Source organism: Panthera uncia (genome assembly GCF_023721935.1).
Source record: "Panthera uncia isolate 11264 chromosome D3 unlocalized genomic scaffold, Puncia_PCG_1.0 HiC_scaffold_8, whole genome shotgun sequence".
Lineage (NCBI taxonomy): Eukaryota > Metazoa > Chordata > Mammalia > Carnivora > Felidae > Panthera > Panthera uncia.
In genome coordinates this window covers 75,748,938-75,814,078 of record NW_026057586.1, presented here as the reverse complement: position 1 = coordinate 75,814,078, position 65,141 = coordinate 75,748,938, and the positions used below count along the sequence as shown (strand labels likewise).

General features: G+C 44.0%; 2 protein-coding genes across 2 annotated transcripts in view; both read left to right on the top strand.

The window, feature by feature from the left end:
* The first annotated feature begins 4,937 nt into the window (after positions 1 to 4,937).
* On the top strand, positions 4,938 to 42,748 carry TMEM233 (transmembrane protein 233). Its single transcript, XM_049619268.1, has 3 exons — positions 4,938 to 5,133; positions 31,894 to 32,030; positions 40,720 to 42,748. The coding sequence occupies exons 1-3, from the start codon at positions 4,945 to 4,947 to the stop codon at positions 40,724 to 40,726; spliced, it is 333 nt and encodes a 110-aa protein (XP_049475225.1). The 5' UTR covers positions 4,938 to 4,944; the 3' UTR covers positions 40,727 to 42,748.
* Positions 42,749 to 60,981: 18,233 nt separating this feature from the next.
* Positions 60,982 to 65,141, top strand: part of PRKAB1 (protein kinase AMP-activated non-catalytic subunit beta 1) — a 10,551-nt gene continuing 6,391 nt past the window's right edge. The window contains exons 1-2 of the mRNA XM_049619267.1: positions 60,982 to 61,427; positions 64,269 to 64,432. Coding sequence (XP_049475224.1) covers positions 61,269 to 61,427; positions 64,269 to 64,432 — 323 coding nt within the window. The 5' untranslated portion in view covers positions 60,982 to 61,268. The remainder of the gene's footprint in view (positions 61,428 to 64,268; positions 64,433 to 65,141) is intronic.

Below are 65,141 nucleotides of genomic sequence, written 5' to 3'. Positions count from 1 at the left end.
CCTTTCCTCTCTCTCTCTCCTCCTCTCTCCCCTTCCCTCCTCTCTCCATCTCTTCCCTCTCTCTTTCCCTCTCCTCTCCCTCTCTCCGTTTCTCTCTCTCTCTTCCCCTACCCCTATCTCTCACTCTTTCCCTCCCTCCTTCTATTTTGGAATCCTAGACATACCTAAAACCAAAAGGCGTAGATTTAAAATCACCCTATTAAGTATCATAGATCTGGGGGTCCATTTGGCATTGAGAAGCTATTCTTTGAATTCACCTCATTTCATCTTGTTCGAATCACTTCATTTCTGTAGTCCATTGAATCTGTGACTGTTCCCTTGGCCTACATTTTAATTTTACCTTTGGTACATATCTCATGCTACAATTTCTCAACCAGCCAATCTGAAGGGTTTTTTTTTTCCTGCCCTTCCAAAGACAGATCTCTCCCCTATAAAATCACGAGTTACAAAGAAATGATCACAAATGCTAATAATTGAGTACAAAGTCACAGCATTTTTCATATTTTGTTTAACAATAAAAACCCACCAAAAATAACCTAAATACCTAATGATCGAGGAATGGTTACATAAGTAACAATCCATCAAATCAATGGGAAATTATGCAGATCATAAATGTATCTGTAAAGAATGGTAAAGGTGATATAACATTGATTGAGAAAAGCAGGAAACAAAACTGTATATAATCCCACTTAAAAATTTTTTTTAACATTTACTTTTTGAGAGACAGAAACAGTGCATGAGTTGGGGGAGGGGGCAGAGAGAGAGAGAGAGAGAGAGAGAGAGAGAGAGAGAAACAGAATCTGAAGCAGGCTCCAGGCTCTGAGCTGTCAGCACAGAGCCCGATGCGGGGCTTTAACTCTCGAACTGCGAGACCATGACCTGAGCGGAAGTCAGACACTTAACCAACTAAGCCACCTGGGTGCCCCTACAATCCCACTTTATTGGAGAAAAATATACACATGTAGAAAGGGAACAAGAAGGAAATATTCTCTTATTTTGGTGGGTGGTTACTATTGGATGGTAGGCTATAGGTTGAGCTCTCTTCTTCTTTATGCTTTCATTCATTTTTGAACTTTTCCAGAATGAATACACATTACTTTTACATTTGGAAATAAACTTATTTCAAATTTCAAAAGTGTAAGTTGCTATATCAGCTTCCAGAAAGCTCCAATTAAGTCTTCTCTCTCTCCCAGTCAGGCTATTCCCTCTCATTTTAAAAAAGGGAAGGTATTGTCACACTATTAAGCAATCAGGCAGTAGGCTTCATCCAAGAGTAATAAACTGACCTCTCAAGAGAAAATTAGTGAAGCTCAGGAAATTAGAGTTGGAAACCCCTACTGAGTGGTCTAATGCATCCCTCAAGAATCCGCACCATATACATTACACTTTCTGGTGTGGGCACTTTCTTTTCCATTTAATTGTAAATATTTCAAGTGATTGCAATTTCACTGCTACATTTCAGATAAGTCAACAGCTATTAAACCATCTCTCCTGAGTGGAATATAATAACTTCAGCAAACTTCAGAGATGTCCATTTAACTCTCTTGCCTGGACCTGTTAGCTGAACAAGTAGCTTAGACCTTGTTCAAATTCTGGCACCTCCACTTAGCTGTAAGACCTTACACAAGTCCCTTTACCCAGCTTGTCATAGTTCCCTCATCTGTACCTCACCAATGGTGCTGTAGGAATCAAATGAGATGATGCATCTAGGGAATGCATCAAAGGCAGACAATAGGTACTCAGTAAATGTTTGGTGATTCTGGAGTGTCGGACCAGTGTTGAACAGGTGTTTCCCTGGCAGAGGAGATGGGCCATGCTGAGTCAACAACTCCTTCATTTGTATTTCCCTGGGTGGCACAAGCGGGTTGGAGCAAACAATATAGTCCATGACCTTGAATCAGCAAAATTCCACTGGGTACCCAAACATTGGGCTTAGTCATACCAACTAAATTCACCAGCCTCAGACCACAAACATGGCTCAGAGAGAATCCACTGAGCCTTTGCACTGTTGATAAGAGCTGCAATTGTAACACTGGCCTTGGGGAAAGAGAAGAGAGAACCAAGGGAAGAGTGTGTTTGCAACAGAATCAGTAGGGTTTGGTGACTCATTCATGTAGAGGCTGAAGGAAAGAGAAGAGTTCCCAAACTGGACGACTAAATGCACAAGTTTACTGATCCAATGAGTATCTACAGAGCACCTACTAAGGGCCAAGAACTATTCCAGGCACGGGGGATACCGTAGTGAACCGGGGGGCGGGGCGTGGGGTGTTGGGGAATCTCTGCTCTTGTGAGTTTATCTTTTCATGGGGAAGACAGACAGTGAACAGTAAACAAATAAACAAAGAGGACAGTTTCTGGTGGTGATAACTGTGATGAAGGCAATGAACAGGGTAATGGGGTGGGAAATAAGAGGGCCATATTTAGATGGTCAGGGAAGGACTCTCTCAGGAGGTAACACATGCGGTGATGGGTCCTGAAAGATGAGAGGGGCCCACGAAGTGGAGAGAAGGGGAAGCATTCGAGGAAGAAGGAGCAGCAGATGTGAGTCCTTGAGGTGGGAAAAGGCTAGGTGTATTTGAGAATAGAGCAAAAATACCTTCATTAACTGAAGTATAGTGAGAGGAGAGAATTGGTAGGACAGATGGTTGGAGAAGTGGACAGGACCTAGCTAAGGTCCAAGCCTTGAGAAGCAGGTTCTTAGGAGGTTAGATGTGTTCCCTTTGACAAACTGAGTTTGAAGTTCCAGAGGGGATCTCCAAACTAAAGATCCAAGACTTCGTCCTAAGAACGAGGGACAGTAGTGACATACAAGAAAATGTTAAGTTGTATCAGAATCGCTGCTGAATGTTCTAAAAATACAGATTTCTGGGGTATTACCCAGGGAAATTCTAATTCAAGTAGATCTTGGTGAAGATCCAGAAATCAAAAAATAATTAAAAATTTTTTTTTAAATCTGGAAATCATTTTTGCTATACTCACGGGTAATTCTCATCTATTCAAGCAGTATTCCTTGCATTCTTACTATGTGCCAGTAAAATTCTAAGTGCTGGAGACAGATCTCTGAACAGGTTACAAAGCGTATAGGGTGGTGAAAGAACCGATGGTAAACACATAATCAAAGTACAATAATGATACATGTCGTAAAAAAGCTGGTAAAACGTAGGGTAATATTTACTGTGAGGACCTACACTAAATAAATCTAAAAAGAAGACCTATCTCTGAGGAAGTGACTTTGAGTTGATAGCTGAGAAATAAGGACCACCCATGTGGCCGTTTAAGGGAACAGCATTCCAGGCAGAGGGAACAGTCAAAGCAAAGACTTGGTTGAGAACTTGGTTGATCCAATGTTTTGGTTTATTCCCACTTGATTAACCAACCAAACTGGGGGAGAAGGCATGGTGGAGAGGCACGATTTCATCTTTTAGGTGTTCACCCAGCAAGCTATACAAAGCACATACTCAGTTCCAGGCACTGTGCCAGTGGTGATCCAGAGATGAGCAAGATGGTCCCCTCTCTCAGTGAGTCTGTAGTCCAGTGAGGAAGGCAGATAATGAAATCAGTATGGCCCCATGAGAAGTGAAAGCATCCCAGATAATCAGTTCATGTTCTGAGAAAGCCAAGCAGATGATTAATACTTTTGATGTATTATGATGTGAGCAACTATTTTTGAAACCACACATAATAAAATTACTTGGCATTTCTCTGTGACCGGCCAGCTCAGAATATCTGGATTTTTGGTGAAATATTTTCACCAATGGATATTGGGTCTGAGATACTGCAGAAGGACTATATTTTGCAGAAACAGTTTCCTAATAATAACTAACATGTATTGAGCACTTAGATTCACCTGGTTTGAAATGCAATTTAACAGTGTTCACAAAGTCCCTTTGAGGGTCCCTATTACCCACTTTTTTCAGATGAAGGAGTTGGAGCCCAGTGAGGTGAAAGGACTTCCCTGAGGTCAGTCAGCTCAAATGTGACAATTTCCCACCTCTGTCTGGATTTGGAGCCTCAGTTCTGGTCATAGTCCTTTCCATGAATTGCTTAGTGATGCAATTGCTATACTCATCTGGGTTCCCAAAGTGGACCCGTCTTTCTTCTCCCCATCCCAGTTATCCACTTGAACTGTCTACACCAACCAGATCCACCTGCTTCTCCCTCCAGGGGCTCCATAGGTGGAAAAATGGAGAGGAGAGGGTTCCTTGTTTGCACAGTTGGGAAAAAGTCCAGGGCACACGGCACAGGGCAACCGGCACTGTTCTTCCATGCTACCGCTGCAGTCTCCAGAGGCCCCCTGCGCAGTGCCTGAAAGGTTGGGCCCAAAGTTTAGTACCTTGCTCCCAGACCACCTGTTGGGGAAGAGAAATTACTGGGGCTCAGTGTTCAGGGTCTGAGTACCAGAAGGGATTGGGTCAGGAAAAGCAAATTGTTAGTCAAGGGGAAGGAGGAACTCTGTGGCCACATGGATAAGGTTGCATTACCCTCCGTTACACTTAGTGTATTCAAATACAGCAGCTCGAAAAGATACCTGGTCCTCTTCAGACCTAAGGCGGGCCAGTTTGCACCTTAAAGGGCCTTCGCTCTCCCCTTCCCTGTGCCTCCTGCCATTCTGGACTCAGGAGTGAGTCTGTGCGTCTGTCTGATGGTCTCTGGGTGTGTCTGCAAGAAGTGCCTTCCCCCTGTTACTCAGGCGGGCGGGCTCCCTCTCCTCCCCGCCGCCTCTCCTCACCCCCTTGCTCCCTCCCTCCCTCTTGTGCCGAGGTTCTTGGCCCACGTCCCTCAGCCCAGGCGGAGGACGCCGGAGAAGTGAGGTCACGTCTCCCTCGAGCCCCGCGCCGCTGGCTTTTCAGAGCCTCGCCAGAGCGGGCGGCCAGAGGGCGGCCAGAGTCCCAGACCACGCCGACCGTGCGCTCCTCCGCCCTCCCTGTGCGGCCGGCCTCGCCCATGTCTCAGTACAACGACCCCAGCGCGGACTTCAAGAGGGCTTTGGACAGCAGTCCCGAGGCCAACACCGAGGATGACAAGACCGAGGAGGACGTGCCCAGGCCCAAGAACTACCTGTGGCTCGCCATCGTCTCGTGTTTTTGCCCCGCGTACCCCATCAACATCGTGGCTTTCGTCTTCTCCATCATGGTGAGTGAGTTAGGACCTGGAGCAATCGGGGAGGGGAGACCTGGGCAGCGTTGCGCCAGTACTGGGGACCCAGCGCGCTCTCCACCGCTCCCTTACGCACTGCCCGGCGCACCCGGGGTTTTCCGTCCTCTGCGCCCCCTCCTTTTTCTCAGGCTCTCAGAACTCCGCCACCAACCACTAGCGCCTCCTCTGCGCTCCCTGGGGCGCTCAGAGCCCTGACCCAGCCTCCACGTCCTTCCAGCGCCCATGGTGGGTGCACTCTTTCCAATACGGGGAGTTCTTCCGTGGACTCTGCGGCTTCTTTCCCTGTCTCCTCTGACATCCCTGAGCACCGGTGCGGCTCTTCTCAACCTGCTTTTCTGGAACCTCCAAGTGCGCCACCCGTGCGGGCAACAGCACGCCCCACTCTCTGAGCGCTCCGGTTCTACGGCCCGCTCCGGGCCGCGACCGGGGGTCCCCCTCTCCAGTGCGTGGCACTCTTTTAGCATACAGCCTTTCTGGGGATCCCCAAGAGATTTCCGACGCCCTCTCCTTGACCCTGGTCCCGTGCTTTCTTAGGCACACCCCTCCAGGCAACGGTTCCTTCTTGCTTCTTCCTACGCCAGCTCCCTCTCCTTGGCACTCTCCGCCACCACCCACCACCCGGCCCCCTCTCTCCAGCGGCCTGCACTCTCTCCAGGCCTTTCTTGAGCGCCCCCTCCGACATGCGCCCTCGCCTCTCTTTTACTCTTTCTGCGGCGCGCCTACCCTATCTCCGCCTCTCTTGGCGTCCCCCAAGGGCTCCCTGGCACCCCTCCACCGCTCTGTCCCGGGGCGCTCCCGGGAATGCACTGGGGTACTCCTCGCGCCCTGTGCGCGCCCGCCTCCCGAACCGCGCGCCTCTCTCGCCCAGACGCTGCTGGTGTTCCAGTCTGCCCTCCCAGAGCTGGGCTCCGCGGCCCCCTTCAGCCCCGGTGGGAACTCCCGGGAGAAACCCACCAGGAGGGCGGCGAGCGTCCTCGAGGCCCTCGCCTTATTGACTGGAGCAGCTGGCCCGGGGGTGGCGGCGGGGTGAGGTTCCGACCGGCACTGTCCCGGGACAACCCTTGCAGCGAGCTCCCTCTCCCGCGGGTCCACCTCGCCTGCAGCTGGGCGACCCAACTCCGCAGCCACAGACCGAGAGTGGGATTCAGCTCAGGAAGATCGAGCTGAAGATCCGCCCCCGTCCCCCACGCAAGTCCGCCCACACTCGCTTGGTGGGTACACACAAAGATTTCATCTGCACGCTCAGCCTGCTCTGTCCCAAACCCCGTTTGTCCGCTGTCTGCACCAGCATGCAAGCGGGCCGCCGCTGAAACTCTGACTGCCTGGTTTCAAACACGAGTTCCGACCACAGACTAAGCTGGACGATCTCCGGAAATCGCTGCACCTCTCTTACCTTCCGCCTCTTTCTGTCTGTCAGATGGGAATAATCATAGCCATAATTTCTTGACGTTGCCGTATTAATGAGATGATTATAAAACGCTTGGAACAAGTGTCTAGCATGACGTTAATACTAGATCTTTACTCAGATGTCAGTGTTGAAAATCAAAATCCCCACAAGCTCTACTCCCCTTTCCCTGCTGTTTTCCGCCCAAAGCACTTCTCTTCCATCTGATACATTGTTTTACTTATTACTGCGCTTACTGTTTGTGTCCCTTCCTTAGAGTATAAGCCCTATGAGGGTAGGGGTATTCGCCAGTATTGTTTGCTGCTGTATCTTCAGCACCTAGAAGAGAATCTGGCAGGTGATGGATGCTCCATAAATACATGAAATGAATGCATGTGTGAGGGAATGAATGAATGAATGAATGAATGGTGTTAATGGATCATGATGTCTGCTCAACTCCTGCTGCCTTTTTCCCCACTGGAGCCAGGAAAACCGTGGTATCAGGTTCCTTAGAACCAGCCAGCCAGTTTCCTCCCTTCCTTCCTCACCAGAGAGATATCCGGTCTTGGGTTTTCTGCAGCGAACTGGGGAGGATGCTGCAGCCAAATTCCCCAAGCAGCAGCAGACACTCTGGCTGGAATCGGTGCCCACACTCTATCCTGATTTATTAATGAATCAGCAGACAGTTCACCCCTTTCCCAGTGCCAATTATAAAACTGCCTGCAAAGGCTTTTTCCTTCATTGATCGGATATGAGCTAACACTCCAGCTGGTGGTGACAGGTTGGATACTAATGATGCCACTTGGTGTGTCCTGGGGATAAGACTGGTACATGCTTTGAATGGAAACCTCTTTTTTTGACCCCCTCCTCCCCATTCCCTCTCTCAAGACTTTTCCAGTAGTTTTATAGCAAGACACCACTCCAATGCCAGAAACCAGACACTGGAGTTGGGAATGTTGACCATGGGCAAGTTTCATACCTTCTCAAAGCCTTGGTTTCTTCATCTAGAAAATGGGAATTTGAGGGGCACTTGGATGGGTCAGTCGGTGAAGCATCTGACTTCCACTCAGGTCATGATCCCACGGTTTGTGAGTTGGAGCCCTGCATCAGGCTCTGTGCTGACAGCTCAGAGCCTGGGGCCTGCTTCGGATCCTTCTCTCTGCCCCTCTCCTGCTTGCACTCTGTGTGTGTATGTCTCTCTCTCAAGAATAAACATTTAAAACAATTTATAAAAAAAAAAAAAAGAAAATGGAAATTTGAAAAGCGTTTTAACTGGAGCAAAAGCGTTATAAGGATGGAACAAGATAAAGCATGTTGAGCTCCCAGCAGTGTGCTAGGTACATGCAATAATTTTCAGACAGATGGATAGATCTGGAGCCTGGAAACAACATATGTCACATACGAAGCCAAACAGAACATCAAATAAATGAAACCCAAATCCTAAAAAAGAGCTTCCCACACCCTCCCCATTGCACTCCCTCTGAGGTGCTTTCCCATCGAAACCATGTGGATCTGGGCTCAACACATTTCATGATAAAGACTCCAAAGTCCAAAGAATAAAGAGGAAGAGGAAAGGTGTGCAGGAAGGAGGTGGCTGACCAACTTGGCCAGCTGTGTGTTTCCCTAGGGTGTCTTGCGGGCTTCCATCTGGCTATTTCCAAGTCTGACTTATCCATAATTTGTGGTAAAGTCAGGCACACCGTTGCTGGGAGTGATGCCATTCCCCATGGAGGCACTCAAAAACTGTGGTGTCGCAGTGATGTGGGGGCACTACCAGCATTTGTTGGAAAGAGCTAAGAGTAGTCGCATCCTGCAATGCTGGAGTCTGTCACCCAATGAAGAACTGACCTACCCCAAATATCAACAACACCCCAATCAAGAAACACGGTAAAGATAATACAAAGTCACATGAATGTGAATGTATGGAAAATATTGATAAGGCTCAAAATAACTAGTTCCCAGAACTGTAGGAAGAACCAGCAAATCTCGAAACAATCGAGATTCTTTATTAAACCAAGCCTGAGAAGCCTTCTATAAATTACCCAGTTGGAGATGTTGAGGGATAATAAAACTACTTTGAAAAATATACATTTGGAAGAACATTCTTCAAGCTGTGTGTGGGCATCTGTGATCTTCCCACCACCCCCATGTGGAGGTAGGGAAGTCCTGGGAGTTGTGAGGCAGTCAGTGCCCTACAGGTGAGAATTGGTACAACATGGCTTGTTGTATCCAAACTTTGATGAGCCAAGCATTGCCAGGGGCAGAGACATAGACATCTTTGCTTCTGCCTGCATTGAAAGTGCACTTAACCTGTACTCAATTTCAGGGACAGATGTCTCAAGAACTTGTCCCCGGCCTGAGCCACTGCTAGCCCAAATTGCACATTCGTAGGAATTTGAAAATGGCACCCCTTCTCCATACAGATGGAGCCCTGCATCAGGCCATATGGCTTGGAAAATGGAGCTTCAGGCTGGCTTTCAAGCCTCATTCCCCATGCTCCCATCCATCCCTGGGTATCTTTGTTTATTCCATCCAAAAGGAACTCCATAACTTCCATACGGCTTCTGACTCTGGAGAAAGAATGTCTGTTTGTGCAACAAATATTTCTTGAGCATCTATTATGTGCCATGCTCGATTCCAGATGTCGATATACTCCTTTACCTCTATCAAGCAGTAAATAAGATCAGCAAGATTTCTGTGCTCTTAGATGTAGAAGAAAGGTTCCAGGCAAATTGCAGGAGTGTTGGCAATTTCAGGTTGAGTTCACCATCTGTTGTTTGTGTGGCTGGAATTTGCTACCTGGCTCAAGAGACTGGAGTTGAATCCATGCTCAGCCTCCATACTTGATGAGTACGTGATACAGTCATTTGCACAGCTGAACCAATCTGGTCACTCTTAAGAGTGAATATGAAACAGCCAATGACATTTGACTGGGTGATATATAAGCCTTCTTTCAACAGAACTTCTCCCTCACACTTAGAGAACTTGTCTAGATACCAACCACTGAGGTTCAAATCCTTTTCTGCCATTTGCTACTTTTGTGATCTCATGCCACTGACTCAGTCTTTCTGAGGCTTGGTTTTCCAACCCTGTAAAATGGCCATTGTGATAGTACTTACCCAAGTACTGCTGTGAAGACTGGATGATAAAAGTTAAATGTTTTCATCCCATTGCCTAGGACACAGCTAGCATTCAATAAGTATCAATGATGATGATGATGATGATGATGATGATGGAGATGACGGTGTGTACATTTTAGGAATACAGCCATTGCCTTTTCAGTGGCAGTTTTTCTCTTTTTATTGAGACTAGAAAATTCAGTAAGAACGAAAGCAATGACAAGAAAATATGTCACTGGAATAAATAACTGTTGCAGCCTAAAAGTAAATATTAATGCTAAACTGGAATGCATACGAATAAACAAGGAAGACTTTTGGTTAAGCACGGAATATTAAACATGCTTGCTCTCCTCCACTCCCTTCCAAAACCACTTAAAATGAAAGTTAAGTGAATTTAAAAGGGCACAAACACCCAAGGACAAATTAGGAGAACAGGCGAAGCAATGAAAGAGGTGACAAAATCTTGGAACATGGAAAATGGCTAGCTGAACACTGACTGACTTTACAGAGTAGATAACACTGAAATCTGAATCCTGCAGAAGAAGAAGCCAACAAGAATAAAGTCAGTGTACCCTAAAAAAACTCTAGAAAGACTCAGAAATTGGAGGCACCCATTGAAGATATCACTTCTGAAGGTAGGAATTAAAAGTAGGGCCAAAGAGAGGAGGAATCTTTGCAAGTCTGTTTAAGAAGTCATTATTACCAGAGGTCATCTATCAGCCCATGCAGTAGGCACCTACTTCCTCAACAACCCTGACAAAAGATGGGAGATTTGCTCTCTGGTGAGATTAAACACAATGGCTCTAGACACCTGAGGTTACAGTTAAGACACCACGGAACAAGGAAGGCTCTAGCCCCTGTCCCCACTTAGTACCCCTACCCTGGCATCCAGGTAGGAGACTGGAGAACTTCTCTTCAAGAATGTGGTCATACCAAAAGAAAACAAACCTGCAGACACAAACATTTAGAAGTTCTCCAGAGAAATCATGGAACTGCCACCCAGTCATGCCAGGCCACCCACCCGTTGACAAGCCCCATCCTCACACACAAAACTTCCAGGAAGTTTTTCAGTGTCTCACTTTCAAATATGAACAGGCAGTCACAGATTATTGGACATGGGAGCAATTCTTCTGAATTAAGAGACCTGTGGTTTACAGAAGAAATGAAGTGCAAGGAAATAAATAATGCCAAGAGGCGCAAGAAAACTTCAAGGACAGATGATGAACATCCTCAGAGAAATAAGAAACTGGGTGGTAACCACAAAACAAGAATAGGTTGGGAAAAAAATAAATCAGAGAAGCAAAACAGAGAGCTTGGGACTTAAAAATATGAGGGTAGATTAAAAAAAAAACCAGAAGGATTAGAAGTCAAAGTTGAGATAAACTCAGGGAAGTAATACAAAAATCAAAAAGATGGAAAAATGTGGCAGCAACTTAAATGTCCATCAACAGATGAATGGACAAATAAAAGGTGGTATACACATACAATGGAATATTTATTCAGCCTTTCAAGGAAAGGAAATTCTGATGCATGCTACAATATACGCCTTGAAGACACTATGCTGAGTGAAATAAGCCAGCCACAAAAGGACAAATATTCCATGATCCCACTTACACGAGGTACATAGAGTAGTCACATTCATTGAGACAGAAAGGAGATGGTGGTTGTCAGTGGCTGCAGAGTAAGAGGAATGTGGAGTTATTATTTCATGGATACAAAGTCTCAGTTTGGGAAGACAGGGAAAGTTCTGGGGGAGGGTGGTGGCCATGGCTGCCTAACAATGTGTATGTACTGAATGTCACCGAACTGTACGCTTAGAAATAGTTAAGAGAGTAAATGTTATGTATATTTTGTCACAATAAAAAAAAATGAGGAAGGATATCTTCTCCCCCAAAGATGAAAATACTCAAGAAAATATAAGAAAATTTGAGAATCATTCCCAGAAATCCAACATCTAATCGGAAAGTTCCAAAAGCAAACAAAGAAAATTGAAGAGAGGAAATTATTAAATAAATGATTACAGGAAAAATGTTCAGAACTGAATGCATGAGTTTCCAGATTGAAAGAGTCCCCTGATATCCAATAAAATGTGTACTAAAGCACATCATGGTGAAGTTTCAGATATTTAAGGGTAAAATTTCTCCCCAATCCTACAAACTTTAGAAGAAGAAAAAGCATGCCATGTTTTCAGCAATGTTGAAAGTTAAACAGTGAAACAATGACTTCCAAATCCCGAAGGAAAATTGTTTCCAACCTCGATTTAGACCCATCCAAACAATTGGTCAAGGGAGAGAATAAAGATATTTCCAGACATTCAAGATCCCCCCCAAAAAAACCCAAACAACAATAACAACAACAACAAAAACTATCTCCCATACACCATTTCTCAGAAAGCTATGGGAGGATGTGCTCCCCCAAAACAAAGCAGTAAATCAAGAAAGAGAAAGACACAGGATCCAGCAAAAAAAGATCCAACACAGAAAAGAGGCAAAGAGAAATCCTCCTCATAACAAGGCAATGGGTCTCATACACCCGCAGAAGATTCAGTGGATAGTGGATGGGTGGTCTGAAAGCCATTGTCAGAATCCATTATCTGGTCGTGGGCTGGCAGAGGAAGCTATAGCCCTGCCCCACGCCTGACCACATCTGCTCTAGAAGACAAGGTTTGCGGTCAAAGAGAAAGTAAATACCCGCAGGATGAAAGGCGAACCAAACTGACTGTTCTTTCCATCTGACCCAGGCTCCACCAGGGACTGCTCATCCATCAAGCTATGTTTCAAGCGGACTTCAATTAAATTTAGAGAGGAGATTGTGTGTGTGTGTGTGTGTGTGTGTGTGTGTGTGTGTGTGTACGGGACCAAGGCAGAACTTGGAAATAACAGATCTCTCAGTCCAGGAAGCTGACCCAGGAGATTTAACACTGCTCACAAGTTGGAGCTCTAAATACTGTAGCCAATAAGCTACAATAGACCCAGTACTGGGTCTATTGCTACTGTAAACTACTATAGACCCAATAAGGCCTCTCAGTTTGGGTTCTCCCCAACCCTCTCTAGCTCTTCCCACACGACCGTCAGCTGAGAAACGGGGTATTAATATTAAGAGACCCTTGTGATTTATTTCTTATGAATTCTGGCACATGAAGCTCTGAAGGGTAAAAAAACGGTTCCAGATGGTAAGAACCTTACCTGAAGTGTGGCATTGTTAGAAATTTATAGATGCCTGCAGATTTTATAGATATGCATGTCAGCCAAGCAGCCCCTGCTTTGTTTGTTACTATGTGGCAGAGGGTGGCCACTGACATTTGTTACTTGGGAATCTAGACCTTAAACTGCTATTGGAGTCCTTTCAGTCCTAGGCTATTGGAGGTACAGACTACATCTATTTCAAGATGTTAATCTGTGTGTTCCTATAAAAGAAAACATTTTTTTGCCTCTCTAAAAGAAAATACATTTTAAATACTATTTTAATTTACTGATAAAATGATATGATGATTGCATCATAACATAATATGGGAAATATAGATAAAACAAGATTGACCACTAATGGATGGCTCGTGAAGCTGGGTCATGGGAACATGATTTTTTTCATGTTTAAAAAAATTCTGTAAGAGCTGTTTTTTTTTTCTTAAACGTTCATTCATTTTTGAGAGACAGAGAGAGACAGAGCATGAGCAGGGGAGGGGCACATAGAGAGAGGGAGACACAGAACCTGAAGCAGGCTCCAAGCCATCAGCACAGAGCCTGACGCGGGGCTCGAACTCACAAACTGGGAGATCATGACCTGAGCCAAAGCCAGATGCTTAACTGACTGAGCTACCCAGGCGCCCCCATAACACCTTTTTTTTTTTTTTTTTAAGGAAAAAGGAAAAAAAAAAAGTCCAACCAGAGCCTATTTCCCAAAGTCATCAAACACTGCCCAGATAACAATAGCAGCTATTAAATGAGTCAGCAAAACAGGCCATGGTTGAGGGGCAGTTTGTCATTAATAAGCAAATTATTTCTGACTTATAACGTATGAATTTTAATGATGACTTCGGAGGAAACTTGTGAAGAATCATCAAGGGGAGACCAAGTAGGAGGCCTCACCTCCCACGGGAGTGCTTCCCAAATTTCAAGCACTTGAGGATCTTGTTAAAATGCAGATTTTACTCCTCTTTCAAAACTCAGCTGGAAAATCACCTCTTCCATGAGGGCCTTTTTGATTGCCCTTCTCCCTCACCCTAGGTTGTGCCCACTATACTTGGAATAGATTTCTCTCAGTGCACCTTTATTTCTTCACACCAATTTGTGCACGTGTGCCCCTTGAGCTCACCTAGCACAATGCAGAGCACATCATCAATAAGTAACATTTATTTGATAAATGAATGAATGAACTGGATGAATGAATGGCTACAGAGGCCTAAGTTTGTTCCTACCTTTATCTCTGAGGATGCTCCTTGCTTCTGAGCTATGTTCTGCATTTCTGCCACAACTTTTTTGAAAAATATCCAGGAGATCTACTAGGCTAATGCCATGATTCACCGAGAGGCTGGCCAAGGCTCGGTTCCCAACGATAACTTTCCTGGCTGGTCTGGAGCTCACCAGCATCCTCACACTGCAGACCAGTGGGTCCATGCTTAGAAACTGGTCTCTATCTTCAACTTGCTAGTCCATGGGACGACTCTCTTCAGTTCAGAGCCACTCACCCAGAAATGAGATGCCTTCAAAGCATGAGCCTGAACATATCTGAAAACCTCCAATTATGCTGGCATTAGGGTCGTATCTCAAAACTCCAAGGTCAAGAATTAAGCCAGACTTCCCAGAACCATGCTTCTTGGACAACTGGTTCTGCCCAATGTTAACAAGTTTTACCAAAAAAGGGGCGGGGAGGGGTTATGAAATTGGGAGGTCAAATGCTAAGTTTAGCAAAAGTAAACCCCTTCCTTTCCTTCAGGGTTTCTCAGAACGTGTGGCCAACACTGTGCCTTGTGGCTCTTCAGTGGCAGAGTTAACAGAGGGCATAATTTGCTTAACATGTAGCCCAGGACCCTTTGATCCTAAGGCTAATACGCCACAAAGCACACTTTGGGAAATACTGTTCTTAATGATACAGTCTCTCACTCTTAACGGACTGAGCCATTGTTGATATGGAAGTGTTCCATCCCTAACATTCTTGTCTTGTACGCCCACCTCTCCCCACTTTCTTCCAACAGAGGTGTTTTTAGTGGGTCCCCCTCCCCAAACTTCTGCTGATGTTCTTTCTCCCTCATGCTCTCTTCTCCCGTAGGTGAAATTCAGAAATTCGTCTTTCTGTTTCCTTTACTCTTTATGTGTCCTATTCTCCCAAACTGAAAGAGGCCTTCTATATTTAACTCCCTCTTCTGATAATTTCATTTGTTCTTTGTTCTGGACAATTTTGGTAGTGTGGTATCGCCATTATCATCATCATCATCACCATCATCTTATTTGTCCATATGTCTTTACTTCTCAAAGCATTTTCATATGGACACAACTTCACTTTTTCCTCACAAAATCCCAGCAAGGATATGCAAGAAAGCCGTTTGCCCCATTTATCCACAAGGAAGCAAGGCTCAGAAAGGTAACACTAAGTAACATATGGAATTGATGAATTCCTACATTGTACACCTGAAACTAATATAACACTGTATACTAATTACACTGGAATTTTTTTTAAAAAAAGGAAAGAAAGATGACACTAGTGGGCAAAATCAAACATGATAGTCTTTGCCCCATGGAGTTTATAATCTAGCCTCTTGAAGGATTATAATCAGGTGGCTATGCCTTGCTCTTTGATAGGAATACAGCTTTGATGTTCTGAAAGCTTTCCCTTTTAATAGACTTGCCCCATCAATAAAAGAAGCATCATATAATACTCTCAATCAAGCCTGGCAGAATTCCTCTCTAGCTTTTTGGTTTTAATGATAGACGGGCAAAAGGACAATTCTCACTTGTCCTTGAAGATATTTATGGAGAGAAACAGCCCAGAAGCACGAGAAGGAGACAGACAAGCATGAATGAATGAAGGGTGATGACAAGGAAATGGGCCTTGTGGTCGACAAGCCCCATCTCTAAATTTCCAGCACTACCTTTAGGCACAGAAACTTAGGAGCAAGCAAAATCTAAATGAGAAATCTGAAAGTCATCTGAAAACTCACATTATTACTAAAGGACCCACACCCATCAAGCTATTTTGATGGAGCCTGCTACTGAGGAATTGGGGATCTAAGACAATGCTGATCTATATAAAGAGTTCTTACGCCCGAACAAAAGTATCTGAGGCTATGTTCAGGCATTGATGTAAGTCTATTCAGGTATGTGAGTCTGTGTGTGTGTGTAAGAGAGAGACAGAGACAGAGAGATAGAGAGAGACACATACACAAAGAGAGACAGAGAAAGGGAGGTAACTTCACTTCCCACTGGCCAAATATGTACTAGAGATACAGGGATGGTGAAAATGAGAATGGTCTTGAAAGAAGACGTGTCTTAAAGGAAAGGGAACACGTTCCAAAACTGGGATTTCAGTACTGGCAACCCGACACATCAAACAATAACAAAAATTTCAAATGCCATACTGTTTTCCGTAGCGAAGCCCACTTTTTTGTTCTGTCTCTCAACTGCACAGAGGTCACCTGATGCTCCTGAGGTACGTTCTTCATGCTTTTGAAGGACACGTGGCTCATAATGCCTTCCCTTGGGCCACACTATCTCCTAGGTATCTACCAACGAAAGTAAATGGACACTGGCCAGAACACCTCCAATACTTCAACATCCCATGAGCCCCCAAAAAAGTCCCTTCCATATTTGTGCTTGATTGTGATGAAGTCCAAAGCCCATTTTCAATGAGAAGGAAAACAGAAGAGGCAGGGGTATTGCAAACAGACATCTGTACGACCAAAGACAGAGAGAGCCTGGGCCATTAGCCTTCTCCTCCAGTTATGGGGTCCCTGACCCCTGACACTATGGAAGGAAGCTGACTGGGTGGCACTTAGCCCTGAGCTTCAAAGGGAAAAGCTGGAAAAAGGAATTCAGTTGAGGGAAGAGAGCTTTAAGCCAACACAAAGAAACATCACTTGAGTATGCCTGGTCCCCTCAGAGAAGACACCACAGCACTTAGGAACCCTCTGGCCACTTTTTCAAGGGTAGGAAGCAAGGAGCAGGGGTTCTCCCACATTCATTCACTCATTCAACAATTCGTGAACACTTACTATGTGCCAGACATTATGGTGACCCTGTAGATAAATGTCAGCTTTACACAGCTAACCTTTTGGGCATCTGTGAGCTAGCTGGTTCTCAGTGACTAGAAACAGCCCACGTGTTGGGTCAGTGAATTAGCCTCTCTTCTTCCCCCAAGAGTTCTGAACTTGTTAAGAAATAAGATACAGGAAACAAATAGATGATCTGTTTGTTCATTCCAAAGTGATCTACTCTGCCCCCAAAATGAGCCAACCTACACCTACCCTATACTCTATGGGCAGCACAGAACAACCACAGCCTTCCCCTGCTTGTTGAATGAGACAGTCAAGGTCTTGGCTCTCTGAGAACTTGTCTTAGTGGGGGAAGACAGACTATACACAAGTTAGCACATAAACAAGATCATTTCAGAGAGTGGTAAATGCTGTGAAGAGAATATACAAGAAGTATGAGAGAGAAGGACTAGTGGGAGCAGGTGGTGGAGAAGAGATTCTACTTTAGAAAGTGTGGTTGGCAAAGGCTGAAGGATGAAAATAAGCCAGTCATGGCAAGATCTGAGCAGAACCAGGAAGTGCAAAGGCCCAGGGGTAGAAAAAGCATGGTGTGTTCCAGGGACATATGCTATGATATCTATGTCATCCACTGAAAATGGACCTAACTCCCCCAGGAAGGAATCCCAGAATCGGTCACCAAATAGAAAGCTAGGGCTTCTGTTATCTGATGAGGTGTCACACAAGAGCTCTTCACAGATCATTACTTTGCCCAGGCCTCAAGCCAACCTGCTCCCACATTTAGGACCAATTTTTGGTTTACTTTTACTTCAATTCATTCTAAACTAGAACAATCACTCAGAATTAATCTGGTCAGTAAAGAAGTAAGATCTATTTCTGTCTGGGTCTCAGTTTCCCTAGGCATTAATGGGCTGTGAGTGCGAATACAGCAGACATTAATAAACAATAGCCCAGGGGCGCCTGGGTAGCTCAGTCGGTTAGGCAACTGACTTCGGCTCCGGTCATGACTTCGGCTTGGGTCATGATATCGCAGTTTGTGAGTTCAAGCCCCACACCGGGCTCTGTGCTGACAGCTCAGAGCCGGGAGCCTGCTTCGGATTCTGTGTCTCCCCCTCTCTCTGCCCCTCCCCTGCTCATGCTCTGTCTCTGTCTCTCAATAATAAATAAACGTTAAAAAAAATAAAAACAAACAAACAAACAATAGCCCAGGCTTCATTGGTTCTTGGCCCTCCCTGCTAAGGCAGCTCCCACAAAATTCCATTCTGTATTTCTGAGAGGTGCTTCTCACATTCTCACACAAAACTGCAATGTGGTAACGGTTAACTCGTGCTGTCTCCAGCAGACATTGGGGTAACAGTCATATACCCTCAAGCTGCTTCTCAGCCCTGACATCATCTCTTGCCTGACACTACCAATTCTCTGGCCTCCACCATTTGGTCCACTGGAGCCCTCAAGATACAAAAGCTCTGTCACCAGGGGCGCCTGGGTGGCGCAGTCGGTTAAGCGTCCGACTTCAGCCAGGTCACGATCTCGCGGTCCGTGAGTTCGAGCCCCGCGTCGGGCTCTGTGCTGACAGCTCAGAGCCTGGAGCCTGTTTCCGATTCTGTGTCTCCCTCTCTCTCTGCCCCTCCCCCGTTCATGCTCTGTCTCTCTCTGTCCCAAAAATAAATAAAAAACGTTGAAAAAAAAAATTAAAAAAAAAAAAAAAAAAAGCTCTGTCACCAGGCCTTCCTTCTTAAAAAAAAAAAAAGTATACAATTCAAGTGATTTTTATTCTACTCACAAGGTTGTGCAATCATTGCCACTATTTAAATCCAATAAATTTTCATCACCCTCAAAGAAATCCCATAATCATTAGAAATCACTTGTCACACCTCTTTCCCCGAACCCCTAATCTACTTTCCGTATCCATGGATTTACCTATTCTAGACATTTCGTATAAATGGAATCATACGGGGGCACCTGGGTGGCTCAGTCGGTTAACCGTCCAACTCGATTTTGGCTCCATTCGAGCCCACGTCAGGCTCTGGGCTGACAACGCAGAGCCTGCTGGGGATTCTCTCAGCCCTCCTCTTTGCCCCCCCCCCGCCCCTCCCCTGCACATACACCTGTGCACTCTCTCTCTCTTTCAAAATAAATGAATACCTCTTTAAAAATAATAAAGATAAATGGAATCATGCATTATATGATCTTTTACGACAGTCTTCTTTCACTTAGCCTAACGTTTTCAAGGTTCATCCAGGTTTTAGCACGTCAGTCCTTCTTTTTAAAGATAAGTAATACTTCATTGTATGATAAGACCATATTTTGTTTTTCCATTCAGTTGTTGATAGACTTTTGAGTTGACTCCATTTTTTGGCTATCCTAAATAACATTCCGTGAACGTGCACGGACAAGTTTTTGTGTATGCGTGTTTTCACTTCTCTCGGGTGAGAAGTATATACTTGGGAGTGTAAGTGTGGAGTCATACAGTAACTCTATGGCGACTCTGAGAAACTGTCACACTGTTTCCAAAGCAGGTATGCCATTTTACATTTTCACGCAGGAGGGTTCCAGTGTCTCCACATCCTCAGTAAAACTTGTCATTGTTTGTCTTTTTATTCCAGTCACCCTCCTGGGTATCTTGTGGTTTAGATTTGCAGCTCCCTAATGACTAACGATAGTGAGCATCTTCCCATGTGCTTATTGGCCAGCTGTATATCTTGTTTGGAGAAATGTCTACTCAGATCCTTTGCCCAGGTCCTTTGTCCAATTTTAATTGCTTGTTTGAATTGTTGTTTGTTTACGATTGTTGAGTTGTAAGAGTTCTTTATATATTCTGGATGCAAGTCCCTTATCTGATATGTAATCTGCAATGCTGTCTCCTCTGTAGTGGGTTGTCTGGTCCTTGTTTCTTTCACTTGCCTTGTGACCATTGGGGGGGTCTATGTGTTGCAAAGTTTTCAATGAAACGACTTTTTTCTTTTTTTTTCTTTTTTTTTTTTTTTGCTCGGAGCCTCTCTCTCTCTCGTTTACTCCCCAACAAGAACTGGCAACAGATTCAAAGGCAGACACTTGTGGTTCAGGCTCTACAGTCAACTCCTAGGTTCGAATCCCAACCCCACCCCTTCATCTAACTTCTCTGAGCCTCGGTTTTCCCACCTATTCAACGGGAATGTTAATGCAGATCTCTCTGCACTGTTTTCAAGATTAAATGAGGTACCACCAGGCCCTTCACGCTCATTATTTCAATTAAGCCTCACAACCAGCCTGTGCTGTAGACATTATCACCCCCATTTTACAAGTGAGGAAAACAGACTCAGAGCCATCCACACAAGGCCTTATTTTCCTTTGAGTTCAGCTACTACCCTATTAAAGATCCAAACATCTATTGTAAATATTGTCTGTAATAAAATGAAGCATAGCCCAATTCACATACACATATACAAGGACTGGGGTGGTGGGGTCCATTTAAGTGAAAAACTGTCAGTGACTCTGGCTTCTGAAGTGAAAGCAGCTGAAATCCCTTCATAAGCATTTGACCTCAAGCCAAAAATTCCTGTCAAAATTTGACCTCAAGCCAAAAATTGCTGTCATTCAGACAGCAAACCCATGTCTGCTATCCTAAGGCAGAAGCCCACGCTTCAGGACTCTGACACAGAAGTTAGATGACTCAGTTTACCCTCTGTTCTGCCAGTACCAAAATGACTGGTTACCTTGGTCAGAAAGTTAAGTTAACCAACTGCTTCATTACAGTGTTTGGTTGCGTTGTTTGTGTTATTTGTTTGCTTTTCTGTCAACCTGACCTCGTCGAAGAGAGTTAAGGAAATATTGTGTCCGGTCCTCCATCAGACACTGGAAACGAATAATGAGTAAAAAGAGACATGGCGCCCACCCTCATGGAGCTCACAGTCAGATGGTGGAGTCAAACGCTCAATGAGTCAATAAGCAACAGAGTAAAATAACTGAGTCACTTAGATGCCATGAAGGAAAGAGACGAGGGCTGACTCAGCGTGTAGGTCAGGGGACTAGTGAAGACGGAGTGACCTGACCTGAGAAGGCCGCCCTGAGGAAGCAGACATGAAAGCTGAGACGGGAAGAATGAGCAGGCACTGGCCACGTGAGACATCAAGGGAAGAGGGCTCCCAGCAGAAGAAATGACCAGGACAAAGACCAGGGGGCCGGAAAAAGGAAGGTGGGGAGCAAGGAGGAAGGTTCCAAGTGGGGCTGGAGAGGCAGGCGGATGTCAGACCCTGCAGGGCTCGGAAGACCATGATTAAGAATGTGCATCTGGGGGCGCCTGGGTGGCGCAGTCGGTTAAGCGTCCGACTTCAGCCAGGTCACGATCTCACGGTCTGTGAGTTCGAGCCCCGCATCAGGCTCTGGGCTGATGGCTCGGAGCCTGGAGCCTGTTTCCGATTCTGTGTCTCCCTCTCTCTCTGCCCCTCCCCCGTTCATGCTCTGTCTCTCTCTGTCCCAAAAATAAAATTAAAAAAAAAAAAAAAACAAAAACGTTGAAAAAAAAAGAATGTGCATCTGTTCCAGGGCCATGGGGAGCCAAGGATGTGTTTCCAGCCAATGCCACTCGGCACTCCCGTCCCATCCCCCCATACAAGTGACTTACGCTCTCTTCCCTCACGCGTTATCAGACACCAAGAGCCTTCCAAAAAAGCTGCTTCCCGCTGTGGTGTCACTGGCTGCTGGGGCTTCTCTGCTTACCTGTCCCAGGTAACAGGAATGTGCCTTCTCTGCCCTACCAAGGGGGAAGACACCTCTTGGTTTTTATGAGGTCTTTTTTTCTTAACAGTAGGCATAATCCTAGAAGGCCGCAATTGGGCAAGGGGAATATAAAGCATACTAAATAAAAGTAGAGCATATTAAATAAAGTATATTTAATAGCTCATTTGTTTTCATCTTTGTCAATCGGCATATGGCAAAATAATAATAACATCAATGTAATAGCTAATACTTACCGACTGACACGCTATTTCTCAAGCGCTGCTCGAAGCATTGCACGTGTATTAACTCATTTAATCCATAAGGACCAGGAAACCAAAATATAAACAAACAAACAACTGACAATGTCTTTCATGGCTATTATTTTGGGTTTGGGGGCTAATTCTGTTTGAGGGTGAACGTGGGATTTCTGAGCACGTTTGGTGGTAGACAAGAACAAAGAAAATGAAAAATTTTTCAAAATCTTTGACAGGGAGATCCGTAGCACAGATTGGAGATATATTTGCCCTATTTTTTTTTTTTTACATCAGTGGCCAAGTTTTTATTAAATTAGAATCAAGTCAGTTTCCTGAAGCCGGGTTATCAACAGTGTATTGAATCCAGCTCATAGGTTTTTGTGGACATAATGGCGTAGTTATTGTAAGAGCTTTGTCAGTTAACTTATGGTCATTTGCTTAAGTCTGTAGCCCCCTTAGAAAGTTGTCTTCGAACGTGGAAACGTTATTTGCTTCCTTGTCTCTGAGTCTCAGTTTTCTCACCTGTAAAATGGGGCATGAAATTTTTCACCCCTATGAGGGTCATTGTGAAGATTCAATTATGTGACGGCATAAACAGTCAGTCCAGGGCCTGGCATAAAATAGATACCTCGTGAATATTAACTATTATTTTACCATAATTCATTATTATTATAACTAACCTGGCCTCTGGTTTACCTCCAGCCTCTTATTTCTCTCCTTCCCCCTCCTTCCTTCACACTTACATTTCAGTCACACTGGGTTTTCTTGAGTACCTTCAACAAGAAAATTATTTCCTACCCCTGGACCTTTGCATGTGCTGTTTCCCCTGCCAGGCTTCTTCTTCCCCCACCCACTTTTTGTAGGCCTGGTCCCTTCTCAAATCTTCACATGTCAGCCTACTGCCCCACCTCAGCAAAAGCTCCCTCCCTATGCCCCATTTTTCTTGCCTCAGTAAGATTCTGTAATCATCATATTAGCCTGTTTACTTATTTTCAGTCTCCACCAGAATGTGAGCTCCATGTGGGTGGGGAGCACTGTCTGGCATATAGTTGGTGCTCAACAAATAGCTTTTGAATGGATGCATGGATGTCCATCTACAACAGTGGTTCTCAACTCTTCCTAGAATAACCTGGGAAGCTTACAAAAAAGTAAGCTGGAGTCCCAGTGCCAGAGACCTTGATTCAATTGCTCTGGGAGGGGGCTTAGGCATAGGAATCTGTGAAGTCCCTTCAGGTAATTCTAAGGTCAGCTGGGGGCTGGGAACCACCAACATAGGAGAATTTAAAAAGCATGACTCTGAAGAGTTGCATCTCAGGCTTGCACAGCAGTTACCCCATAGGTGACACCATCTCATCTGGGATCACGCAGAATGTGTCAAGAGTTCTGCTCTAAGACCACAGAGAAAGGACAAAGTGCTTTCCATATTTGTCTGGCTCAGGACAGTCGATCAGTTTTACCATTTGATGTAAGGTGTCACAAATGTCTAGAACGTTGGCTCCCCTGGTGTTCAACTCCAGTTAGCAAAATTTATGGAGTTATACTGAGTCTCTCCTTCTTGCAAATGTGGATGCCAGGAGTCGTCTGAACCTTCTGACAGGCAGCCAGGAGTCCTGGCTGTGCAGCCTCACGACACAGTCTTGCTGGTCCCTGCTACGGTTTTTTTGAAGTTGGGCCTAGAAACAGTCACCCTCAATTCTGGTTCCTGACCAACTTTCCTTCCGTGGGTATTTGAGTATCAGGTGTCCATCCAGGGAAGGGATGTATAAATAAGTCTGAAATAACTTGATGCAGTGACTGTGACATCATTAGTATTTACTACAGGAGAAAGGAACTTGCCCACGTTTCTATCAAAGTGTGACCTTTGCCGGCTCAAGGCAGCTGACCAAGACCCGGATGCTGTCCTTAGGTTTTATAATAACTATTCCGTTCTCCCAGCATAAGCCCAAGCTTGGACAACAGAGAAAATGCCCTGCTGGGGACTCTCAAGAGCCTTATAAAATGTGCGGTGAGGCCTTCTTTGCTCTATGTCCTGAGAAAGTTTCATTTGCCTCACAGAGGAAAATAAAAACTGGAAGGAAACTAAAAGTCCTTCTTTTCAACATAATTTTCATGGTGAACAGAGATGACACCTTACCACCCAGCACCTGAAAATAAGGGTGGTTGGTTTAGGGAACCATGAGGACTACAGCTCAGAAAGGAACCCCGGGCAACATCCCAGCACCACGTATACAAGTTAGAAGACAACAGACACAGACACAGGGGAAGGATGTAATATGAGAGAATTTCTTTGAGTGTGGACACTCCAATCTACGTGAGACAAAACTTCACAGAACTACACACAGAGCAAAACAACAAAAACAACAAAACAACGAACCAAAACAAACAAAAACATCTCAGTTAATAGTATCATGCCAATGTCAGTTTCCTGGTTTATTTATTTATTTATTTTTTTTTTAAATTTTTTTTTCAACGTTTTTTATTTATTTTTGGGACAGAGAGAGACAGAGCATGAACGGGGGAGGGGCAGAGAGAGAGGGAGACACAGAATCGGAAACAGGCTCCAGGCTCCGAGCCATCAGCCCAGAGCCTGACGCGGGGCTCGAACTCACAGACCGCGAGATTGTGACCTGGCTGAAGTCGGACACTTAACCGACTGCGCCACCCAGGCGCCCCAGTTTCCTGGTTTTAACAAAGTGCTATGGTTACGTAAGATATCATCATTAGGAGAAGGTTGGTGAAGCATTTTGAGAACTCTTGGTACTATCTATAGTTTGCAACTTCTTATGAGCTTCAATCTATATCAAAATAGAAGTTATAATTTGGGGAAAAATGGACTGGAAGAAACTAGGGGAAAATTTTGCAATATATGTAACAGGTTAAGGTATATCATCCGCTGTGCTATTCAGTACAGTTGCCATTAGCCACATGTGACTATAGAGTATTTGAAATATGGGGCACCAAAGCTTTTAATGATATTATTTTGGATGTGTTGGGTTAAATCAAATATATATTATTAACTTCACCTATTTATTTTTAATTTTTTAATGTGGCTACTAGAAAATTCTAAGTTACATATGTGGCTCCCATTATATTTCTATTGCACAGTGGTGATCTGTAATATATAAAAAGTTCTCACAAATCAATAAGCAAAAGACAAACCAATAGAAAACTGGATAAAGGATATAAGTACAAAATTCATCAAGAATAAATACAGGTGACGAATAAACATTTATTCATATAACAAGTATTTATTGATCTCCTATGTTTCAGGCACTGTATTGGTCACCAGAGAGAGGTTCTTTTTTTAACGATTTTTTTTAAGTTTATTTATTTTGAGAGAGAAAAAGAGAGGCAGAGAGAGAACCCAAGCAGGCTCTGCACCATCAGCGCAGAGCCTGATGCAGGGCTCAAACTCACAAACCATGAGATCACAACCTGAGCCAAAGTCAAGAGTTGGGCACTTAATCGGCTGAGCCACCCAGGCGCCCCCAGAGAGGGTTTTAAATACACTGTTCTTAGAAAGTTTCTCTAAGAAGGTGACATTTGAGCAGAGGTCTGAAGGACATAAAGATAGCTCTACCTCACCATTAAACCAAAGAAATGTTATTTTGAGATTCTTTTTCACCTATCAGAGTGGCAAAAAAAAAAAAAAAAAAAAAAAAAAAGATAAACAAGGTTGGCAAGGATATGAGGAACAGGGCACTTAAATACTGTTAGTGGTGGTGTAAATTTGTCTAGCCTTTTTTTTGCAGGGCAATTTGACTCTGTCTCTCCAAACGTAACCACAGCTACCTTTTGATTCCACAGTTTCATTCCTAGGAATCCATCCTAACTAAGGAGAGACTCACATGCGCACAAAACTCTACGAATAAGGATGTCTACTGAAGCATATTAAGTAATTGCAACAACCTTTAAGTAACTGAAATGTCTATGGGTGAGTTGCAACCATGTAAGTGACAAAGCCACTAAAAAGAATGAGACAACTATGCTGACAATTTTTCTGTAAGTTTGAAGCTATTTGAAAACAAAAAGTTACCTAAAAACAACAACAAAAAGTGCCATGACAAATTAAGATATTGCCCCCCAAGGATGTAAGGATAATGCAACATTAGGAAATCCATCAATATAACTCACTATTTTTAAATCATGCCTGGAGAAAGAAAACAAGAATGAGACAGACCCAGAAGCACTAGCTTGGAAAGGTGCACACCCTATATTAGTGGGAAAATGCAAGTTGCAGAACAGGATAGTATAATATCATTCATATTTTTGGAATAAAGAGAAAACAAACAGACAAACTCTGTGTGTGTGTGTGTGTGTGTGTGTGTACACACAGACTTTTATGTACATTATTAAAGTTAATTTCACCGATTTATTCTTATTTTTTTAATGTGGCAACTAGAAAATTTTAAATTACATATGAGGCTCCCATTATATTCCTATTGCACAATGTGGATCTACAATATGTAAAAAGTTCCCACAAATCAATAAGAAAAAGACAAACTAATAGAAAACTGGACTAATGATAGAAGCATAGAATTCATCAAGAAGAACTACATTTGACCAACAAACATTCACATACACACATCCACACTTTACCAAACTAGCTGTGTGACTCTGGGCAAATCACTTTAACTTCTCTGTGCCTCAACTTTCCCATTAGTAATATGGAAACAATAAAGCATCTACCTCACAGGCCTGTTATGAGGACAAATGAGATAATCCTAGAAAAATACTTAACACAGTGCCTAGCACATATAAATGGTCAATCAGTGTTACCTGTTATCATTATTATTTTGTCAAAGAAAGACTCAGAGGCCAAAACATTTAGAAAAGAAAAAAATTCACTTGGAAAGAAATGCAAGGGAGTCCACCTTCAAAAGGGCCAGCTAGCCCAATAAAAAGCACAACACAAGTATTTAAAGAAAACAACTGCGAAACTGCCAAGGTAACCAAGTTTTACAATAATCTGTTCACGATTTAAAAATAAACAAATAAACAAAGCAAAATAGTATCTTTCTCAAGAGATTACAATATCCACAAAAGTGTGACCTCCATTCGGGCACCAACATCGCAAAAGACGGAGATGAAGTTGTCTTTGCCAAGATTTATGGGAAATACTCAAGGTTTCAATATTGGAGGGATATAGGCTCAACAGACTGACCCTGTATTCTTGTTTATCTCAGGGTACAAATTGCTATTTCTTTATCTTGACTGATAGACACGAGGTACTTAGTCATAATGGAAGCAAGAGAAAGTGTTAGCTTTCCTTTCATATTATTCGTGGGCAGGGGGTGGGAGGTGGGCTGAGCGAGGTGATGGGGGGGGGGGGGGGGGGGAAGGCGGTGGATCTAGAAGCAAATGCACCAGACTGCAAACAATGGTTATCCCTGGGAAATAGGATGAGGAAAAGGACTTACTATTTACTGGCTGTTTCTGTAGCATTTGAATGCTTTACGTGTTCACAAATTACATTTGTAATCTGTAAAGGAACTAATAAGATCATATAAATGTTAAGTATCTAAGTCATCCCCTGTTTCTTTCTAGTTCTTCCACAGCAGATGGGATAGTTTGCTTTCTAAGCTTTTCAGAAAAAGATTTATAAACCACGCATTTTCTCTACAACCCATCTCCACCTCTTCAGTCCATAGCATCTGCCAGAAGACCCTTAGTATGCAATTCCAAATTGGGAGACACAAAGAATGACAGCCAATGAATGGGGGAGGGAGGAACTAATTCCTTCTCGCTTCATTATTAGATCTCCAACTTGAACCCCGAGATTCCCAACCAGTGAGGTCCTTCAGAGTGAAATCTGGGAGTTCTAAAGCTGCCACGCTCATCTCTCCATATCCTAACATTTACCCAGCAGATATGCCATAGACAGCCCCTTCCTCAAGGACCAGAGAAGGAAACAGATTCATAAGAGAACTCATGGCGGGGGTGGGAAGGGGGGTGGGCAGTGGAAGGAGAATCCATAGCTAATACTGAAAGAGGCTTTCATCTGTCTTTCAAGCCAACCAAGGCCTCAATTCTAGACGACTCAGCACCTCCCTTAGGAGCCCCAGCAACATGGTGGTTTGCAGAGAGGAGGGTCACATACAAGATGCCAGAGCAGCAGCAGGTGACGAAGGTTGAACAAGACTCACTCATGGATTGCACCCAAATCTCCCTCGGCCAGGTCACCAGCCTGGCTCTGCTGACCTGTAGCAAACAACTCACATGGCTCGGGAAGCTTCCATTGCTCAGGGGCAATGCACAGATATAGATGTACCCCTCAGTATGGCACAGGCTTACTGTTCTTCCCACTTGAGAACATGGAACTGGTGTTTTCATCCAAACAGCCAGGAGTTGACAATATTCGGGGAGGGAGGAGTCTCCCTATATTTTCCCTCTGATTACATCAACACCAGTGCGTTGCCCTAACTAAGTGCATCTCAGAACTCGGTTTTCCAAAGCAACACAACAGGATAATGATCAATTTAAGAGCATTTTGAATGTGTGTAATTTTACACTGGATTGCAAAAAAACATAATTTTAAAAAAATGAACTGGACTGTGAGGTCTAACATTCTACACATTGACTTTGATCTGAAGACGATAAAACAAAGTTCCTGGGGTGCCTGGGTGGCTCAGTCGGTTAAGCATCCAACTCTTGATTTCGGCTCAGGCCATGATCTCATGGTTTGTGACTTCGAGCCCCACATCAGGCTCTGCACAGATGGTGCACAGCCTCCTTGGGATTCTTGCTTTCCTCTCTATCTGCCCCTCTTCTGCTCTCTCTCTCTCAAAAAATAAATCAACAACAACAACAACAAAAACCAAAGTTCCTCAAACCTAGGTCCTCAAAGATTCTACTCCAGCAAGAGGCAGAGCCTGATCATCTGTAATTCTGATAAGTACCCCAGATGATTCTACTGTACCCCAAAGATCTTAGTGTTGGAGGAAGAACAAGATAGACAGTGGCAATTCTCAGTAAAAGCTAACATTTATTGAGTATATACTATGTGCTGGGGCAATGCTAACTACTACTGTTAAGTCGTTGGCTCCTCTATTGTGAAGGAGATGCTATTACCATTGCCCCCAATTTACAGATGAGAACTATACAGATGTATCAACCTTAGAAAGGTTGATAACTTCCTCTAATTCTCACAGCGACTAACACATGGAATTTGAACTCAGCTCTCTCTGGACTTACAGCCCATGCTCTATTACGTGCTTCCTTGGGATAAATCTTTTTTTTTTTTATGTTTATTTTTGAGAGAGAGAGTGTGAGCAGGGGAAGACAGAGAGAGAATGGGAGAGAGGCTCTGAAGCAGGCTCTGCACTGATAACGAACAGCACAATGCAGGTCTAGAACTCATGAACTGTGAGACCATGACCTGAGCCAAAGCTGGAGGCTCAACCAACTGAGCCACCCAGGTGCCCCTGGGATAAATCGTAAGGTGGTGGGCACCTTGACCTTGTAGGGCATTAAGGACAGCTGCCTAGACCACAGGTTTTCAATTCTAAGAATCTTAAAAAAAAATTCTGCAGCAACAGCCCAAGTGTCCATCGACACATGAATAAATGAACAAGATGTGATATTATACAGACAGTGGAATGTTATTCAGCCTTAAAAAGGAAGGGGATTCTAACCCATGCTACAACAGGGCTGAACCTTGAGGACACTGCTTAATGAAATAAGCCAGGCACAGAAGGACAAATATTGTATGATTCCACTTATGTGAGGTACCTAGAGTGGTCCAATCCATAAAGACAGCAAGCAGAATGGCAGTTGCCAGGGGAGGGGCTGGGGGTGGAAGAATGGAGGGTTTAATGGGTACAGAATTTCAGTTTGGGATGATGGTTGGTGGTGATGGTCACAAAACCACTTTAGTGACTGCCACTTAATGCAACTGAACCCACACTTAAAAATAGTTAAAATGGTAAATTTTATGTTATATGTATTTTACCAATTTTTTTTTTTTTTTTTTTTTTTTTTTTTTTTTTTTTAGAAAACTGGTATTTGGTCCCCACACCAATTAAATCTGAATCTTTCCAGCACATCTATCTGTTTTTAAAACAAAGAGGGGCACCTGGACGGCTCAGTTGGTTAAGCATCCGACTTCAGCTCAGGTCATGATCTCATGGCTCACGGGTTTGAGTCCCGCATCGGGCTCTGTGCTGGCAGCTCAGAGCCCGGAGCCTGCTTCGGATTCTGTGTCTCCCTCTCTCTCTGCCCTTCCTCTCCTCACACTCTGTCTCTCTGTCTCTCTCTCTCAAAAATATATAAATATTAAAACTAATAATAAAACAAACAAAAATCACTAGCCACATGTTCGTAGTAAATACTCAGGGTTGAGCACTCCAGAATTCTGGTGCTCATGCTGCTGGAAGTTCTGGATATCATTGCAGGTTCCTGCCTCCCCCTTCACACCAGTCTTTTGAACAAGCCCCATCACTGCCGAGGCCCCCTTCACTGCTGAGGCCCCCAGCTTGTTGCTAAGGTGGCCAGAATCCAAGAATTAATGGAAGGTTCTGGAAGTGGAAAGCTCGGTGTTCTACTGGGTGTTTCCCTGGCTTGTAATTGTCTACATGTGCTTAATCCCCCTTAAAAGGCCAAGAAAAGGAACAATCTATCACTGAAGTGCGACGGTTTCAGGATGAAGAACAGAGGTTCCTACTGAAATCTGCAATTCACCACACTGATCAACCTCCGTCTGTAACTCATGAATACTTATTTCCAGACTTCTTTGAGCTGCAGCAGAACTTTTGAGGGGATCATCAGCAGTAGGAGTTATGATAAGGAGGGTTTATTAGAGGACTGTTCAGCTGCCCTGGCCATCAGCCCAGCAGCAAACATTCTCTGAGCACCTCCACTTTGCCCTCCAACGAACTCATATTCTGCAGGGAAATGGATATACATCTCTCACCCACTAGCCAATACCTATTTCTTGAACTCCTACCATGTACTAGACACTGCTCAAAGTACTAGCAACTAAGGTGATGTTTAAAATATTCAACAAGTATTTAAATACGCAACTAAATATTCAATCAGGATGGGGCCAACTGGTAACCCTGAAGTTGCTGGATCATGGGGAAGTCTGCGGAGAGTCAAAGGTGTGAGGGCCACGCACGATGGCTGGGGGGCCAGGAGGGGAGGGGTAACTGCTATTTACCAGCCAACCAGAAGTAGTTCAGTATTTTACCAGCTGGGAAAGCCATATGAGTAGGTACCAGTTGAATGACAGCTTGGCTTGGGGATAGAGGTGAACAGTTCAGCCAAGATCCCTGACCTCATGGATTGAACTTCTAGTGCAGGAGAGGTGAACTTTTTCTGTAATGGACCAAACAGTAAGTATGGTCTCTGATCCACTACCCAACTCTGTTGTAGCATAAAAGCAGCCACAGATAAACAAATGAGTGTATAGTAAAACAAATAAGTGTAGTAAACAAATGAGTGTGGCTGTGTGCCCAACAAACTTAATTTATAAAAAATCAGCAGACTGGGGGCACGTGGGTGGCTCAGTCGGTTAAGTGTCTGACTTCGGCTCAGGTCATGATCTCAAAGTTCATGAGTTTGAGCCCCGTGTCAGGCTCTGTGCAAACAGCTCAGAGCCTGGAGCCTGCTTCAGATTCTGGGTCTTCCTCTTTCCCTGCCCCTCCTCTGCTCATCCTCTGTCTCTGTCTCTGTCTCTCTCTCTTAAAAATAAGCATTAAAAAAGCAACAGTAGGCTGGACTTGACCCATGGGCCAGAGTTTGCAAACCCCATTCTGTTGGACGAGACATGCATACCTGTACATTAGACAAATATTTATCAAGAATCTTCTACAGGACAAATATGGCACCAGGCACTGGTACACTGTGCTCAACACCAGATAGTGGTCCCTGCCCACATAGCACTTCTACTCTAATAGGAGAGGCCCAATCAATCATTTTAATGTGCTATGGTAAACGCTAAGATGAAAATAATCAGCAAGGGGAAGTAAGTCAGCCCAGGGAGGGCTTCCTGGAGGAGGTGATGATCAGATCAGCCTGAGAAACACATGTCTTTCCTTGTGGGTTGTCTGTCATCACCAGCTCTTCCCTTGTGTCCCCCAGTCTCTGAACAGCTACAACGATGGAGACATCGAAGGATCCAAGCGGCTTGGGAGGAATGCCAAGTGGGTGGCCATCGCCTCCATCATTATTGGCCTTCTGATCATCGGTATTTCTTGTGCAGTTCACTTCACAAGGAAGTAAGTAGGCTCTCTGAATCTGTCCCAGTGTAAAATGCCTTCTCCCGAATGCCCGTTGGAATCTGTTAGGACAGGTTAGGTTATGTTCTGGTAGCAAACGATGCCAAAGAAAAAGAGTTTTCGTTTTCATTTCACTGGTGTTATACAAACCATGTCGTTTTGTGGACAGTCTTTCCTCTGCTCAGGCACTCAGTGTCCAGGCTATCCAAAACTCCACCATCTTCTAGCTGCTCTGTGTAGAACAGGGGTCAACAAAACTTTTCCATAAAGGGCCAGAGGGTAAATATTGTAGGCCTCTGTCACCATCTCAGTTGTGACTACTTAACTGCCACTGCAGCACAAAAGCAGCCATATACAATATGCAAATGAATGAGTATGGCTGTGTTCAATAAAACTTTATTTACAAAAATTGGTATCTGGCCCATGGGCCATAGTTTTCCCATCTCTGAGAGACGAGAGAGGAAGACCGGAGAATCCCACATGGATTTTCACTGCCTCAGTCCCTTCCTCTGCCTTACCATCTGATCTGCTGAATGATTTCATGATTTTGACTCAACTAGCCGACCTGTTCTTACTGTAAGAGCAGAAGGGTTCCACATATTTTTGGTATTGCCAACGTGCTCTCGTCTCACAAAGAGATGGATGCTGTTGCTGTTTCTCTCTGGATTTGGGCACATTTATCCTGATTTCTCTAACCAGCTCAGATGGGCTCCATCGGCTAGAATCAATGACACTTTCCATCAGAGGCTTGACAGGGGCAAGGTCGTGCAATGGACAATCAAGACCTGGAAACGACAAGCCCAGATCCGTCTCTGCCTCACTGTGTAGCTCCTGGCAAGGCAGATAAGGACTCTGAGAAATCTTCTAGCTCTTCCCCCAGAGCAGGGGGTTAGCCCCCACCCCCACACCATGTCCCTCAAGCTGAGAAGGTCAGCCTCTTTGACTTGGTTTCAGGAAAGGCAGACACCCATCAGCCTGTCAAATCAGCCAACCCAACCTTGGCAGTCAAGAGGGTAGTCCCAGGAACAATCAGGCGGCCGAATGGAGGGGAAGATGGGAAAACAGGAAGTGTCACAGAAGGGGGCGGAAATAGATGGCTGTGACCAAAGAGAGGAAAAAGGGACACTAAAACATCTAAGGAAGTCTCTTGCCTGCAAGATGAAAATGGATGGTGTTGGTCTATGAAGAAGATGGGTAGAGAATAGATGTGCAGACACCAACTTTATCCTTTAAGGAAGGCATAATGTGCTCGTGTGTGAGTACGGGGCTGTGGGGTGTGCCACTGGTGCCAGTTTGGCAACAGACTGCCTGGGCGCAGTTTCCCCCTCTGCCACTTACCTACTGTGACTGACGGTCAGCCAAGTGCTTAACCTCAGTTTCTTCTTCTGTAAAATGAGGATTATAGTAGTATAATCCACTTAAGAAGGCTATTGTGAAGGTTAATTAGATGACCCACAGCACGTGTATAGCATGATGTCTGTTCCTTAGTTGGTGCACAAAAATTGCAGACCATTCGGGGCACTTGGGTGGCTCAGTCGGTTAAGCATCCATCTCTTGGTTTTGGCTCAGGTCATGATCTCACAGTTCGTGAGATTGAGCCCCATGTCGAGCTCTCACTAACAGTGCACAGCCTGCTTGGGATTCTCTTCCCTCTTTCTCTGCCCCTCCCCTTCTCTTGTTCTCTCTTTCTCTCTCAAAATAAATAAATAAACTTAAATATATATATAAATGCAGGGGCGCCTGGGTGACTAAGTCAGTTGAGCGTCCGACTTTGGCTCAGGTCATGATCTCACAGCTTGTGGGTTTAAGTCCCGCATGGGGCTCTGTGCTGACAGCTCAGAGCCTGGAGCCTCCTTCAGATTCTCTGTCTCCTTCTCTGCCCCACCCCTGCTCACGCTCTCTCTCTCTCTCTTTCAAAAAACAAATAAACATCAAAAACGTTTTTTATAAAGTTTTTATTTATTTTTGAGAGAGAGAGAGAGAGACTGAGTGTGAGCAGGGGAGGGGCAGAGAGAGAGACACACAGAATCTGAAGCAGGCTACAGGCTCTGAGCTGTCAGCACAGAGCCCGATGTGGGGCTTGAACCCACGAACTGTGAGATCATGACCTGAGCCAAAGTCGGATGCTTAACCGACTGAGCCACTCAGGTGCCCCAACATTAAAATGTATATATATAAATGCAAACCATTTACTAATCCTATTATTACTGCTGTTATCAACATGGCTGGGAGAGGACTTCAGAATTTAAGATGCTACCAAATAGAGCTCATGGCTTTGCACTCATGAGCTAACTTCAAAGGACAGTGTTCCAGGGGAAAAAGGCCAAGTCTTGGCCTAACTCCTGGGAACTTGTGAAAATACATACTGCCCAGATCAGTGTTGAGCTGGGTTATAATAATAGCAGCCGACACTGACATAGAACTTAATAGGCCAGCTACTGTCTAAGCTCTTACATGAATTAATCCCTGTTGAATCCCCACAGCAACCTCCCCACTTTGCAGATAAGAAAACTGAGACTCGGAGAAGAGAAATAACTTGCCTGATGTCTCACAGCTACTTAGAGATAAAGGCAGGGTTTAACCTGGGATAATCTGGCTCTGAAAGCTGTGTTCTTTTTTTCTTTTTAAACGTTTGCTTACTTTTGAGAGAGAGACACACAAAGTGTGAACAGGGGAGGGGCAGAGAGAGAGGGAAACAGAGTAACCGAAGCAGACTCTGCACTGTCAGCACAGAGCCCGGTGTGGGGCTCAAACTCACATATTGTGAGATCATGACCCAAGCCGAAGTCGGATGCTTAACCGACTGAGCCACCCAGGTGCCCTGAAAGCTGTGTTCTTAACCACAGTGCCACATTGCCTCTAAGCCAATAGCTAGTATACTCAGTAACAAAACCAGGAGATAGCACTCAACTTGTGGCTAGCTCCAGAGCTGATTTATATGGGGGTGGTATGCTGACGTTTCAACCTACAAAAAGCAGACAAAAAGCAAACAAACAAACAAAAACCTGTGATGAGACAGGACGAAGGGTAGCAAAATCAAAACACTGCATGAAGGAAGCAGGAAGAACTGCAAGGAACACGCATAATGTTCCCAGTTACAGCACAATATGAGTGGTGGGGACTGTGATGTTCGAGAGCACCGTCCAGCTGATTGTTACCACTTGGAATGCAGACCCCGTGGAGCCCATTTTTCAAAAGATATTAGAAAGCTAGGTTTTCATTTCGCATCTCCTGTTTTTTAGACGTTGACAACCAATTCACATTGTGTAAACACATGGTGAGACCCAAAAACAAAGCAAGACGAAAAAACATACAAAAACCACATCTCCAGCCTGGACATCATCTGCTTTGCAGTCTCTGGTAGACAATGTGGCTTTCAAAGATCAGTTTGCCCATTAGACACCATCCAAGCAGTTCTACAAGGGACACAGAAGTCTTCACATATGGGGACTTTCTCCATTCTCAATATAAATATTTCTATCCGGAGATGAAGCATCGACCGGTATATGCTTGTGATTGAGATTTTGTTAGCAGTGGTTCCTAAGAAACAGTGTTTCATTGTGGTTGGAGCCTGGACTTCAGTCCTGGCTTTACTAGGATACAAATCCTACTTCTACTACATAGACCACCCTGGCAAGTTACTCTCTCAGCCTCAATTTCCCTATCCATAAAGTAAGGATAGAATTACTTCCCATCTGTATGGTCAGGTTCCCTTCAGATACCTTTCCCTCCATGTTATCAGAGAAAACAAAAATATCTTCCAGAGTTAGAATCCCAGGGAGAAATTCAAATATAAAGGCTTTGTGTGCGTGTGTGTGTGCGTGCGTGTGTGTGTGTGTGTGTGTGTGTGTGTGTAGGAAAGAAACTAGCCCGTAGAGAATGAAATCAATTCTATCTTCCATTAAGACCAATAACGGGCCAATTTCTCAGTAATCCTTTGAAATAAAATTTCCCAGCCCTAGGAGGAATTGAGTGGCAATGTGGAATTACTAAGACAGAGGTTTCTAACTTTAAGCTGTATGCGAGTTACCTGGGGAAGTTTAAAAGAAGTTGGTATCGGGGCCCCATCTCAAAAGATTCCAAGTCGCTAAGTCAGAAGTGAGGCTCAAGAATCTGCATTTTCCAGCTCCCCATTCCTACCCTGGGGTTTAGACGCAGGTGGTCAGCTCAACCCTCTTGAACGTCCTCCCTCCCAACCCAGAAGGAAGAATGCGCTAACAGAAGCTGGCCTTTAACAGAGTGGCCAGTTTTCATTTACATCAGCAAAGTCATCATCCTAAACGTGTCGTATCTCATTCATTACCAAGGAGGGGAGTCAAGTTACCGCCAAGGAGAGTACCCACAGGAAGGCTCTTTTGTAACAATCCTCAAGGCAGCAAGGGCTTGCACTGAGGGGTTCTGGGGAAGTCTGACTTTAGAGGAGCCCAAGACTGGATATGAGACAAAAAGCCTTGAATAGGTGACTTTTCTGACTCTCATTCAAAAACTGTCTGAAATAAACAGACAAGTCTGTTTAAAAACTGTCAAATCCTGCCTTTAAAAAAAATTACTCTTTATCAACAACACCGAAACTAATCCCGAAGTCCTGACCTTTTAAAAAATTACTACGTGTCCTTATCGAGAGAACTGTAACCAATCCCTTCCCTCCCAAATGATGGAAATCCCAGGTGGATAAACTTGGGTCATAAGAGTCTTTACCCAAACTCAGAAAAAGGTCTCTTTCAATAGGATATCCATGTAAGCCATGTGGCAGTTAAAGAGAGATTTGGGACATCAAATCCACAAAAACTGGGAATCACTGACACTAAAATATTCAACAGCTTGGGACAGAATGTGGCACTCTCAGAAGAGAACTATTCTGGTGCAAACAGAATCAGAAACTTGCAGCCTCTCAAAGTCAGAATATTCTCTGCTCTCCAGCTGCTGGGGAAAGGGGAGAAATGAATTGCACAGAGCTGAAAAATTTAAATGTTGCTGCAGTCTATTTATCAATCGAATCGTTCAAGTCCCCAGCCTAAATCAACCTGTCTGCGGGCTTTTACTTTCTGCTGGTGCCTTGAGGATTCGAGCAAAGTGAGGTTATTCCAATCGTGTTTCTCAAAGTCTCGGAGTCACCTGTGACAAATTCAGCTGGGATGTTTGTGAAAATACAGATTCATGGCCTCTAATCAAGACCCTAAGTGGTCCTGAAAGATGCATTATCATAAGCAATCCCCCCAAAAATAGTTCTAAGCATTCCAAAGTTGCAGAAACACTGTTCTAGGGCTTTGCATCTGATGGAGGAACATTCTTGCCCATGTATGAATATGTGCCACAAAACAAGATGTTTTTTACATCTCGAGACACATCTGCTGCTTCGTCCCTACTCCCCAGCGCACTTTACACACCTCCCAAGTTTGTTCTTCCCTCTCTCCTCATGATCAGGCTCATGGTCACATATCTGATGCCCTGCAGAATTCAGTGGAATTTCCTTAGCTGCAAAAACAGTTGACTGTGACAAAGCTTGGGTATAAAGCAGACAAATGTCCCACCAGAAATATGACAAATGATATTCAGGAAGGTCTCACCTGAGGGGTGAAGTTCGAACATCAGGGCATCAGGTGAGCTTTGAGTATGATCAAAATTCATCTTGGAAGCATCTACAGTGGGGGGATGCCCTATTAGAGATTCACACCCACCCTGGATCCTGGTCAGCCCAATAGACCCAGTGTTCCCACCGGTGTTGGAAGAGATGACATTCCTTGGGTTGAACACCAGCTGAAATAGTTGGCATGGCATATGTGCAACACTGGAACCACGCCCCAAAGTCACACAGAAGGTATAGGAGTCATATACCCACCCATCTTCATGACCATTGTACAGGGTGATGGCCAGAATCTCCAGCTCCATTTAAAGAGTTGCTTTTTTCTTTTTGAGAAACATGTATGGTTCATTCACCACACACACATGTTCATTCACACGTACAATGCAACTCCACTGAATTTATGACTCTGGACGGCTGTGTAGGCATCTAAATAGCCAGGCAGGGCCCTACCATGTATTAAAATTGCTTGTTTGTCATTCTTAGCAATAAAAGCCTTCATGTTCCAAAGTTTTCATTCAGGAAGAACTTGGCCTCCTAAGTAGATTAAGGATCCCATGTGTCTTCCATTAGCAGACACAAAGTTAGCAAATATTAAGCCATTAGGCACTGGTAAAGCTTATGGCTTCTAAATAAACCGGAATGAGTCCTTTCCTGGCCTCAAAATATCCTTCCTTGCATTAGGATTGGAAATAAGCATATGTGTCAAGGTAGGAAAGAAGCAAAAAGTTGGCCTTTTTGCAAAAACATAAAAGCAAATTCATCTTCTTTTCTATATTACTGGTTGGAGTAAAACTTCCTGGGGATTGGTTTCCACAGACGTGTCTGCAGAGAATTTTTGTGATTCCATTACGAAAAATGGGGAACGTTACCTATTCCCAAAAGGTCAGAAGGGCCTTTCTTTGTTGGTTCACATAAGCTGAAGTCAAGACAAATCACACCTAAGTCATCATCAACAATGGAAAGACTGTGGCTTTGAAAAGGATATAAACTTGTGGACTTTGACAAATAAAATAGCCGTTAAAAAGATGTTCAACCAGTGACCAGAGCAACAACAAAATACTGGGGTCTTTTGACTGTCAGATTGAAACAATTAAAAAGATGGATAATATCAAGGTTGGCGAGAGTATGAAGAATTGGATACAAAACAACACTGTTGGTGGAGGAGTAAACTGAGTCTTTGGAAGGTCAATTTGAATACATCTATTAAACTTGAAAATCCATGTGCCCACCCACTCAGCAATTCTATTTCTGAGTATCCTCCCTAGATACAAGTGTACAAATAGGCACGTGAAACAGTAGCTCTCTTCCCTGGTTACACATTAGAGTCACCTGGGGAGCTTTAAAAACTAACAATGCCCAGGGCCTACCCTGGATCAGTTAAATTAGAATCTCCAGTGATAGGACCAAGCATTCGTAGGTTTTAGGGCTCTCCAGATGACTCTAACGCAGCCAGGATGTGCAGTGATGTTCACCGCAGCTGGGAAACCATGAAACAACCTAAATGGCCATGGGTGGGAAAATGATTAAGTACCCAGTGGTTTATTCATAGGACGGGATACCACACCACAGTTTAAATATACATCGCCCATCTCCCATACTATGGCTTTAGAAGGCCCGACATGATCTCGCTGCTGCCTCTCTTTATCTCCCAGCACATTGCCCCCTCACTCCTCCACTTCAGCTATACTGAATTCCCCTCTCTTCTTTGAGCAATGCAAGTATGCTCCTGCCACAGGGCCTTTGCACTTGCTGGTCCCTCTACCCAGAATTTTCTTCCTCCTGATATCCAAGTGGCTTGTTCCCATCTATCCTTGAGACGCTTGGTCACCTGTTAGCAGAGCGGTTACCCCTGACCAACTTCTCTAAAATAGCACCTACAGCCCCACCCTTATTACCTTGGTCCTCTTATTCCAACTTTACTTTTCTTCCTAGTACTTACCACTCCTTGCAAAACTGACTGAATAATATATAATTATATGTAACTTATTATATTGACATAAAATTATACATTTTATATATTAATATGCATATAATCATACACTTTTATGGTCTATTTCCTCCTAGTAGGATGAAGACTCCAAAAACATTCTTTTTTATTTGAGAGAGAGAGAGCGCAAGCAGGGGAGAAGGGCAGAGGGAAAGGAAAAGAGAATCCTAAGCAGGCTCCACACTCAGGGCAGATCCCAGTGTGGGGCCCCAATCCCACGACCCTGGGATCATGACCTGATCTGAAATCAAGACTCAAGACATTCAACCAACTGAGCCACACAGGTGCCCCAACAACATTTTCATTTCTGTCATTGCCCATAATAATAGAGCATAACATTTTACAGTTCTTCCTTTGAAGCTAAACTGTTGGGGTCTGAATCCAGGTTCTGCCTCTAAGTAGCTGTGTGCTCTTGAGCACGTCTTTTAACCAGTCTGTGCCTCAGTTTTCTCATCTGTAAAGTGGGGATAAAACAGCACCTAGCTCACAGAACTGGGAAGATTCAATTGTGTAAAGCACAATGCCTGACACACGGTACTCACTATGTAACTGCTGGGCACTGTCATCACCAACACCTAGAGCAGGGCCTGGCGTGTAAATATTTATTGAGTAAATTAATGAATGAATATGTGTGTGTGTGTAACCCATATCTTACATATATATGATACACACATATCATATATAGATATATCATTATCCCATGTATATAAACACACACAAGATGAATTTCTAAGTGCATACTTACAGATTTAAATGTAGAGAAAATCACCTGGAAGATGCATACAAAATGCTAAACAGTACTGCTAACCCTTTAGGAGGAGAATGAGGTTCAGAAATGCTCACAAAGCAGTTTACTGCATCTGTATCATTTGTGGGTCGGATTTTTTTCTGTCTTTTGTGGGTTGTTGTTGTTGTTTGCATGGTCCAAGTGTAAAATCAAATATGTTTCAGATGTGACATTTCTCCAAAGGAAGCCAGTGCTTATGCAGATATGCTGGCCCAGGTCTGCACTTGTTTAATCAAGGCTGATCCCTACAGAGAACGGAAGCCCTTGGGTGGAGAAGGCCCAGGCCTGCTCTCTCTCTCACTCTTTCTCCCTGTCTGTGTGTACCCCACAGGGCCTGAGCGGCCAGCAGTCAGCCGTGAGCATGGAGGACGGACCTCATCCACACACACCCCACCGGAGTTTCTGAGGAATGGACCCTTGACTTCAGACTGTGAGATCTTTTCCTCCAGGACTCTCCAGAGGCAGGTCCCTGGCAAATGAACTTAAAAAAGAAAAAAAAAAAAAAAAAAAAAAAAAGAAAGGAAGGAAAAAAAAGTCCAAAATTAAGGAAAACCAAGCAGCACAGACAGGTCAGCCATCACAGATTTTTTTTTTTTTTTTAAACAAAAAGAAAAACTCAAGTCTCACTGTCTGAGTTTAGTGAAGGCCTCTGTGTCCATGCCTCTTCTGCAGAGATGAGCCTCAGGAAATCTCAGTACTTCTACATGGGGGCTGGGGGTCTACATGTGGGGGGAGAGGGAGGTCCTAGAAGCTGGCGTCTGTCAAGTCGAGCGCAAACATTTGCAGCATGTTTAAAGTTGACAATGGAGCTGAACCTGTGCTTTTTGTCCCCTTTTAATTTTACATGCCATAGCTAGAGGGTCCCACTCCATCAGCTGCTCCCCGCCACAGCCCCCAGAGTCCCCACATCACTCACCAAAGAAAACAAATGAAGGGTCTTTCTGGCCTTTTGTCCTGACCTCAATCTTCCGATGGTCCTCTCCCTTGCTTGTATCCACCGCTGCTCACCTCACTTTTCACTTCAAGACTCTGAGACTGTACTTAGTGATCAATTCTAGGTACAGGAGCACCTTCCCCATCCCAGTTTTGGGGATAAACTGGCTGTTTACGGAATGTGCTTTATTCAAACCATCCCCCCCCCCCACTCTTTTTTAGCAAGTCTCAGGCAAGATCTTTGATTTTCCTGGATGCGAACCTGGAAATACCACCCACTGTATTTCTTTTCTGTCAAACGTAACCCCTTCAGGTGTGAGTGTACTGGCTTAATGATGCCATTATTCTGCCTGCCAGAACTTGCCAACCCCGTGTTTCTCAGATGCAGGGCAAACCACTGGTGGTACACAAAGATCATTTTTAAGTTGTTCATACACACAACACTAAGTGATGCAAATCACAATGTATGTTTCCCCTTTTCTATTCTTTCTCAATGCTGATTACAGCAAAGAGAAAGCTTCTGTTTAGTGCTCACGGGTCCTTAACACCTTTTCTGTCACTTTGGCTCTTTTCCCTTCTTCATAAAGGAAGAGCAGGCCTCAGGTTCAAAGTCTTCTGTCTAGATAGAATTTAATAGCAGAGTCCTGTTTTCGTTGTATTTCTTAATTACCTTCCATTTACAGTTTCCCCTTAGGGACGTGATACGTTGTTTCTATTCAAATAAATTTACTTAGGAAAAATAAGTGGACTCAAAGAAAATATCAAGGGATTAACACAACAGGTGATATGTACATGTGGCAAAAGTAACTTCAAGAACTACTATCAGAAATACAGTGGTAATGAACTTTCCTAAGCAAGAGAAAAGGCAGCTTATTCTAAGTGAATGAACAAGAGGCGGAGAATTAAAACACCTGTGTCCCAAGGCCCTTTTTGCCACTCACAGGCTATGCAAGCTGATTTTCAGGCAAGTTTCTTAGCCTCTCTGTGCCTCAAATTTCTTCATCTGGAAAATGGAAATGAGAATACCTGTCTACATACCTCAGAGTGTTGTTAACAAGAATTAATCGCCATAATAGATGTGAATGCCCCTGGAGGGAGATTCTAAGTGCTATACAAATACAAAGCAGTGTTCTTAGATTACTATGAATCTCAGGCATTTGTTAAAATCCTGGACCCCAGCAAAAAATAAACGCTGATGGGCATCAGATTCCACCTGTCATCTCAGCCGGATGTCTGTCACGAGCCAGCACTTGTCCCAGGAGGAAACTGAATCAGGGCCACGAATTCTCGGCACGCAGAGATCCTAACGTCATTCCAGTATATTGGATCCTGATTTCTGTTTCAGACATCTTGTTTCTTGTTTGTTTGTGTTTGGGTCCCTGATCTTTTACCCAGATCAAATGAAAAGTGTTGCTGAGAGGCAGAATAAAAATGGTTTTAAGTAAGCCTGTTTTCCATGGTGTATAAAGTTGTGTTTTCTTGGGGTTCCCAACCTTCTAGAGGGAATGGGCTCCTGGATCCCAGTCTAAGCCTGTAGGGAAGACAGAGAGAGGCTGGGGATGGGGCTGGAGAGGCGTCAACTTGGAACTAATTTAGGCCTGAAATGCCCTTCCAGGAGGCATTGAAAATGTTAGACACTGAAGTCACTAAATAAGGTCCCTGGGCTCCAGAGGGGGTCTGAGTTTTGCTGGGCCTTGGAACCTGGCAGAGAGCTTTCATATTGATAAATTGGGATGATGTTCTCCTCCAGGGCTTCCTGCAAGGCTGAGATCATCCTTGTTCCACTCCAAAAAGCAGTCAGAGGGGCGCCTGGGTGGTTCAGTCGGTAAAGTGTCCGACTTCCGCTCAGGTCATGATCTCGAAGTCTGTGACTTTGAGCCCCGCATCGGGCTCTGTCTGACAGCTCAGAGCCTGGAGCCTGTTCTGGATTCTGTGCCTCCCTCTCTCTCTGCCTCTCCCCCACTCACGCTGTGTGTCTCTCCCTCAAAAAAATAAATAAACATTTAAAAAAAATTTTTTTAATTAAAAAAAAAAAAAAACAGGGGCGCCTGGGTGGCTCAGTCGGTTGAGCGTCCAACTTCGGCTCAGGTCATGATCTCACAGCTCGTGAGTTCGAGCCCCGCGTCGGGCTCTGTGCTGACAGCCCAGAGCCTGGAGCCTGCTTCTGCTTCTGTGTCTCCCTCTCTCTCTGCCCCTAACCCACTCACATTCTGTCTCTGTCTCTCTCAAAAATAAATAAACATATAAAAAAAAAAAAAAACAGCTAGAAAAAGGATTGACCAAGTGCATCAGCCAGGGTATACTTTCGGCAAGACAGTGACCAAAAAAAAAAAAAAAAAAAAAAAAAAAAATTGGCTAGAGCAAAAAGTAGAGGTTACTGGTTCCTCTAACTAACTGCAAATTCCAGAAATAGCTTCAGGCATGGCTGGATCTTGGTGCTCAGCACTAAGAACTTCTACCAGTCTCTCAGCTTCAACTTCCTGAGTTCATTTTGGTTTCATAGCAGCATGCTGGCTGTCAGCAGCTTCAGGCTTCTCCTATCTGCTTAGCAATGCCTGTAGAAATGGTGTGTCTGTCCCCTAACAGCTACAGGGGGGAAAACATTCGATTCAAAATAATGCAAGGGGCACCTGGGTGGCTCGGTCGGTTAAGCGTCCGACTTCGGCTCAGGTCACGATCTCACGGTCCGTGAGTTCGAGCCCCGCATCGGGCTCTGTGCCGAAGCCTGGAGCCTGTTTCAGATTCTGTGTCTCCCTCTCTCTCTCTGACCCTCCCCCGTTCATGCTCTGTCTCTCTCTGTCTCAAAAATAAACGTTAAAAATAATAGTAATAATAATAATGCAAAATTGATTCAGAACCAGAGCCAGTCCATCAGTCTGGATACCAGCCATTAACGAACAGGCGTGGCCACCCTCCCAACACAAATTGAATCCGTGGCCAGGGGTGTATGGCACCCTCATTGGCCGCACCTGGCTCACGGCTCAGCCAGTGTAACTGAGGGTGAAGTCAGATCCACCCAAACTTTATGGGTCGAGGGTGGAGGAAAAGGATGGTTTCCCAAAGGAAAACCAAAGTGCTTTTACCAGAAGAAGGAGAGACAGAGGCTAAGCAGAAAAAACAACCACTGTCTGTATTAGGCATGCTGCCTCTTACTATGCCTGCCACAAACAGGCCAAAGTGATGTAATAGCTTTTCAGACAATTTCCCCACTCTGTTGTCACTCTCATCCACTCCCTTGTCCGATGGCTATTTACAGAGCACCTGTTCACCCATGGGTGAGGCTTTGGAGATTCCAATATGATAAAAAGAGATCCCTTGGAAGGGTTCACAGTGGGGAGCAGGCACATATACGATAATTAGAAGAAAACATTAGGATGCTAAGACAGGCATGAACAGTGTTATGCTGTCACTTTGCAGGAGGGACCGCTGGCTGTACCCGAGAGGGGAGGCCTCAGGGAGCAAATGTCCCTGTCCCACTGCCCCGTGCATTGCTAAGGCTGATACGGCTACAGCCCTTGAAGTTGCCCTATCTTTGGCCACAAGTTATGGGCAGAAGCAGATGCAGACATAAAATCGCTGGCCTCAGCTCCTGGATCAGCAAATTATCTCTGGCCTACACCAAGACAGCTGCATTCAGCAAAACAGCATTATGCATGTATCTTGATACGTAACCCTAGATCCAGCCTTCTAAATATAAGAGACAGTTTTGGGCCACTGACTACAAAAAAAAAAAAAAAACAAAAAAAAAAAAAATTCTAAGACAGCATCCACATTCATTGCTTACTACCAATCCTTAAAAAATACTCGTGGATGTTGACTATCTGAGCCTGGAGAGTTACCTTATAAAAACAGGCCCCTGAACCCACATACTTTGAATTCCAGTTTTGACGCACGCAAGAAAGAGGCCTAAAGACTAGTCAAGCATCACCCGTCATTTCTGGAGAAGTCCCAGAGAGAAGGAATTCCCTTTCCAATACGGATTTGTTTGTTTATTATTTCTTCCAATAGAGATTTATTTATCGGGTGTCAGGAGAAAGAAGTACAGGGTTGCCTTTGTGCATTTTTGTGGGTCGGGCACCTGCGTCTCCCCTGCATTCCTGGTTCCAAACCTCAGGTGAGCGGCCAGGTCAAATCTGTGATGGTCACAACCTCCATCCCTCTTCCAGTCTGAGTGCACAGCTCACCGTCAGACACTGGCTCAGTGAGGTGTCCTGCCATTTAATTTTCCGAAGCTGTCTGCTCCTGGCAATGCCACGAGGTGTTGATCCTGCCGGGTGACATGGAATCCCACGCACGAGGACTGGTTGTACTTCAGAGTGAATATATTGACAGGGGCCCAGGAAAGGCCAAATCCTGCCTCTGTGGAGGTAACGAGGGGCTTGAGGACCAGCACAACACAGGGCCTAACGCAGATCTCAACACCTAGTGGGCAAGGTGAATAAATATTTCTCGAGCCACTACCAAAGCTCATCTAAACAATTACAATAGTCTTCCGATGGGTCTCCCTGGTGTATTGGTTGCTGATTGGTCCTGTAACAAATACTACAAGCTTAGTAACTGGAAAACAACCCCCATTTATTGCCTTACCATTTGGGAGGTCAGAAGTCTGAAACAGGTCTCACTGAGCCAAAATCAAGATTCCAGGAGGGTTGTATTCCTTCCTGCAGCTTCCCAGGGAGAATCCATTTCCTTGCCTTCTCCACCTTGTAGATGATGCCCACGTTCCTCGGCTCCTGGCCTCCTTTCACCTTCAAAGTCAGCAATCGCCACTGGACTCTACTTCACATGGCATCTTTCCCGTTGTGACTCCTCTGACTTCCTCTTCTCCATTTAAGGACCCTTGTGATTACACTGGGCCGACCCGAGTAATCCAGGCTAATCTTATTTTAAAAGCAGCTGATTAGCATCCTTAATTCCCCTTGCTGTGTATCCTAACAAACTCACAGGTTCCAGAGATTAATCCAGGGACATTTTGGGGTTATAATTTTTTTTCCCACCACACCCTGTTTTCACACTGATCCCCGTCCAGCACTCACAGCAGCCTGGGGTGATCTCGAAACCTGAGTTAAACAGAACTACATCATTCCTCTGCTGAAACCCAACCCACACAACCAATGGCCTCCCAACGCAACTAAAACTCAAACTTTTAACATGTAACCCTACGTGATCAGACCTTTTTCCCTTTCAGATCTCATCTCCTACCACTTACCCTCCCTCCCTCTGCTGCAGCCCCACACTGGCCTTCTTGCTACTTTCCAAACATGCCAAGATCATTCCTGCCTCGGGGCCTTTGTATGTGCTGTTTGCTCTGCTCATAACACTGATTCCGGATTTTCTTTTCCTCTTCCTCCAAGTCTCTGGCTTCTTGGAGAGGGCTGACCTAACCCCCTCCAAGGCAGCCTACAGTCTTTTATTTGCACTATCACACAATCCCCAGGGTGTTACTTCAAGGTCTATCACAATGGAGTTGGATACACTAATCAACTATATAATTATCATTGAATGTTTGTCTTTCCCAGCAGACTATCAGCCCCTATGAAAGCAGGAACGCCGTTCATCTTTTTCACCCCTGCTTTCACGGTGCCTGGCATATACAAGGTTTTTGGTAAGAACGAATAAATAATGAAAGAGAATAGAGGGTGTGGAAGGAAGGAAGGAAGGAAGGAAGGAAGGAAGGGCAAAAGAAAAGAGAAGGGGAAAAAATAGCTGGAAAACTTAAGGAACTAAGAAGAGATTTCAGCAGATCCTTAGTGCTGGGAGGCACAGTTTGGAGTTAAAGTTCCACCAGATTAGAGAACCCTGGGAACCCCTCAGTCTTTTGTTGAAACTCAAGAGGAGTCACACATTAGTGGTAAAGATCACATCAAAGGACTGAAGTCTGGAACACACAAAACCAAAACAGACCCACCCAAAAGAAGTCTAAAATCATGCCTCCATTGGATAAAGAAGAGCCGTCAGTAATTTCACTGTCAGATAAATCAAAATCAAAACCCAATACTTTTCTGACGCAGGTAACAGAACCCCAGTTCTCTGCAATATATCATACGCAACGTGCGGCATGAAATTTAAAAATTACTGAACATGTGAAGCAGCAGAAAAGCATTATCATCAAGAGAAGAAACAGTGAGTAGAAACAGACCCAAAGATACTGCAGATGTTGAAATAAGTAGTCAAATGCATTAAAATAAAGGCAATAAAAAAGCGAAAGGATCTAGAAGAAAAGGTTAATATAACGAGTAAAGAGATGGAGAATTTCAGGAGAGATATGGAAAGTAAGAAAAACTAGAAATCCTAGATCAGAAAATTACAAATTCTGAAACAAAATTTGAAAATTTTGAAAATTCTGAAACAAAATGTGTGTATGATGTTAACAGTATATTGGACAACACAGAAGAAAAGATCAGTGAACTCGAGGACGGGTCAATAAAAATTATTCAAACTGAAGCACAGCAAAAATAAAGTTTCAGCAACTTATAGAAGAATATCAAGCATCCTACCATAAATGTAACTCGATTCCCAAAAGAGGAGGAGAGAAAGAGACAATGGAGCGGTAAAAAAATTTTTTAAAGAAATACTGACTTGGGGGCGCCTGGGTGGCGCAGTCGGTTAAGCGTCCGAGTTCAGCCAGGTCACGATCTCACGGTCCGTGAGTTCGAGCCCCGCGTCAGGCTCTGGGCTGATGGCTCGGAGCCTGGAGCCTGTTTCCGATTCTGTGTCTCCCTCTCTCTCTGACCCTCCCCGTTCATGCTCTGTCTCTCTCTGTCCCAAAAATAAATAAAAAAACGTTGAAAAAAAATTTTTTAAAAAAAGAGATACTGACTTGGGACACCTGTGTGGCTCAGTTAGCTGAGCGCCCAACTCTTGATTTTGGCTCAAATCATGATCCCAGGGTGGTGGATCCAGCCCCGTTGTCAGGCTGTGCACTGAGCATGGAACCTGCTTAAGATTAAGATTCTCTCTCCTTCTCCCTCTTCCCCTCTCCCCAGCTTGTGCTCTCTCACTCTCTAAAATTAAAAAAAAAAAATACGGACGTAAAATTTTCCAAATGTTATTAAAAATATCAGCCCACATGTTAAAGAAGCTCAAAAAAAAAAACCCTTAACTGGAAATATTCAAGGAAAACCAAATTGCTGGAAACCAAAGTTAAAGAAAATAAATAAAAAACCAGGGGGGTGGGAGGGAGGGGTGAATCGATTACATACACAGAAACAATAGTGAAAATAATTGACTTCTCATCAGAAACAACGGGATACAGGATACATTGGAATGACAAGTATAAAATAAACAACTGTTGGGGCACCTGGGTGGCTCCTGTCGGTTGAGCCGCAGACTTCAGCTCAGGTCATGATCTCACAGTCTGTGAGTTCGAGCCCCGCATCGGGCTCAGATCCTGGAGCTGCTTCTGATTCTGTGTCTCCCTCTCTCTCTGTTCCTCCCCTGATCACACTCTCTTTCTCTCTGCCCCTCCCATGCCCGTGCTCTCTTTCTCTCTCCCCAAAATAAATAAATATTAAAAAATAATAACAATAAATAAACAACTCTCAACCTCCAAGTGAAAATATCCTTTAAATAGAAAATGAAATAAAGACATTTTCAGCCAAACCAAACAAAGCTTAGAGAGCTGGTTTCCAGCAGAAATGAACCACAAGAAATGCTAAAGGAATTTCCTTTAGAATGAAGGTAGGGAAAACCAAATGGAAATCAGTACCTATGGGAAAAAAACAAAAAGTTCTGGAAATGTAAAATGTGTGAATAAATAGAAAAGACCATAATCTTCACCAGAATCTCAACATGACTTTTTGCAGAAACCAGTCAGCTGAGTCTAAAATTTAGATGCCATAGCAAAAGACCTAGAGTACCTGAAACAATCTGGAAAAAAAAGAGCAAAGTTGTAGGACTCACACTGCCTGATTTCACGACTTACTATAAAGCTACAGTTATCAAGAAGGTGTGATATTGGTGAGATAAGACAGACATGGAGATGAATGGAATAAGGAACATGTATGGTCAATGGATTTTTGACAAAAGTGCAAATGCTGGGGTGCCTGGGTGGCTCAGTCAGTTAAGCGTCTAACTTGATTTTGGCTCAAGTCATGATCCACAGTTTGTGAGTTCAAGCCCTGCATCAGGGATTCTCTGTCTCTCTCTCCCTCTCTCTCTTTGCCCCTCCCCTCCCAAAATAAAAAAAATAAACTTTAAAAACAATGCAAAAGCAATTCAATGGGGAGAAAATAATGTTTTCAACATGTGATGGCGGAACAGTCTGACCTCCACATGCCAAAAAAATGAACCTCAACCCATACCTCACATGGTAATATAAACTGACTCAAAATAGGTCATAGATCTAAACACAAACCCTGAGGGGCACCTGGGTGGCTCAGTTGGTTAAGCGTCTGACTTCAGCTCAGGTCATGATCTCTCAGTTCGTAGGTTCAAGCCCCACATTGGACTCTGTGCTGACGGCTCAGCCTGCTTCGGATTCTGGGTCTCCCTCTCTCTCTGTTCCTCCCCTGATCACACACACACACACACACACACACACACACTCTCTCTCTCTCTCTCTCTCAAAAATAAAGATGAAAAAAAAATTTTTTAATAAAAACATAAAACCTGAAATGATAAAACTTCTGAAGAAAATATAGGAGAATACAGAGTAACTAGAACCTTTGAACACTGCGGGTGGAAATATAAACTGGAGCAGCCATAATGAAAACAGTACGGCAGCTCCTCCGAAAAATAAAAACAGAATTACCATATGATTCAGCAATCCCACTTGGGGGTATATACCAAAGAGAACTGGAAGGGGACTCAAAGAGGTATTTGCACTCTGATGTTCATAGGCAGCAATATTCATACGAGCCACAATGTGGAAGCAACTCAAGTCGATGGCGAATGAACATACAAATGTGGTGTATACACATAATAAGATACTATTCAGCCTTAAACAAAAAGGAAATTCTGAGCCAACTTACGACATGAATGCACCATGAAGACGCTATGCTAAGTGAAATAAGCCAGTCACTAATGGACAAATGATGTGATTCGCTTATAGGAAGTAGTCAAATTCAGAGGCAGAAAATAGAACAGTAGTTGCCAGGGGCTGGGGGGAAAGGGGGAGTAGGAAGTTATTGTTTTAATAAGTATAAAGTTTCAGTTTTGCAAGAGAAAAGAGCTCTGGAGATTAAATGGTGGTGACAATTTTGCAACAATGTGAATGCACTAATGCCACCGAACTGTACCTTTAAAAATGATTAAAATGGTTCTGACACCATCCACAAAAATCAACTCAAAATGGATGAAAGACCTAAATGTAAGACAGGAGGCCATCAAAATCCTAGAGGAGAAAGCAGGTAAAAGCCTCTCTGACCTCAGCCACAGCAACTTCTTACTCAACATGTCTCTGGAGGCAAGGGAAACAAAAGTGAAAATGAATTACTGGGATCTCAGCAAGATAAAAAACCTTCTGCACAGCGAAGGTAACAATCGGCAAAACTAAAAGGCAACCAACAGAATGGAAAAAGATATTTGCAAAGGGCTAGTATCCAAAATCTATAAAGAACTTATCAAACTCAACACTCAAAAAACAAATAATCCAGTGAAGAAATGGGCAAAAGACATGAATAGACACTTCTCCAATGAAGACATCCAGATGGCTAACAGACACATGAAAAGATGCTCAACGTCACTCATCATCAGGCAAATACAAATTAAAACCACAATGAGATACCACCTCGCACCAGTCAGAACAGCTAAAAGTAATTCAGGCAACAACAGATGTTGGCGAGGATGCAAAGAAAGACGATGTCTTTTGCACTGCTGGTGGGAATGCAAACTGGTGCAGCCACTCTGGAAAACAGTATGGAGGTTCCTCAAAAAATTAAAAATAGAACTACCCTATGACCCAGCAATTGCATTAATAGGCATTTATCCACGGGATACAGGTGTGCTGCCTCGAAGGGGCACATGCACCACAATGTTTATAAGCAGCTCTACTGACAATAGCCAAAGTATGGAAAGAGCCCAAATGGCCATCGATGGATGAATGGATAAAGATGTGGTATATATCTACAATGGAGTATTACTCAGCAATCAAAAAGAATGAAATCTTGCCATTTGCAACAACATGGATGGAACTAGAGGGTATTATGCTAAGTGAAATTAGTCAGAGAAAGACAAAAATCATATGACTTCACTCATGTGTGGAATTTAAGATACAAAACAGATGAACATAAGGGAAGGGAGGCAAAAATAATATAAAAACAGGGAGGGGGATAAGGAAAACACAAATAATATAAAAACAAGGAGGGGGACAAAACATAAGAGACTCTTAAATACAGAGAACAAACTGAGGGTTGCCGGAGGGGTTGTGGGTGGGGGAATAGGCTAAATGGGCAAGGGGCATTGAGGAAGACACTTGTTGGGATGAGCACTGGGTGTTATACAAGGGGATGAATCACTGGAATCTACTCCTGAAATCATTATTGCACTATATGCTAACTAACTTGAAAGTAAATTAAAAATTAATTTTTTTTTTTTTTTTAAGTTAAAAACAGAGGGGTGCCTGGGTGACTCAGTCGGTTAAGTGTCCAACTTCGGCTCAGGTCATGATCTCACCATTTGTGAGTTCAGGCCCCGCATCGGGCTCTGTGCTGACGGCTCAGAGCCTGGAGCCTGCTTCGGATTCTGTGTCTCCCTCTCTCTCTCTCTGCCCCTTCCCCGCTTGTGCTCTCTCTCTCTCTCTCTCAAAAATAAATAAACATTAAAAGTTAAAAACATAATTACCATATGATCCAGCAATTGCACTACTGGGTATTTACCCACGGAAAGTGGAAACAGTAATTTGAAAAGATATATGCACTCCTCTGCTAATTGCAGAATTATTTACAATAGCCAAGATATGGAAATAACCCAAGTGTGCATTGACAGATGAATTAATAAAGAAGTTATGGTATACATAAGTTATAATTCTAAGTGAAATATGTCAAAGAAAGACAAATACTGTATGATTTCACTCACATGTGGAATTTAAGAAGCAAAAGAACCAATAAAGTGAGAAGTACAAAAATTTTTTTAAATGATTAAGATGGTAAATTTTATTTTATTTATATGTATTCGTCATGTTTTCCATTTTCTTTTTTTAGGTTAATTAATTTATTTATTTAGTGATCTCTACACCCACCATGGGCTCAAACTCACAACCCCAAGATCAAGTCACATGCTCTACCTACTGAGCCAGTCAGGCACCCCATGTTCTTTATTTTCTATATTTTATGATGTTTTGACATCTTGGGCCCTCAGTGACTGGGAAGAGACTGCACCTCCCAAGATTAACTGACTTCTACTGGCAGTAAATGACTTGCCTGGAACCTGCAATGCAACCAATCCAGAGTCCATACTCTGAAGCACATTCTCCATCTGGCTTTTACACTCCAGCAGGCAAAATCTCTCTGCCCTAATCACCCCAGGGCCCAGTACCAGACAACCAGGGACCGTCCCTATAGCCCAGGGCCCAACGAAACCACAAGAAGGGCTTTTTGCACATGCTCTCCCCTCACCCTCTCTACCTGTGGCCAGCCTGACTGGCGTGGCATATCCCCTCCTCTTGGGAACTGAGACTCATAAACTATCTTTTCAATGGCCATCATCTCCTGATCTGTTGACCTAACCATACATGAATAAGTCCAAAATCCTGGGTATGTTTTATAGCAGCATATTGTATATTTTTGTATATTTTATTGATTTATTTAACTTACTTATTTGCATATTATTGTATATTTTTTAAAAATAAGTAATTGCTAAGAGTATTGAGAAAGATTGGCATATCAATTATGATACATCTATCCTACCTTAGTTTGGTATGGTAGCTAGGGGTGAAGATGTAAGAGTCCAGTTTCCTGCATCTAAATCCTGGCTCTACCACTTACAAGCTCTGTGAGGTTGAGCAAATTACTTATCCACTGTGCCTCAGTTTTTTCACCTGTAAAGTGGGGGTAATGATAGAATGCACCTCTTATGGCTTTGTGAGGGTTCAATGGATTCAAATAAGGGCAGTACCAGGTATACAGTAAGCACTCTATAAATGTTAACTATTATTGTTATAGACTCTGCAGCCATTTAAAAAATGAGGGAGAGGGGCGCCTGGGTGGCTCAGTCGGTTGGGCGTCCGACTTCGGCTCAGGTCATGATCTCACGGTTCGTGAGTTCAAGCCCCGCGTCGGGCTCTGTGCTGACAGCTCAGAGCCTGGAGCCTGTTTCAGATTCTGTGTCTCCCTCTCTCTCTGACCCTCCCCCGTTCATGCTCTGTCTCTCTCTGTCTCAAAAATAAATAAAAAACGTTAAAAAAAAAATTAAAAAATGAGGGAGATCTGTATGTGCTGACATGGAAAAAGACACTAAGGGGGAAAAAGTCCCCACTGTGTCAATTTTTTTTAAAAGGAATGTGATATAAGCAAATACTTCTTCTGGAAAAGGTTATATAGTTATAACAAAATATGCCCCCCAAAAGCGTACTAGAAACTCTCAACAGGTTGTTTTGAGGAGAAGAAAATAGAGCTCCAGTAGAAGGTGTGAGGGGAACTTTTGTATTTTATTCATTATCTCCTATATTACTTGATGTTTTTACCATGTTCGTTCATACTTAAAAATAGACATTCAACTTTTTGGAAGACCATGGGAATATTTCTCAATGTTCTTCATTGCCACCTAGGGGGTTCTGGAGGTATTGCCTGCCACAATCATGGTCATTTGTTTAAACTTAACTATTTTAATAAGTGATACCACCTTCTGAATTTAGTATCTTACACCAAGCAATTCATAGCCTCCAACTTCCACTAATGAGTTTTGCAACAATAACGAACACAGACCCATATTTATAAAAGTCAATAGATGCTAAAAAACAAAAACAAAACAAAAAGAAAAACAAACAAAAAAACCCCACCTTGTTTGATCTACTTCACTGAAAGATTCTGGCTTCATATTATAATCTTGATCGGCCTGAACCACCGGCCCCACCCAAGTGATCTCACCCTGCACCCAGTTATCTGTCCATAACGCCTAAATTTCTACATCAACATGGTTGCCTGACTTTGAATATTGGTTCCATGACTTCCTATCTGTGTGACCTTGAGCAAGTCACTTCACCTCTTGGCTTCAGTTTCTTCTGTAAAATACAAATTATAATAATAATAGTCCCTTAAAGGATTCTTGGGAGCATTATGAGTTGATATATCAAGCACAATGCCACTCACATAATGCAGTTTGATAAACAATTTTCACTGGTAACACCTACAATCTTCAAATTTCAACGTGACGCTTCTGCCAGGAAGCCTTCCCTGATTAGCTCACATTCCCCTCATAGATCACATTTCTCCTACGTAGCATTTGTCACAGATGACTGTTGAATGATTATGTCCATCTTCTCTAAGAGGATCACAAGCCCCATTAGCACAGAGCCTGGGTCTGGTTTTACCCACCATTCTCTATCCCCAGCTTCTACCACAGGGCCTGGCAGATAGTTTGTGCCACACACAATTATTGATAAAGAAATGAACTAATGAGGTTAGAAAGCTGAAGGCCTCTAAATGTTAACTAGAACAGATGTCACAGACTGGTTAGGCTCCGACGGGCTGCACAGGAGGCCTGGACTGGAAGGGTCATCCAAGGATAAACAAGACAACTCTCACCTTTGTCCTAGGACTTGCCCTGTTTTTTCAGTCGAGGTGAAATTCATATAACATATATAATTAATCATTTTAAAGTGTACAATTCGGTGGTATTTAGTACAGTCACAGTGTCCTGTAACCACCAACTATATTAAGTCCTGAAACATTTTCATCACGCCAAAAGAAAACCCAATAACCATTAAGCAGACACTCCCCATTCCCTCTTAGCCCAGCCCCTGGCAACCACCAATCTGCTTTCCATTTTTATGGATTTACCTATTACGGATATTTCGTATGACGGAATCCTACATACATGTGGCTTTTCGTGGCTGACGTCTTCCACTTACCATAATGTTTTCAAGGTTCATCCACTGTTAACAGTGTGTCTACAACTGACTGCCTTGTTAACAGCAAAAGCCTCAAGGCATTTATTGACAACCGCCCCGCCCCCCCCCTCCCCCCCCCCCCCCCCCCCAGTCTACGTCTACCAAATCCAAAGCGACTCTCACAGAGGCTGCGCTTGCTGCCCTCTCAGTCCCGAGGAAGGCCCACCAAGGCCCTCAGCAGCTCCGGGCCACGACCCCAGGGCTGGAGCCCTCTAGCCAGCAGGCGAGAGGCTGGGCTGAAGCCCAGGGGGCAGGGATGGCCCTGCGGAGGCAGCCCTGCGCCCTCGGCGGCCCCTTCCCCTGGCGCGGAAGTCAGGGGCTGCACCAGACACGGTCCCAACCCCACGGCCTCGCAAGGCCAAGCACTCACGTGTCGCCGCAGCTCCCGGACGTTCATCAACTGGTGCTGCACCTCCAGGTAGATGGGGCAGCTGCACAGCGCCTGCAGGCCCACCAGGGCGCAAGGGAAGGGGGGGCCCGGCCAACCCGGCTTTCCCGGCCTAACCCGTCGCCCCAGTCCCAGCCCGCCTATTGGTGGATTAAAAAAAAACGTGGGTGGAAAGTTATACCCGGATTTTCACCTGGGAGGGGTAGGGGGCGGGGCTCCTAACCCCAGTGGTTCAAGGGTCAATTGTACTTCTCCTTTTTAGGCCTGGGTAATATTCCATTGTGTGGAATATTCCAGTTTATCCACTCGTACCTTGATGGACATTTGCATTATTTTCACCTTTTGGCCGTTGTGACGGGTGCTCTCCAATCCTGTTTTTGTTTTTTCTTTAAACCCGCATGGTATGTCAGATCATGAAGACTGAAATAGCAGTGTCCTGTCAGCCACGAACTTGTATAATTCAGCAAGCCATTTTGCCTCCTCTGCTGTAACCCAAGAGGTTCAACCAGGATTTTTGTGCAAGTAATTTATTTGGAAGGTGATTCCGAGTGTTTACTTAGGAGATGATCCTAAGAAGTGACAAAGGAAAGAGAGGAAGGAAGCCAACAAATTTAGTGTACCTTTATGATCAAGTTAACTGTGTTGGGCATAAATTGGTTCAGTTCCACTGGGGACCTCTGTAGTGGACACAGTAGGGAACATATCTTAGAAATGTTCCACCCACTGGCCAAGGAGCTGCAATATCTATCCACTAACTACTGTCTGTCACTGCTGAGGACCGCTCACAAACTATCCACTGTGTGGCCCCTCTGGTCTCCCCCATGTGCATGCCAAGAATGCTCTAGAAGGCCCTCAGATAGAGTCACATGTGCTTACAGTAGGAAACTTTGGGCATACACAGAAGGATGTATGCAGATTGCAGATGGGACGCAGGGGTCATCAACAAGGCATGTTAGAGGGCTTATCAAACTCATCCTCAGATCCCTAGGAGCTCACGTTTTAATGAGACAAATACAGATTTCTTTTTATTTTTTTCACCTTAGTTAAATCTATGCATGAAAACTGCTTTAGTTTGTCAGTCATCTTCTTGGGAAAGGGAAGAGATATACATCCTTTTCTCCTCCATTCCTTCAAAGCTTCTTGATAGAGAGTAGATTTGGAGTGAACTTTATTAAGACAGATGTGTTACCAGGGTGACTGGGTGGCTGGGTTAAGGGGCCGACTTCAGCTCAGGTCATGATCTCGCCATTTGTGGGTTTGAGCCCTGTGTCAGGCTCTGTGCTGACAGCTCAGAGACTGGAGCCTGTTTCAGATTCTGTCTGTCTGTCTGTCTGTCTCTCTCTCTCTGCCCCTCCCTCTCTCTCTACGTCTCCCCTACTCATGCGCTGTCTCTCTCTCTCTCTCTCAAAAAATGAATAAACATTTAAAAAAAAACAGATGTGATACCTTGAGCTGGGCGCTTCTCACCTTGAGGTCTCAGTTTACTCTGTAAGGGAAGCTATTTCTTTAAAAATATTTTTTTTTATTGAAAATAAAACAAAGATACAGGAAACCACACAAAAGTGTGGTTTAGTGAATTATTATAAGGCAAATGCTTTAATAACCACTACCCAGGTCAAGAAATAGAATTTTGCCAGATATATCACAAGTCACAAAATGAGACTGTCTGCCAATTAACGTCTCTTCCCTGGAAGTCTACACTTATGAAATTTACAATTCTGTATTTTTATAATCAGTTGATTTCTAAAATTCAGCCCTACCCCTAAATTCTATGATATTATAAAATGTATATCAATCATTATGTGAATAAGATAACATTACTCCCATACCCAAACCCTCCCATGAATTCCCACTGACTTTGAATAAAATCCAGAAAGTTCCACTGTGACTACCAAGCCCCAAAAGGATCAAGCCTTTCCTCCTGCTTTCCAATACACTCCCAAATCACCTCTATGTTTCTGCAGCATGAAAAACTCATACCCACCTCAGGGCCTTTGCACTTGCATTGTCCCTCTGCCTGAGACACTCCTCCCAAACTATTTTCTCATCTGACTCTTTCTTGTCAGTAAGGTCTCAGCTCAACTGTGACGTCCTCAGGGAGGTCCTCCATGACCACCTTATCTAAAGTAGTACCCAGTCTCTCTCTCACGTAATTTCATTTGTTTCCTACATAGAAGTAATCACTCTGAAATTATCCAGCTTATGTATGTTTGCATATTCGATTATGTATCTATTGCTACACAGGGCCCTTCAGCTTTGCAAAAGGATTGACACTCCCTTTCCTGTTATTCCTTTATCCACAGCACCTAAAACAAAGCCTGGCATAAATTGGCTCTACACAAATACTTGTGGACCGAATACCATGGAATGAGCTCATTTTACTTCTGAGCCAATGACTATCTCTCTGTCACAATGACAGTTGTATCTCGGTGGAGAGAGAACATGGGGTCATCTACCAAGAAAAGACAGACAAGTCTGCCAACATTGTGTTATTTACATCGGTGAGGTGAGTTTCAGAAGGTCTGGTGGAAATCCAGGTAGACCAGCTTACAACTCTATCTCAACAGCTCACACACACTGCAGTCTGTCTTAGATAAGGCTGCTATTAAAAAAAGAAAAAAAAAAATGCCGCAGAACGAATGGCTTAAACAACAGAAATTTACTTTCCCAGAGTTCTGGAAACTGGAAAGTCCAAGATCAAGGTTCTGGCAGGATTCGAGTTCTGGTGAGAGCTCACTTCCTGGTTTGCAGATGGCCTCCCATGGCCTTTCTTCTGAGTTTGCATGGTAAGAAAATGGGGACCGGGGAGATCTGGGACCCATGCTTTCACTGGGTTATCTTATCTGAGCCAGAGTAGCAGTCTTGAAACTTTCTTCATGCATAACAGCACCTGCATAGCCAGATAAAGGGTCCACAGCTTATGTGTTCATGAGCTCACCGTCCTCAAGTCCATGGCCCTCCTCACTGCCTAGTGTGAGCAAGAAAGCTCAAAGAATGCATTCTGGGTTATCCTCTGGCCTGGCTTAAGTCCCTTCCGGGCCAGTAGAACCCTTCTGCCTACCCGAATTATTGCCTTTCCGGGAGTCTGTTTCCACCTTTACTCTGTGGATTCCTTTGGAGCTGGAATCATAGCTTATTTTTGTCTTATAAAATCTGTTTTTAAATTACAAAAGTAGTACATCCTCACAGGAGAAAAATTTCAAACAGTAAATGAAAAAGAGAAAGTCCCCTTTCGATCTGCTCCTGTTTCCAAACCCACTCCTCTCCCCAGGTGGGACCACTATTAACATTGTGTTGTATATATTTCCAGAACTTTCCATTCACAAGAATAATGATGCCAATAAAAGTGCTAACGTTTGTTGAATGTTTACTAAGTCAGGTGCTATGCTAAGCACTTTCTGTGCATGTTCTCAATTAATTCACAAAACAAGCCTATAAGGTCGGTGTTATTTAATTTCCTATTTCACAAAAGAGGAAACCAAGGTGGCAGTTACAAAGTGGTAAAGCCAGAATTTAAACCCAGGCTAACTTCAGGGCTCATGCTCTTAACCTCTATTGTTCTGCCACTTGCTTTGGGATTTGGAATGTCATAGACACTTCTCCATATTTACCCACAGAATTCTATTTCCTCCTTTTTTATTTTTTTTTTTTTAATTTTTTTTAATGTTTATTTATTTTAGAGACAGAGAGAGACAGAGCATGAGCAGGGAAGGGGCAGAGAGAGAGGGAGACACAGAATGTGAAGCAGGCTCCAGGCTCTGAGTTGTCAGCACACAGCCCAACGCGGGGCTCCAACTCACAGACTGTGAGATCATGACCTGAGCCAAAGTCAGACGCTTAACCAACTGAGCCACCCAGGCACCCCATATTTCCTCCTTTTTTAAAGTTGCTCATTATTCTATAAAATGAATTTTTAAAATTCATTTTGTCATTCTATTGCCACACCTTTTCAAATTTTGCAGTTTTTTATTTCCTTATTTCATCAAATCTAACATTCCATTGATTGTAAGGAGCACCCAGTTTCAGAGATTAAAATGTGAAATAAAATGTGCATCCTTAAAAAACATGTGCATCTTAGAATTAATGTAATATGGCATTAGAGACCCTGCGGCAGATGGACATGCTTCCATACAATTTGCATGTGTATATTTCTACAGAAGTTCCCTGGAAGTAAAATTGTGCACTAAGATGAAGGTACATTTTTTATTTTGATGGATACTATCGAATTTCCCAGGAGACCATTTATCTGTTAGTCATCTGCCTACTATTTACTTAGCACAATGCCTGGCACTTTATAGGTATCAAATAAATGTTTGTTCAGTAGACAAAATGCATGACCTGGCCCAGCAAATGCAAAGCATTTTGAGATAATCACATGCGAAACAAAATACAAAAACAAAAAAACCTCACCACCACCAAAAAAAACCATGACAGTGACCGATAGATTAGAATATTTTAGGACCACAAGTGCATACACTTTTGCTAAAGCACTGGCCACGACGTGACAATCGTTAATAAGTTAATTAATTTTATGCAGAATGGTGTGTCCAAAGTGATTATAAAATGTCTTACAAAATTATCTATCAAAAGGCTGTGCAATCTTTTAAAAAATACACTAGTAACTAGCATTTTATAACGCCCAAACCTACTAGTCTTGAGAAATTTCCTGAGATCTTATGGTCTGTCATTTTCTCAAACACCTGCAAGACAACTTGCAGCAAAATCACCTGGAGTTCATATTAAAATGCAGACTCTACTCCAGAGCCTACTTCGGAATCATAATTTCCAGGGAATAGGACCGGGGAATCTGCATTTTGTTCAGGCAGTGCTTCTAAGGCACACAAAAAGCGTGTGAGCTAGAGCATTAACCGGCTTTAATAGTATGAGTCTCTTAATTAGATTAACACTTTAAATGATCTCTTTGGCTGTCGAGTGCAGGATCAACTGGAAGTGGGTAAAGATATCTAAAATAGCTAATGGCATCACTCATTCCAGAGCAGGGAAAGCGGCCCAGACCGCCCTCGCGCTGGCACGCCCCCTGCCGGCCTTCCGCAGTCTCGTCCTGACTCCGGCCGCAGCAGCTCACTGCGACTGCGCGCCCCGAGGCCCCTGGAGCCTCCTTTGGGTGTGGCGGCCGCGCAGATCCAGACCGGAAGCGGAAGTGAGGTCGAGTTAGCCTGAGGCGCTTCGCCCGCTGCTCCCGCCCCCACCCCATATCGCGACCAACTCTCAGACGCGCCGGAAGCGGAAGTTGCCAGGAGGTGGGGGAGTTGTTGGGAAAGTGTCGAGCTTATTTTCGGGCTTCCTGAGTAACGCGGGCTTGTGAAACGGCCAGTCCGTCCCGCACGCCTCAAACCGGTTACCGGCCCGGAGCCCTCTCCCGAGCGGTGTGGTACTCGGGGCTCCGACTGTTTCCCCAGGGTCGTTGTGACCCGTTAGTTGCGGGAGTCTCCTGCCCCTTCCCTGGAGTGAGGCCCCGTCCGGCTTCCCGGTGTCCCCGCAGACCCCCGCCATGGGCAACACGAGCAGCGAGCGGGCCGCGCTGGAGCGGCAGGGCGGCCACAAGACGCCGCGGAGGGACAGCTCCGGGGGCGCCAAGGACGGGGACAGGCCCAAGATCCTGATGGACAGCCCCGAGGACGCCGACCTCTTCCACTCCGAGGAAATCAAGGTGAGGGGGTGGGGGAATCCGGCTCCCCTTGATTAATGTTGAGGGGAGGAACCCCCTATTAGATTCCCCGCCACATCCTCCCAGAAACTTCGTAAGCGGGTGGGAGGAGATACTTAATTCTATTCACTTAAAAGCCAGATGGCCCTGTAAGAGCCGTCTTCGCAGTCCAGGAACCTGTGTCTAATTACCGAAGAGAAAGTCACCCCGAGGGAGGAGGAACTAACTTCGTTTAACATCATTAAGGAGAAAGCAGCTCTGGGACAGCGTTTCAAATTCTTAATTAATTAAGATCGTTGAGCTAGCAGCAGGTGAGCCCCGGTCGCTGCTTTCCCCTTAGGTATAATTAGTTTCACAGCCTTGAGAGATCTTTCCTCACCTTTATGGAGACGGGCCCTTTTTGTCGGAGCTGGTTTTGCAGTTTATTGTCGATTTTGGAGAGAACCCAGAGCACACGTGCAAGCTGAAAACAGAGTTACCCAGCTGACTGCAGTTGCCAGAGGCGTTTAGTTCTCCCTGAACTTGTGGTTCCCCCTGCTTCTTTAGAGCAGACTCAGGAAAGGAATTGGACTTCTGGAGGTCAGTAGGTGAGTGAAGTGTCAATCTGAAAAGGGGGCAGCCAGCTGCTACTCAACCTTCTCTCTCCTGTCGTGTAAAAATATGACATGATATTTTAAACAGACCAAAGCAGACATTTTTAAAAACATTTTTTAATGTTTATTTTTGAGAGAGAGCGTGAGTGGGGGAGTAGCAGAGAGAGGGAGACAGAATCTGAAGCAGGCTCCAGGCTTTGAGCTGTCAGCACAGAGCCCGATGTGGGGCTCGAACCCACGAACCGTGAGATCATGACCTGAGCCGAAGTCGGACGCTCAACTGACTGAGCCACCCAGGCGCCCCAAAGCAGACATTTTTGCAGACCACATTTGGACATCCTAACTGTAGTCTGCTTTCATTCATCAAAACTTTAAAGATGAGCTTTGATTCCTGGTTCAGCCGTATTCCTGCAAACCGCCTGATGGGGTGTGGTGTTTCCAGCTGCAGGGCCCAGTCCAAGGACACTTAGTGGTTCTGGCAGCTGAAAAGTATGTGGTATAGCCTAAAAAAGGAAGAACGGATCCCTTAAGGACAGGGCAACAGAGCAGGCTTAGGAAAAATGGGGTCTCCCCAGGCCCAGCATGCTCTCTGTTAGTATCCAGTTTGGGCTAGTTGCCTGGCGACTCATTCCACCTTTACTCATATTTTTTTCTCAGATGTTGGGCTAGGTGATCACATTATTTTAAATCCTCACTTGGATCGTGACTTTGAGTCCAACTCGAAAGAGCCTGCTCTTCCTGGGCGTTAAGTCCTGTGATTTGCACTTGCTTTCTGAAATTGTGCATTCCCGAGGAGCTGTGTGCAAAGTGAACTTTGAAATCCTGGTTCTCCAAAGACTTGACATCCCTTCCCCCAGAAATCATCGCGGCCCAAGGACGGCTGTTTAAGACACCACAAGAACCAAACTCCTTTCTTCAAGGAGTAACTTGTTGTTCTGCTGCTGCTGCAAAGCTCCTATAAGAAATATTTAGAATACAGAGGATCTGTGGAGAATGATTTTAAATAGTGTCCATTATCATTTCCTGAGACGTTACTGAGATGATGTAGCAGAGACACTGAATTGAATGCCCTAGACCCCTAAAAAAGTCATGGATGATTTTAGTACACTAGTTCACCATTTTGGCCGTGGTTATCACTTCCTCATTGGCAAGTGATTTTCCAGTCTGCTATTCTTTAATCTTTAGATCTTGTTAAATCTTAAAGAATGCAGGCTCATTTAAGATAAGCTCCAGTCAGTATTCGGAATGAAGATATTAGAAACTTGCACAATGGCACCTTTTTTTTTTTTAAAAGAAATTACGGCGCTTTTTTTTTTTTTTTTAATTATTTATTTTGAGAGAAAGCGCAAGTCGAGGAGGGACTGAGAGAGGAGAGAGCGAGAATCCTAAACAGGCTCCGAGCTGTCAGCACAGAGCCCAACACAGGGCTTGCACCCACAAACCATGAGATCATAGAGCCTGAGCCAAAGTTGGACGCCCAACCAACTGAGCCACCCAGGTGCCCCTGCTCAATGACACCTTTAAAGGTCTCTCCCAGCCTGGAACTCCTGCTCTTTTACTGTCTTTGGCTTCTGACTAGGAAATGTGTAAAAGGATCTAAAACCACATATATTTCAACCAGAGTTGGCTGTGTTTATTTCTCCCTTATTTTGGAATACCTCAGTTATACATTACTTCCCGTGCTAGAAGTTATTGTTTGCCATAAGGAGGGTCAGTCTTTGTCTTACCTTTTTCTCCCCGGTGCCTGGATAGCACTTTGTGAATATTTTTTCCCTTAGAATCTGGATTCGTGAGCTTCAAGTTGACAGCTCTGGAATTGTCTCTAATAAATTTTCACATACTTCGAATCTTGTTAATTCAGGGAAGAAAATGACATTTGTCAAGCTAGTCTTGAATTCATTGTACCCGCTTCCAAGTGAGTTCTATAGTTTCTTCTAAAATTTTGATGTAGATCTCTTTAAAAACAATATTAACAGCTTATAATTATTAAGTACTTACTACATGTCAGACATTAATGCAGAGCATTTTACACGGACTGTCTCAGTCTTTCACAACAACCTTAAGAAATAGTTGTTTTTGTTATTTTCACCTTGCAGTGGGGAAACCAAGGCAGAGCTGTTAGTTAATGAGTTTGAAAATGAACCTAAGTAGTCATCACTGCCTCTTTTTTCGAAGACTAGACAGGGTAACTGTGTGTTGCAGGGAGCCCACTGATGGCTTCCTGTCCCTGAATAAACTGTTCCCTTTCTAGGCTCCAGAGAAGGAAGAATTCCTGGCTTGGCAGCATGATCTGGAAGTGAATGATAAAGCCCCTGCCCAGGCTCGGCCAACAGTATTTCGATGGACGGGAGGCGGAAAGGAAGTTTACTTATCCGGGTCCTTCAACAACTGGAGTAAACTTCCCCTCACAAGAAGGTAATTGCTTGGGCAATATTCACATATTTGTCTTAATCCAGGGATAGATACTCTGGTTTCTAACTGGTTTCTGCAGAGGAATAGAAAAGGATGTTTTTATAAAATGGATGCTGAATGGAAAATAAACTTGCTTAATGATTCACAGGGTTCAAATCTCATACCCAGTTAGACTCTAGGTTTAGAGCACACTTAGGAGAAAACACTTCTCAGTTATGAGTATCTCACAGACATAGGTTCGACTTCAGATAGGTTTGCTTAGGCAAGACTTCTTCTTCAGAATGAGAAATCTATTTCTAGTGCAGTGGAGAAAGAGCACTGGGCTGGGAATCTTCAAGCCCAGGATTTGGGTCCATGTTGACTAAGCTAACCTGTTGGTAACACCTGAGCCTCAGTGTTCCTGACTATAAGAAGGGAACATTAGACAGAAAATCTCTGAAGTTCCTTCTAAACTTTGACACTCTTTGTATTGCCTTTGTTTGGAAGGTACCTGTTATTTAGGCATCAAGGCAAGACCATGGTAAAACCCTTGATCAGGAATCCTAGCACGGACTTCTGTCTCAAATAGTGAAAAACCATCTTCACTAGTGAGTACTCTTGGTGAAACAAAAGGAGAAATTGTGCCCTGCTGGGTGTGGCCTGATCACGGTCACAGGCCGCCTGCTTTTCCGCTGGTAATGTGGGTATAGGAGGGGGACACTCAGCACAGTTA

What these genes read in the sequence shown, in the direction of transcription:
- TMEM233 (XM_049619268.1), top strand. Translation starts at nt 4,945, where the DNA reads ATGTCTCAGTACAACGACCCCAGCGCGGACTTCAAGAGGGCTTTGGAC. An exon ending in CTTTCGTCTTCTCCATCATG is followed by an intron (nt 5,134 to 31,893) that starts GTGAGTGAGTTA and finishes TGTGTCCCCCAG; the next exon opens with TCTCTGAACAGCTACAACGA.